This window comes from Heterodontus francisci, chromosome 36, assembly GCF_036365525.1.
Source record: "Heterodontus francisci isolate sHetFra1 chromosome 36, sHetFra1.hap1, whole genome shotgun sequence".
NCBI lineage: Eukaryota > Metazoa > Chordata > Chondrichthyes > Heterodontiformes > Heterodontidae > Heterodontus > Heterodontus francisci.
The window spans coordinates 52484027-52555817 of NC_090406.1; the positions used below are offsets into that span (position 1 = coordinate 52484027).

Consider the following 71791-nt stretch of genomic DNA (forward strand, 5'->3'; position numbering starts at 1 on the left):
AAATCCATATACACCACATCCATGGCTTTGCCCTCATCCACCTGTTTGGTCACCTTCTCGAAAAACTCAATAAGGTTTGTGAGGCACGACCTACCTTTCACAAAACCGTGCTGACTATCGCAAATGAACTTATTCTTTTCAAGATGATTATAAATCCTGTCTCTTATAACCTTTTCCAACATTTTACCCACAACCGAAGTAAGGCTCACAGGTCTATAATTACCAGGGCTGTCTCTACTCCCCTTCTTGAACAAGGGGACAACATTTGCTATCCTCCAGTCCTCCGGCACTACTCCTGTCGACAATGACGACTTAAAGATCAACAACAACGGCTCTGCAATCTCCTCCCTGGCTTCCCAGAGAATCCTAGGATAAATCCCATCTGGCCCAGGGGACTTATCTATTTTCACTCTTTCCAAAATTGCTAACACCTCCTCCTTGTGAACCTCAATCCCATCTAGCCTAGTAGTCTGTATCTCAGTATTCTCCTCGACAACATTTTCTTTCTCTACTGTAAATACTGACGAAAAATATTCATTTAACGCTTCCCCTATCTCCTCTGATTCCACACACAACTTCCCACTACTATCCTTGATTGGCCCTGTTCTAACTCTTATCATTCGTTTATTCCTGATATACCTATAGAAAGCCTTAGGGTTTTCTTTGATCCTATCCGCCAATGACTTCTCGTGTCCTCTCCTTGCTCTTCTTAGCCCTCCCTTTAGATCCTTCCTGGCTAGCTTGTAACTCTCAAGCGCCCTAACTGAGCCTTCACGTCTCATCCTAACATAAGCCGCCCTCTTCCTCTTGACAAGCGCTTCAACTTCTTGAGTAAACCACGGCTCCCTCGCTCGACAACTTCCGCCCTGCCTGACAGGTACATACTTATCAAGGACACGCATTAGCTGCTCCTTGAATAAGCTCCACATTTCGTTTGTGCCCATCCCCTGCAGTTTCCTTCCCCATCCTACACATCCTAAATCTTGCCTAATCGCGTTTGGTGAATCTGTGCTGCATCCCCTCCAAAGCCAATATATCCTTCCTAAAGTGAAATGCCCAGATCTAAAAACAGTACTCTAAATGGAGTTTAATCAGAGCTTTATGTAACAACATAACTTTCATCCCTTTCTTTCCAGCCCTTGTGAGATAAAGGTCAGCATTCCATTAGCTGTTGTTACTATTTTTTGTACCTGTCAAATGGTATAAATTAAGCCACATTTACAGTGGGCATTGGTGACATGTCTGGTAGAGGAGAGTGCACAGCACATTCCACAAACTGGTTCATCTAGCGTTAATGCACTTATGGTTACTTAACCAGGAAAACATTATTTGTCTAGATGGCTGCAGTATTTGACTTGAGTAGAATTTTAAGCCTGCGTGAACCTACTTTGGTTTAAAACATACCACTTAAATGTAACTCACTCCCAAATAGGTGGGAGTGATGTTCCACAAGGATCAGTGCTGGGACCACTGTTCTCCACCATTTACATAAATAATTTGGAATCAAAAGTACAATATCAAAATTTGTGGATGGCATTAAATTGAGGGTATAGTTAATACTATGAGGACAGCAACAAAATATAAGTCATAGTCATAGAGTCATACAGCATAGAAACAGACCCTTCGGCCCACCGCATCCATGCCAACCATAATGCCTATCTATACTAATCCCACCTGCCTGCATTAATTCCATATCCCAGTCATTGATAAACTTGCAGAATGGGTATGTAAATGACAAATGAATTCAAACATAGATAAAAGTAAGGTGGTGCATTTTGGTAGGAGGTTCAAGCAGACCTCATACTGCTTGAACAATGTGTGTCCAAATAGGGTAGAGGCACAAAGGAATCTTTGGGTACAGATCCACAAATCATTAAAAGTAGCAATGCAGGAAAACAGAAAAAAAAACAAGCTCTGAGCTTCATTTTCAGAGGAATAGAATTCAAAAACAGAAAGGTTATGTTAAACTTGTGTTAAACCTTGGTTAGATCACACTCCATATTTTTTTTTTTTAAAAAAGGTTTTTAGAGGCACTGGAGAAGATGCAAAGAAAAAGATTTACAAGGATGATACCAGAACTGAGAGATTCTACCTATCAGGAAAGACTGAACTCTCAGAACTCTTTTCTCTGGAAAAGAGAAAACGTGGGGGGTGGCCAGATAGATATCTTTAAAATTGTGAAGGCATTTGATGAGATATACATAGAGATTTGTGGAGGAGTCTAAAACTAGGGGTCATAAATATAAGATTTATTTATTTTTTATTTAGAGATACAGCACTGAAACAGGCCCTTCGGCCCACCGAGTCTGTGCCGACCATCAACTACCCATTTATACTAACCCTACACTAACCCCATATTCTCTACCACATCCCCACTATTCTCCTACCACCTACCTACACTAGGGGTAATTTATAATGGCCAATTTACCTATCAACCTGCAAGTCTTTTTGGCTTGTGGGAGGAAACCGGAGCACCCGGAGAAAACCCACGCAGACACAGGGAGAACTTGCAAACTCCACACAGGCAGTACTCAGTATCGAACCCGGGTCGCTGGAGCTGTGAGGCTGCGGTGCTAACCACTGCGCCGATTATCACTAATAAATCCAGTCGGTAATTCTCTTAGCCAGTTTTTAGAATGTGGAACCCAGTACCACATGAAATAGTGAGGTGAATAGTTCAGATGCATTTAAGAGGAAGCTAGATAAACAAATGAGGGAAAGAGGAATAAATATGATGATGAGATAAAGGAGGGGAGGAGGAAGCTTGTGTGGAACATCAACACCAAGCATGAACTAGTTGGGCCGAATAGTCTGTTTCTGTGCTGTTCTGTTCTGTAAATCTTCTATAAATCCTTCCTGTGGGAAAATGATCAACAGATTGGTGAAAGAAGTAATTCTTGGCGTGGAGATCCTGAAGCTGGTTCAGCCTATTGTGTACATTTATTTGTATTTCTAGGGTTTGGTATCGAGTTCCCTTAATCCGGACTTTGTATGATTGAATCTGGAATCCGTATGGAATCCTCAGCTTGCACTGACTGGATTGGAAGAGATTGAACAATGCTTGGACCCAGGTCTTCTCTGACCAGTGTTAACCCTGACATACAATGCACTACTGAAATACCAGCATCTCATCCACAATAGAAAGGGTCATTGCCTTAAAACAGATCCAAACTCGCTGCTTCGACCAGACATTGTTTCCAGATCAGCATCGCAGGGGAACGGAAGAAATTCCAAACCAAGATCAGACCAAAGGATTCCGAGACACTTCCTATTCCCATTGCGCTTTAGCATTTATTTTTCTGTTCATCAGTGGTTACCTAGCTGTATAAATCTGCACTGACTGGAATTTTAAATGTGCTCCTGAAAATAAGCATCTGGCTGTGATGCAAAGAGTTAAATGAATTCAGCCTCTCACAGCGTAGAAGTTTGATTGTGGGATTGAGGCTGGCTGTTGGAGTGGTGCATGTCAGCCATCAGGAGTAAACTAAGGACACACACTGCCCTTCACTCTGCGTGGCAGGAATAGGGGAAGAGAATTCATCATGAATTTACAAATGAGTGGGAAAAACTGGGCAGTATACAGTCGCACTTGGACCTGTACAACATGTGTTTGTGATTTGATGTGGCTGCTACACCCGACTGGATCCTGCCCTCCAATCCCTGCTCACTGGGGGTGCAGGAATACCAGAGGATCAAGGAGATGTTCACAGACAAAATACTGTAGGTGTGAACTACCCCCCAACCCCGGAGCAGGGCACTGACTGGAAACGCTGGAGATTCCTCTGCATGCAATGATTTGTCAGATTAATACTTTGCCGTCCTGTTACAAATCTCTTCATTTACTTGTTTCCTCCCTTGGCATCAGCAGAGTTTCTGAGATTAGGGAAGTTGCACTGTTGTCATAGAGATGGACAGAAGCAGTGCATATCATTTTAAAGTCTGACTTACAGCCTGTCAGTTAAATACAGCAATTAAAGGAGTAGAACCTGGGTCAATGATTTCCAACATGGACACCAGGGTCACTGATACCACCCTCACAACCACCACCACCCTTTCTCCACCCTCCCCCCCCCTCTTCCCCCAAACACTCCAACATTGATCCTGGAGTCACTGATCGCCTGGCATTGACCCCAGGGTCACTGATCTTCCCCTCCTCCCCCACCAACATTGAGCTCAGGGTCACTGACCCCCGACATTGACCCTTGGGTCACTGATCCCCATCATGGGCACCAGGATCACTGACCCCCCACCACCATGCCATTGACTAGAGTCACTGACCCCTGACATGGACCTGGGGTCACTGCTCTCCCATCTGGCATTGACCTTCGGGGCCACTGATTCCTCTGACATTGACCCTTGGGTCAGTGATTCCCCCATTGAATGTATAACATCTTTACAGATTCTCCAGGAAATAGGAGTCTCTGCCAGCTCTTAAACTGATCTGAACTGTGACCTGTGTGCCTGGCATCCCATGATGTTTCTGAAATTGCCTATTATAGCCGATCTCTGGGAGATGTCCTACTTCACCCAGGATCCAAGTACTAAAACAATGTGAATAATTCAGTAAGCATTTCTATCAGAACCAGGAAACTGAACGCAGGAGTTCATGGTCCAGATGAGGGTGTCGGTCCCAATTCAAAACTAATCACCTGTACCAACAGTCACGCTAATCACTATGGTTAATCACTCGTAGATCCAGAAATGTGGAACGTCTGAAGTCTTCCAGAGGGTACGTTCGATTTTCTGAGACGACAGTGAAGCAGTCTTGTTCCACGTACTCTGTAGTCCCCATTGTATGTTGTAATCAGCATTATGTTTTTGCATAATATTTCAGAAAATGAATGTGTCTTGTGTAATTCTTACTGAAACCTTTCTATGGAATCATAGAATCTTACAGCAGAGAAGGAGGATATTTGGATTATTGTTAAGTATCCAAATGCCTTTTGGACGTTATTATTGAATCTGCTTCCTTTACCCTTCCAGGCAGTGCATTCATTGTCATAACAAATCATTGCGTGAAAAGAACTTCTCCATGTCCCTTCTGATTCTTTTGCCAGTTATCTTCAATCTGTCTCCTCTGGTTACTAACCCTCCTGCCAATAGAAATAGTTTCTCTCCCTTTTACCAGTTTGAACACCCCTATTAAATCTTGCCTTCCTATTCTTTGCTCGAAGGAGAACAATCCCTATTATTTCTTTCTTTCTTATGTAAAAGATCCCATGTCACTATTTTGAAGAACAGCAAAGAGCTCCCCCAGTATCCTGGAAATATTGATCCCTCAATCAACATCACTAAAACAGATTATCTGGTTATTTATTCCATTGCTGTTTTTGGGATCTTGCTGTGCACAAATTGTTTGTTGTTTTTTCCACAACAGCGACTGCATTTCAAAAAGTACTTCATTGGCTGTAACATGCTCTGTGACGTCGTAAGGTCATGGAAGATGCTGTAGAAATGAAAGACTTTCTTCAATGTTAGTGCATATGCTATAAATTTATATAGCTATTTATTTAATGTGCTGACTGGATATGTAATGATTGTTCAGTAGCACTCATCAGGACAGGGCTCTCCTTTCTGGGTAATATTAACACAAAATGTGGGATTTATTCACTGCTGCAATTATTGTTTTGTTTTAAATGCAGAAAATGTGGTCATAATTTACATGTTGTAACTACTTTACAAAATCTATCATAAGTAACACTATCACCAAAACTAGAAGCACCAAAACTAGCAACACTATAACCAAAACTAGTGTCCTGTTCAGACACTACAGTAGTAGCATTGTAAGTTTGAGAACTGTTTCACAGCAGTCACTGCTTTGGAAGGGCTGTTCATTGTTCCTGAGTTAAAAATCTATACAAGAACTGATTGTAATATGTGGGTGAGATACTGGCTCTGCATACACTTCCACGAGCTGAGTTTATAACCAGCTCAGAGAGCTAGAATGGCATTCTGCCTCTTACAGTACAAAAGGAGGCCATTCAGCCAATCCTGCCTCTTTTGGTTCTTTAAAAGAGCTGTCCGATTAGTACCTCTGTCATGCTCTTTCCCCTTGATTCAGCAATTTCTTTCCTTTCTCAGTATATATCCAATTCTGTTTTGAAAGTTATTGTTGAATCTGCTTCCACAACCTTTCAGACAGTGCATTCCTAATCACAATTCACTGGATAAACAAACAATTCAGTCAACCAAGTTTGACAACACAATATTGCCCAAAAATGAAAAAACTCATTCGGATCCAATTTCATTACAATAGTGGCTATATTTCAAGAGTATGTCATTGGCTGTAAAGTGCTTTGGAAAGCCCTGAGGTCACGAAAGACGCGATAGCAATGCAAGGACTTTGCTCCTTTGAACAGCGGGTGACTGCATGAGTGTAGAGGGAACTTTGCTCATATCTAACCTGGGTTCTGTCTGTCCTTGGAATTTTTGATGGCAAAGTGTAGAAGGAGCTTTACTTTAATGCTTTCATAGGATATGGGCATTGCTGGCAAGGCCAGCATTTGTTGCCCATCCCTAATTGCCCTTGAAAAGGTGGTGGTGAGTTGTCTTCTTGAACCGCTGCAGTCCATTTGGTGTGGGTACACTCTCGGTGCAGTTAGGAAGGGAGTTCCAGAATTTTGATCGAGCGACAATGAAGGAACAGCAATATATTTCCAAGTCAGGGTGGTGTGTGTTTGGAGGGGAACTTGCGGTGGTGTTCCCATGCATCTGCTGCCCTTGTCCTTCTAGGTGGAAGTTGCAGGTTTGGAAGGTGCTGTCGAGGGAGGCGTGGTGCATCGCTGTAGTGCAGCTGGTATACATTGCTGCCACTGTGCCTCGCTGGGGATGGGGTGCTGATCAAGCAGGCTGTTTTATCCTGGATGGTGTCGAGCTTCCTGAGTGTTGGAGCTGCACCTATCCAGGTAAGTGGAGAGTATTCCATCACACTCCTGACTTGTGCCTTGTAGATGGTAGACTGGCTTTGGAAGTCAGGAGGTGAGTTACTCGCTGCAGAATTCCCAGCTTCTGACCTCCTCTTGTATCCACAGCATTTATGTGGCTGCTCCAGTTCAGTTTCTGGTCAATGGTAACCCCCAGGATGTTGATAGTGGGCGATTCAGCGATGCTAATGCATTGCTTGTCAAGGGGAGAAAGTTAGATTCTCTCTCTCACTGGAGATGGTCATTGCCCGGCACTTGTGTGACCAGCCCATTTATCTAACCCCCGTTTTTTTTTCTTTCCAAGGTGGCTTTTAAACCCCAGGCCCCTTTTATATTTTTCACATCGAGGGGGCCTTTATTCCTCAGGCCCCCTTTATGTACATATTTACAGTTTTAAAATAACTTTATTAAAACCAGATAAATAAAAAAAAACTCAAATTAAAATGCCATTCTCGGCGTCAACGATGCACTCCAGTCCCTGCCGTGCCCACCGGTCGCGGAAGGCCTCAAGCGTACCGGTGGACACCGCATGCTCCTTCTCTAAGGACACCCGGGTGCGAACGTAACCGCGGAAGAGTGGCAGGCAATCGGGGAGGACGGAATCCCCGACGGCCCGCAACCTGGACCTGTGAATTGCCACCTTGGCCAGGAGCAGACCGACGAGGAGATCCTCCTCCCGGCCCAAGCCCCTCCGCACCGGGTGCCCAAAGATCAGGAGCGTGGGACCGAAGTGCAGCCAGAATTTGAGGAGCAGCCCCTTCAGATACTCAGAGGGGCTGCAACCTCGCACACTCCATATAAACGTGGAACACTGACTCGTCCAGGCCGCAGAAAGTACAGGCGGCCTGGGAGTCCATGAACCTACTTAAAAGTCTATTGCACGGGACTGCTCTGTGCAGCACCCTCCACCCCAGGTCCCCGATGTAAAGGGGGAAGACTCCCGCGTAGAGAGACCTCCATCGGGGTTTCCCCTCGCCGCCAGATGGCAACGCAGACCGCCAGGGCGTGTCTGGCCAGCTGACGAGGGCGAGCAAGTGGAGAGTGTGCAGGAGCAGCCCGTACAGGAAACCCCTCCGCGCCGATTGGAATGGCACGGAGGGCATTTCCGAGAGGCGGCTCGGGTTGTGCGGGACTGGCTCCCGAGGAGGGTTTCGGGGCCTGGGTCTGATGAGCAGTTCCGGCCGAGTGGGGGTCAGCTCGGCCGGGATCGCTCCGCACTCCCGAGCCCCCTCGCCACCCGCAGTGAGGGGCGTCCCGGGGGTTTCGGCTACTCCTCCGCCCGCCAGACCGTCCCCGGAGTCGGCCACCCGGCCAGCCGAGGTGCGCTCCTCCGCTGGCAGGGCAGCGCCCTGACTGGAGGCGACCATGTTCCAGACTCGGAATAGATCCCGGTAAAAGACAGGCAACTCCCTCAGAGAGGCGCGGCTAACGGACTCCACCGGGAGCTGCGTGTCGTCTTGAAGGCAGTAGCGGAAAAAATACGTTGCCAGCGCACAACATCTGGGAGGACGCTCGACGTACAGGTATCTCTGCAGGGTCCGAAGGCGGAGAGTCGCTGCATGGGTGCGGACGCACACCAGCGACTGACTGCCCTCCTCAATCGGGAGACTCAGGACCGCGGCAGAGACCCAGTGTTTCTTCTGGATCTTGGTGGCAAATACAGGGGGCGGGGCCAAAGTGACCAACCGGGACCACAACTTGGAGGCCACCAGTTGGTTTATGACCAACGCTCGGCCCCTGTAGGAAAGCACTCGGAGCAGTCCTGTCCAGCGCCCCAGCCGAGCGGTCACTTTCGCCTCCAACTCCTGCCAGTTTGCCAGCCAGCCTTCCTCAGCGGGGCTAAGATGGACTCCCAGATAGAGGAGGTGCGTGGTGCTCCACGCAAAAGGTGTCATCCCCTCCGGCAGGGAGTCCACCCGCCACTGACCAACCAGGAGTCCGGAACATTTCTCCCAATTGATCCTCACGGAGGACGCGGCAGAAAAGGTCTGGCAGTCGCGCATCCTCCGCAAGTCAACGGGATCTGTGACTGCGAGGACGACCCGCATGGCTGGCTTGCGCAGAGCCAATCCCGTCAACCTCCTGCGAAGCAGGCAAAGGAAGGGCTCCACGCAGATGGAATACAATTGGCCGGACATGGGGCATCCATGATGCACTCCTCTCCCAAAGCGAAGGGGCGCCGTCCAGGACCCGTTAACTTTGACTAGACACTCTGCGGCGGCGTCTAAAAGTCGGACCCGAGTCCGAAAGCGCGCAGAGTCCCGAAAAGGTATTCGTGATCCACCCCGTTGAACGCCTTCTCCTGATCGAGGGAGAGAAAGGCGACCGAGTGACCAGTCCTCTGGGAAAGCTGGATCAGGTCCCGGACCAGGTGGATGTTGTCTTGGATGGACCGGCCCGGGACCGTGTAGGACTGGTCGGGGTGGATCTTGTGGGCCAGCACGGAGCCCAGGCAGGTAGACATAGCCCGGGCAAAGATCTTATAATCCGTGCTGAGGAGGGAGACCGGATGCCAGTTTTTAAGCAGGCGGAGATCGCCCTTCTTCGGCAGCAGGACGATGACCGCCCTGCGCCACGGGAGGGGCATCTCCCCGGTCGCCAGGCTTTCCCCCAGGACCCGCGCATAATCGTCTCCCAGGACGTCCCAGAACGCCCTGAGGAACTCCACGGTCAACCCATCCAGCCCTGGGGATTTGCCCCTTGAGAGCTGGTGGAGGGCGCCAGTCAGCTCCGCCAACGTGAGCGGAGCCTCCAATCCTTCGGCGCCCTCCGAGCTAACCTGCGGCAGGTCCTCCCACAAAACTCTGCGCGCATCCTCGCTGGACGGATCCGGAGAGAACAACGCACTGTAATAAGTACGGACCAGGAGGCCCATTCCCTCCGGATCCGTGATGGAGGATCCGTCGTCGGCCAGCAGCTCAACGAGGTACTTACGGACCCGCCGCCATTTTTCCAGTGAGTAGAAGAAGGGTGAGGCGCGGTCCAAATCTTCCAGGATCTGGATCCGCGACCTCACGTACGCGCCTCGGGCCCCTATGAGCTGCAGGTCCCTCAGCGCGCCCTTCTCTGTACGCCTGCCACAGGGCCGGGTCCACGACGGCACGACCGAGGCGAGTCTCCAAGTTGAGCACCTCCCTCTGAAAGTGCCCGATCTCGGCCTCCCGACTCTTGGTCGACCCCTTCGCGTACTCCTGACAGAAGACGCGGATGTGAGTCTTGCCCACATCCCACCATCGACTCAAGGAGGGGAAGCCCCCCTGCTTCCTTCTCCAGTCGGCCCAGAATCGACAGAACGAGTCCTGAAATCGCTCGTCCTCCAGCAGCCGGTTGTTAAAGTGCCAGTACGCGGACCCCGCCCGCGTGCGGAGCGGAATGAACTCCGCCCACACCAGGCGGTGGTCCGAGCACGGCACCAGCCGCATAGAAGCTGCCGAGACGCGGGAGACGTACGCCTGCGAAAAGTAGAGGCGGTCGATTCGCGACCCTCCTCCTCCAGACCTCCACGTGAAGGCACTGGAGTCAGGATGGAGATTCCGCCAGAAATCCACCAAGTTAAGGGAGCTGATCAGTCCCCTCAACTTCTCCACCGACGCTTGGCCGCGCTGGGGACCGGAGCGATCCCCCACCTCGAGGGTGCAGTTAAAATCCCCCCCCGAGGATGATGCACTCGCCGCTATCGATGGAGCTCAAGAGAGCGGACACTTCTTCAAAGAAGCGCACTTGCAATGTGCCGGGCTTGGGCGCGTACGCGTTCACAAAGTGGAGCGGCACGCTACCCAGGCGAACGGCGAGGTGGAGCAAGCGGCCCGGCACTAGCTCCTTGACCCCCAAGATCTCCGGCTGAAAAGTCGGGGCCAACAAGATAGCCACCCCACTAGAAATAGGGGTGAGGTGACTCATGTAGACCCCACCCTGCCACTCCAGGAGCCAGGTGGCTTCGTCTCCCGGAACGGTGTGGGTTACCTGCAGAAAGCTCACCGCGTATCTCCCTTCCCTGAGGACTGAGAGATTGTGAAATCTGCGGTGAGACCCCCTGCTGCCGTTGATGTTGAGGCTGGCTATGGTTATCTTGTCAAAGGTACTTAAAACCCTTCACCAACACCTCACTGTGAGGAGGGAGTGGAAGTACACCTGGCCCTCCACTCCCCCAGCAACCCATTGAGGAACACATTAAAACGGCGCCTCTCAACCAGTTTCACGCCCGCGCGCTTGCCCGCTTTCTTCAGGGCGGCACGGACGGACTGTATGATCAGCGCCAGATTCGACCAACGGCCGAGGGCCAGCTGAACTTTATCGCGGCAGCCCCTGCAAGCCGCGAGGAAATCCCGGAGTTCCGCCGCGGGGATGAGAGGAGATTCGGTGGGAGGCACGAGGGACTCCACCACCTCACTGGCGATGGAATCAAGATCATCCTCCATGACCTACATCGAATCCCCATCCTCCTCCGGGTCGTCACCGCCAGCGGCCGACACATCCACCACACACTGTGGGGCGGACGTCCCAGCCGCGCCAGCTGGTCCTGCCTCCGTCACGATCCCACCCCCAGGATCGATGGCGGAGGAGTCCTCTCTGGGTTTTACTGTGAAACTGGAGCCTGTGGGCGCCAGCAGTTCAGGACCCCCCTCCACCTCCGTCCCCAGGCCAACGAGTGGTCCAGGGGAGACAGAAGTCCCCGACTCCGGAAATCCAGCCGGAGCCGAGACCGGAGGCGGAGAGGAGGCCTTCTCCCGCTCCGCCAGCACCCACAGGCCCAGCAGATGGGGCAGCATTCTCAGTTTTCACCAGGTCGGGTGTCTCCTGGTTGGTGGTGGACTCCGGCTGGGAGGGCTGACCCTCTGGGGCATCGCCCTCCCCTTCATTTCGGGCACCCGACCCAGTAGCAGTGGCGGAATGGGCGGCATCCCCAGGCTTCCCCACCACAAGCAGGGCCCCACTTACTCCTTCAGGAGGGGCCTCATGTACCGGGGCCTTCCCCTCCCCTCCATCCTGAGGAATAGGGAGCTCCTGCCCGGACTTTGTAGCCTTGGTGGTGGCGGTAGGGGGTACCTGAGGACCCAAAACAGGGGACAGCTCCCTCCAACAGATGGGCCCTGCACCTCAGGGCCCTGTGTTATTTCTGTGGAGGGGTGCCTTCTCCTCTTTTCTGCACTAGGGCGCGGAGACTCAAAGACCTGCATGTCATCAGAGGCCTCCGCCTCCGCACCCTTTTTTTCCTTTTGAGTCACCCTGGGCCTGAGCTCAGCCCTGGGACAGGTGGATTCCATGGGAATGGGCCTTGGGCTGAGCTCAGGCTCGGATTGTGTCAAAGTGTCCAGGGGACGTGCCTCATGATGTTTCTTTTTACCCTGCGTCTTCCTTCCACTCGGACAGACGCTCCCCTCCCCGCCGGAGGCTGTGAAAACCACAGCCTCCGGAACCGACTGAGCGGTGTCTGTTGGATGTGTGGGGGGGAGTGGGAGGACCCTGGGCTGCCGAGGTGGAGCTGGCGGCCGGGAGGTTGGGGCAGTTCTTACGAACATGCCCCACCCCCTTGCAGACATGGCATCGCGCCCCGTCCAAAGTCCAGAAGACGCGGTAGGCCGTCCCCTGGAACTGCGCATCAAACTGGCCTCCCGAGTCCTCCTCCCGCGCCAGCTGCATAAATAACTGGCGGCGGAAGGAGTAGACATGTTGGAGGCTGTGCTCCCGAAGACCAAGCCGGACTGGGGTGATCCCCGACCTCACCTCCCCCATGTGGTGCAGGTGGGGAAGGAGGAGCGCACTGGGAATAAAGGGCGGGACATTTTGGAAGATCCAATTCAAGAGTGAACTATCCAGTAAATGGAAAAGTCCTGGGGAAAATTGATGTATAGAGAGATTTGGGTGTTCAGGTCCATTGTTCCCTGAAGGTGGCAACGCAGGTCAATAGAGTGGTCAAGAAGGCATACGGCATGCTTTCCTTCATCGGACGGGGTATTGAGTACAAGGGTTGGCAGGTCATGTTACAGTTGTATAAGACTTTGGTTCGGCCACATGTGGAATACTGTGTGCAGTTCTGATCGCCACATTACCAAAAGGATGTAGATGCTTTGGAGAGGGTGCAGAGGAGGTTCACCAGGATGTTGCCTGGTATGGAGGGCGCTAGCTATGAAGAGAGGTTGAGTAGATTAGGATTATTTTCATTAGAAAGACGGCGGTTGAGGGGGGACCTGATTGAGGTGTACAAAATCATGAGAGGTATAGACAGGGTGGATAGCAAGAAGCTTTTTCCCCCAGAGTGGGGGATTCAATTACTAGGGGTCACGAGTTCAAAGTGAGAGGGGCAAAGTTTAGGGGTGATATGCGTGGAAAGTTCTTTACGCAGAGGGTGGTGGGTGCCTGGAATGCGTTGCCAGCGGAGGTGGTAGACGCGGGCACGATAGCGTCTTTTAAGATGTATCTAGACAGATACATGAATGGGCAGGTAGCAAAGAGATACAGACCCTTAGAAAATAGGCGACATGTTTAGATAGAGGATCTGGATTGGCGCAGGCTTGGAGGGCCGAAGGGCCTGTTCCTGTGCTGTAATTTTCTTTGTTTCTTTGTTCTCTATTAACCACTGCACAGTGGCCCCTAGAGGGTCCACCGGCAGGAAAGTCCCACCCACAGTGAGCCCTTTATTCAGGGCCAGGGACACGGCCCGCTCGGTCTTCAGGAAGAACACAGCCTTCCCGTACATTTTTGAGGCTGCCACAATGGCCGAGGGGCCGACAACCTCGGCCATTGCCTTTACGCAGGCCTCTATAGACATATTGGGGTGGGGATAGCTCTTTACCCCATGGCTTGAAGTAATTAATTTAAAAGGTGACGGGGTCACATGGGTGGCCACAGAGGCTACAGCCGCGTAGGTATGAGAAGGCCCCGCCACCGGTGATGATGGGCTTGCCATGGCTCAAGAGCCAAACCCACCCCCAAATTGCAGGCAAGCAAGCAAACAAAGAAACCAACTAGGAGGTTTGGGGAGAGGCTGAGGGTATACAGGAAAGGGGAAAGACAGGCTGCAAGCGATGACTTTGCTTTTTTTTTCTCCTTAAAGGGTGGTACTCTGAGCACTGTAAACACTCCTGGTCTTCCGGTTGGGGGAGGCGTCTTCACCTGGGTCAGCCGAAGCTGCCCAGGCACTATTTATCCCCTTCTGTATATTAGCCAGGCAGCTTCAGCTGACTCAGGCTGGGCAATTGGGGTGGGGAGGGAGCTTCCCTGCAACTTTAGTGCAACTGCACAGCTCCCTGCAGAATTGTATAGCCCCCACCCCTTGTTCTTCTAGCCTCTTCCACCTCCCACAACAGTCCAAATAAAGTAAGAGTCTGGTGCTCAACACCCACCTCGTAATACAGGCTTAATCCAAAAGTCTTTCCTCCTCTGCAGCAAAAGTTGTTGAAATGTTTTTGCAGTGTCTCCTCAGCACTCCTTCTCCAGCAACTGACTGCAGCACTGTCAGCTGCACCTCGTGAGGCACTCAGCACTCCCAATCACAGAGGAGCCAATCCCAGTTTTTTGTTTTTTTTTTATTAGAGGGAGCTTTACTCTGTATCTAACCCCGTTTTTTTTTATGGGGGACAGTGTAGAGGGAGCTTTACTCTGTATCTAACCCCGTTTTTTTTTTTTTCTTTCTAACCCTGTACTGTACCTGCCCTGGGGAGTGTTTGATGGGGACAGTGTAGAGGGAGCTTTACTCTGTATCTAACCCCGTTTTTTTTTTGTTTTTTTTCTTTTTTTTTTCTTTCTTTCACAAGGTGACCTTTATACCCCAGGCCCCTTTTATATTTTTCACATCGAGGGGGCCTTTATCCCTCAGGCCCCCTTTATGTACATATTTACAGTTTGAAAATAACTTTATTAAAACAGATAAATAAAAAAACTCAAATTAAAATGCCATTCTCGACGTCGACGATGCACTCCAGTCCCTGCGGTGCCCACCGGTCGCGGAAGGCCTCAAGCGTACCGGCGGACACCGCATGCTCCTTTTCCAGGGACACCCGGGCGCGAACGTAACCGCGGAAGAGGGGCAGGCAATCGGGGAGGACGGACCCCCCGACGGCCCGCAACCTGGACCTGTGAATTGCCACCTTGGCCAGGCCCAGGAGCAGACCGACGAGGAGATCCTCCTCCCGGCCCAAGCCCCTCCGCACCGGGTGCCCAAAGATCAGGAGCGTGGGACTGAAGTGCAGCCAGAATTTGAGGAGCAGCCCCTTCAGATACTCAAATAGGGGCTGCAACCTCGCACACTCCATATAAATGTGGAACACGGACTCGTCCAGGCCGCAGAAAGTACAGGTGGCCTGGGAGTCCGTGAACCTACTTAAAAGCCTATTGCACGGGACTGCTCTGTGCAGCACCCTCCACCCCAGGTCCCCGATGTAAAGGGGGAAGACTCCCGCGTAGAGAGACCTCCATCGGGGTTTCCCCTCGCCGCCAGATGGCAACGCGGACCGCCAGGGCGTGTCCGGCCGGCTGACGAGGGCGAGGAAGTGGAGAGTGTGCAGGAGCAGCCCGTACAGGAAACCCCTCCGCGCCGATTGGAATGGCACGGAGGGCATTTCCGAGAGGCGGCTCGGGTTGTGCGGGACCGGCTCCCGAGGAGGGTTTCGGGGCCTGGGTCCGATGAGCAGTTCCGGCCCAGCGGGGGTCAGCTCGGCCGGGATCGCTCCGCACTCCCGAGCCCCCTCGCCACCCGCAGTGAGGGGCGTCCCGGGGGTTTCGGCTACTCCTCCGCCCGCCGGACCGTCCCCGATGTCGGCCGCCCGGACAGCCGAGGCGCTCTCCTCCGCCGGCGGGGGAGCGCCCTGACTGGAGGCGACCATGTTCCAGACTCGGAAAAGATCCCGGTAAAAGACAGGCAACTCCCTCAGAGAGGCGCGGCTAACGGACTCCACCGGGAGCTGCGTGTCGTCTTGAAGGCAGTGACACTGGCGGAAAAAATACGTCGCCAGCGCACACCATCTGGGAGGACGCTCGACGTACAGGTATCTCTGCAGGGTCCGAAGGCGGAGAGTCGCAGCCTGGGTGCGGACGCACATCAGCGACTGACCGCCCTCCTCGATCGGGAGACTCAGGACCGCGGCAGAGACCCAGTGTTTCCTCTTGCCCCAGAAGAAATCGACGAGTTTCTTCTGGATCTTGGTGGCAAATACAGGGGGCGGGGCCAAAGTGACCAACCGGTACCACAGCATGGAGGCCACCAGTTGGTTTATGACCAACGCTCGGCCCCTGTAGGAAAGCACTCGGAGCAGTCCTGTCCAGCGCCCCAGCCGAGCGGTGACTTTCGCCTCCAACTCCTGCCAGTTTGCCGGCCAGGCTTCCTCAGCAGGGCTAAGGTGGACTCCCAGATAGAGGAGGTGCGTGGTGCTCCACGCAAAAGGTGTCATCTCCTCCGGCAGGGAGTCCACCCGCCACTGACCAACCAGGAGTCCGGAACATTTCTCCCAATTGATCCTCGCGGAGGACGCGGCAGAAAAGGTCTGCTGGCAGTCGCGCATCCTCCGCAAGTCAACAGGATCTGTGATTGCGAGGAGCACGTCGTCGGCGTAAGCCGAGAGGACGACCCGCATGGCCGGCTCGCGCAGAGCCAATCCCGTCAACCTCCTGCGAAGCAGGCACAGGAAGGGCTCCACGCAGATGGTATACAATTGGCCGGACATGGGGCACCCCTGACGCACTCCTCTCCCAAATCGAAGGGGCGCCATCAAGGACCCGTTAACTTTGACTAGACACTCTGCGGCGGCGTATAAAAGTCGGACCCGGGCCACGAAATGCGGCCCGAGTTCGAAAGCGCGCAGAGTCCCGAAAAGGTAATCGTGATCCACCCTGTTGAACGCCTTCTCCTGATCGAGGGAGAGAAAGGCGACCGACTGACCAGTCCTCTGGGAAAGATGGATCAGGTCCCGGACCAGGTGGATGTTGTCCTGGATGGACCGGCCCGGGACCGTGTAGGACTGGTCGGGGTGGATCATGTGGGCCAGCACGGAGCCCAGGCGGGTAGACATAGCCCGGGCAAAGATCTTATAATCCGTGCTGAGGAGGGAGACCGGACGCCAGTTTTTAAGCAGGCGGAGATCGCCCCTCTTCGGCAGCAGGACGATGACCGCCCTGCGCCACGAGAGGGGCATCTCCCCGGACGCCAGGCTTTCCCCCAGGACCCGCGCGTAATCGTCCCCCAGGACGTCCCAGAACGCCCTGAGGAACTCCACGGTCAACCCATCCAGCCCTGGGGATTTGCCCCTCGAGAGCTGGTGGAGGACGCCAGTCAGCTCCGCCAACGTGAGCGGAGCCTCCAATCCTTCGGCGCCCTCTGGGCTGACCTGCGGCAGGTCCTCCCACAAAACTCTGCGCGCATCCTCGCTGGACGGATCCGGAGAGAACAACGCACTGTAATACGTCCGGACCAGGAGGCCCATTCCCTCCGGATCCGTGATGGAGGATCCGTCGTCGGCCAGCAGCTCGACGAGCTGCTTACGGACCCCCCGCCATTTTTCCAGCGAGTAGAAGAAGGGTGAGGCGCGGTCCAAATCTTCCAGGATCTGGATCCGCGACCTCACGTACGCGCCTCGGGACCCTATGAGCTGCAGGTTCCTCAGCGCGCCCTTCTTCTCTTTGTACGCCTGCCACAGGGCCGGGTCCACGACGGCATGACCGAGGCGGGATTCCAAGTCGAGCACCTCCCTCTCAAGGCGCCCGATCTCGGCTTCCCGCCTCTTGGTCGACCCCTTCGCGTACTCCTGACAGAAGACGCGGATGTGAGTCTTGCCCACATCCCACCATAGCCTCAAGGAGGGGAAGCCCCCCTGCTTCCTTCTCCAGTCGGCCCAGAATCGACAGAACGAGTCCCGAAATCGCACGTCCTCCAGCAGCCGGTTGTTAAAGTGCCAGTACGCGGACCCCGCCCGCGTGCGGAGCGGAGTAAACTCCGCCCACACCAGGCGGTGGTCCGAGCACGGCACCAGCCGCATGGAGGCCGCTGAAACGCGGGAGACGTACGCCTGCGAAATGTAGAGGCGGTCGATTCGCGACCCCCCTCCTCCAGACCTCCACGTGAAGGCGCTGGAGTCGGGATGGAGATTCCGCCAGACGTCCACCAAGTTAAGGGAGCTGATCAGTCCCCTCAACTTCTCCACCGACGCTTGGCCGCGCTGGGGACCGGAGCGATCCCCCACCTCGAGGGTGCAGTTAAAATCCCCCCCGAGGATGATGCACTCGCCGCTATCGATGGAGCTCAAGAGAGCGGACACTTCTTCAAAGAAGCGCGCTTGCAACGTGCCGGGCCTGGGCGCGTACACGTTCACAAAGTGGAGTGGCACGCTACCCAGGCGAACGGCGAGGTGGAGCAAGCGGCCCAGCACTAGCTCCTTGACCCCCAAGATCTCCGGCTGAAAAGTCGGGGCCAACAAGATAGCCACCCCACTAGAAATAGGGGTGAGGTGACTCATGTAGACCCCACCCTGCCACTCCAGGAGCCAGGTGGCTTCGTCTCCCGGAACGGTGTGGGTTTCCTGCAGAAAGCTCACCGCGTATCTCCCTTCCCTAAGGACTGAGAGATTGTGAAATCTGCGGTGAGCCCCTCTGCTGCCGTTGATGTTGAGGCTGGCTATGGTTATCTTCATGTCAAAGGTACTTAAAACCCGTCACCAACACCTCACTGTGAGGAAGGAGTGGAAGTGCACCTGGCCCTCCACTCCCCCAGCAACCCATTGAGGAACACATTAAAACGGCGCCTCTCAACCAGTTTCACGTTCGCGCGCTTGCCCGCTATCTTAAGGGCGGCACGGACGGACTGGATGATCAGCGCCAGATTCGACCAACGGTCGAGGGCCAGCTGAACTTTATTGCGGCAACCCCTGCAAGCCGCGAGGAAATCCCGGAGTTCCGCCGTGGGGATGAGAGGAGATTCGGTGGGAGGCACGAGGGACTCCATCACCTCACTGGCGATGGAATCAAGATCATCCTCCGTGCCCCGCACCGAATCCCCATCCTCCTCCGGGTCGTCACCGCCAGCGGCCGACACATCCACCACACACTGTGGGGCGGACGTCCCGGCCGCGCCAGCTGGTCCCGCCTCCGTCACGATCCCACCCCCAGGATCGATGGCGGAGGAGTCCTCTCTGGGTTCTATTGTGAAACTGGAGCCTGTCGGCACCAGCGGTTCAGGACCCCCCTCCACCTCCATCCCCAGGCCAATGAGTGGTCCAGGGGAGACAGAAGTTCCGGACTCCGGGAAACCAGCCGGAGCCGAGACTGGAGGCGGCGAGAGGAGGCCATCTCCCGCTCCGCCAGCACCCACAGGCCCAGCAGATGGGGCAGCATTCTCAGTTATAACTGGGTCGGGTGTCTCCTGGTTGGTGGTGGACTCCGGCTGGGAGGCCCGACCCTCTGGGGCCTCGCCCTCCCCTTCATTCAGGGCACCCGACCCAGTAGCAGTGGCGGAATGGACGGTTTCCCCAGGCTCCCCCACCACAAGCAGGGCCCCACTTACTCCTTCAGGAGGGGCCTCACGTACCGGGGCCATCCCCTCCCCTCCATCCTGAGGAATAGGGAGCACCTGCCCGGACTTTGCAGCCTTGGTGGTGGCGGTAGGGGGCACCTGAGGACCAGAAACAGGAGGCAGCTCCCCTCCAACAGATGGGCCCTGCACCTCAGGGCCCTGTGTTATTTCTGTGGAGGGGTGCCTTCTCCTCTTTTTCGCACTTGGGCGCGGAGACTCAGAGACCTCCATGTCATCAGAGGCCTCCGCCTCCGCACCCTTTTTTCCTTTTTTAGTCACCCTGGGCCTGAGCCCAGCCCTGGGACAGGTGGATTCCATGGGAATGGGCTTTGGGCTGAGCTCAGGCTCGGGTTGAGTCAAAGTGTCCAGGGGACGCGCCTCACGATGTTTCTTTTTTCCCCGCGTCTTCCTTCCGCTCGGACGGACGCTCCCCTCCCCGCCAGAGGCTGTGAAAACCACAGCCTCCGGAACCGACTGAGCGGTGTCTGTTGGATGTGCGGGGGGAGTGGGAGGAGGTGCTGTGGAACCACTCTGGGCCGCCGAGGTGGAGCTGGCGGCCGGGAGGTTGGGGCAGTTCTTCCGAACATGCCCCACCCCCTTGCAGACGTGGCACCGCGCCCCGTCCGAGGTCCAAAAGACACGGTAGGCCGTCTCCTGGAACTCCACATTAAATTGGCCCTCCGTGTCCTCCTCCCGCGCCAGCTGCATAAATAACTGGCGGCGGAAGGAGTAGACATGTTGGAGGCTGTGCTCCCGAAGACCAAGCCGGACTGGGGTGATCCCCGACCTCACCTCCCCCAGATGGTGCAGGTGGGGGAGGAGGAGCTCACTGGGAATTAAGGGTGGGACGTTGGACAACATTATCCGATGCGCAGTGGCCCCCAGAGGGTCCACTGGCAGGAAGGTCCCCCCCACAGTGAGCCCTTTACTCAGGGCCAGGGACACCGCCCGCTCGGTCTTCAAAAAGAACACAGCCTTCCCATACATCTTTGAGGCCGCAACAATGGCCGAGGGGCCGACAACCACGGCCATTGCCTTAACGCAGGCCTCAATAGACATGTTGGGGTGGGGATAGCTCTTCACCCCATGGCTGCATGTCAATAATTTAAAGGGTGACGGGGCTACGTGGGCAGCCACAGAAGCTGCAGCTGCGTAGGTAGTAGAGGGCCCCGCCACCGGTGATGAAGGGCTTGCCATGGGTCCAAGAGCTAAACCCACCCCAAATTGTGGACTTGCACACTAAATAACAGATTCACAGAAAAATTTGAAAAGACAAACAAACAAACAACAGGTTAGTGGAGAGGCTGAGGTAAGAGAGGAGAGGCAAAGGCAGGCTGGAAGGGATGACTTGCTTTCTGGAGGTGGTGCTCACAGTACACTTAAAACAAACAGTCTTTGAAGTTGGTCTTCCGGTCTTCTGGTTGGGGGAGTCGTCTTCACCTGGGTCAGCTGAAGCTGCCCAGGCACTATCTATCCCCTTCCGTCTGTTTAGCTGGGCAGCTTCAGCTGACCCAGGCTTGGCAATTGGGGTGGGGAGGGAGCTTCCCTGTGTGCTTTTGCAGCAGCACAGACTCCTGTTGAATTGGCAGCCCCGCCCCTTGTTGTTCCAGCCACTTGTTCCTCCCCCAACAGTCCAAAGTAAATTACTGGTGTTCAGCACCCACCTCCAGACAAAGCCTTGTTTCCACAAAATGTCCCTTTCTTCTCTTTAATGGAGACTGTTGTTGGAGTTTTCCTCTGCTTGTTGGTAGCTGCTCTCCCTTGCTCAGTGCAGCTCCTCTCTCCACCTCTGCAACCTCCAACTGCCACCAGCACTCTCAGCTGCACCTCATTGAGGCTCTCAACACTCAGGCTCCCAAATCAGAGAGCAGCCAATCCCAGTGCTGTATCTGTCCTGGGAGTGTTTGATGGGACAGTTGAGGGGAAACATTACTCTGTATCTAACCCATTATGTACCTGTCCTGGGAGTGTTTGATGGGATGGTGTAGAGGAAGCTTTACTCTGTATCTAGCCTGTGCTGTACCGAGCTTGGGGGCATTTGATGAAAGTGTAGAGCAGGGATGTCCAACCTTTTTGCATGGGGGGCACAGTACAATTTTTGTCCTACATAAGGGGCCAGTGAGCAAGTTTCTGAAAGATAAAGGCTTAAAAAATTTATTATTAATCAAAACAACAAATGTGCACACCGTGTCTCTCTCTCCCTGCGCTCGCGTTCCGCGTCTCTCTCTCCCTGCGCTCGCGCTCCACGTCTCTCTCTCCCTGCGCTCGCGTTCCGCGTCTCTCTCTCCCTGCGCTCGCGCACCGCGTCCCCCTCTCCCTGCGCTCGCGCACCGCGTCCCCCTCTCCCTGCGCTCGCGCACCGCGTCCTCCTCTCCCTGCGCTCGCGCTCCGCGTCCCCCTCTCCCTGCGCTCGCGCTCGCGTCCCCCTCTCCCTGCGCTCGCGCTCGCGTCCCCCTCTCCCTGCGCATGCGCTCCGCGTCCCCCTCCCCCTGCGCTCGCGCTCCGCGTCCCCCTCCCCCTGCGCTCCGCGTCTCCCTCTCCCTGCGCTCGCGCTCCGCGTCTCTCTCTCTTCCCCCCTCAATATCTCTTCCTCCTCCCTCTCTTTCCCCTCTCCCCCTCCTCCTCTCCTCTCTGCCCACCCCCCCTCTCCCTATTCCCCCCCTCTCTCCCTGTTCCCCCTTACCAGGCCCAACCATCTTCAGCTGCTTCATCAATGACCTTCCTTCAATCATAAGGTCAGAAGTGGAGATATTCACTGATGGTTGCACAATATTCAGCACCATTCGCAACCCCTCAGTCCGTGTAGAAATGCAGCAAGACTTGGACAATAGCCAGGCTTGGGCTGATAAGTGGCAAGTAATCATTGGCGCCACACAAGTGCCAGGCAATGACCATCTCCAACAACAGAGAATCTAATTATCTCCCTTGACATTCAATGCTTTTCTGCATGGAGGGATGTGACTAGTGGTGTTCCGCAGGGATCAGTGCTGGGACTTTTGCTGTTTGTAGTATATATAAATGATTTGGAGGAAAATATAGCTGGTCTGATTAGTAAGTTTGCAGACGACACAAAGGTTGGTGGAGTTGCGGACAGTGATGAGGATTGTCAGAGGATACAGCAGGATATTGATCGGTTGGAGACTTGAGCGGAGAAATGGCAGATGGAGTTTAATCCGGACAAATGTGAGGTAATGCATTTTGGAAGGTCTAAAGCAGGTGGGAAGTATACAGTAAATGGCAGAACTCTTAGAAGTATTGACAGCAGAGAGATCTGGGCGTACAGGTCCATGGATCACTGAAAGTGGCAACGCAGGTGGATAAGGTAGTCAAGAAGGCATACGGCATGCTTGTCTTCATTGGTCGGGGCATAGAGTATAAAAATAGGCAAGTCATGTTGCAGCTGTACAGAACTTTAGTTAGGCCACACTTAGAATATTGCGTGCAATTCTGGTCACCACACTACCAGAAGGACGTGGAGGCTTTGGAGAGGGTACAGAAGAGGTTTACCAGGATGTTGCCTGGTCTGGAGGGTATTAGCTATGAGGAGAGTTTGGATAAACTCAGATTGTTTTCACTGGAACGACGGAGGTGGAGGAGCAAAATGATAGAAGTTTACAAAGTTATAAGCGGCATGGACAGAGTGGACAGTCAGAAGCTTTTTCCCAGGGTGGAAGAGTCAGTTACTAGGGGACATAGGTTTAAGGTGCAAGGGGCAAAGTTCAGAGGGGATGTGCAAGGCAAGTTCTTTACACAGAGGGTGGTGAGTGCCTGGAACTTGTTGCCGGGGGAGGTGGTGGAAGCAGGTACCATAGAGAGGTTTAAGAGGCATCTTGACAAATACATGAATAGGATGGAATAGAGGGATACGGATCCCGGAAGTGCAGAAGGTTTTAGTTTAGGCAGGCATCAAGATCGGCGCAGGCTTGGAGGGCCGAATGGCCTGTTCCTGTGCTGTACTGTTCTTTTTTCTTATTACCATCACTGAATCCCCCACTATCAACATCCTTAGAGCTACCGTTGACCAGAAACTGAACTGGAACAGTTATATAAATACCGTGGCTTCAAGAGCAGGTCAGAGGCTAGGAATCCTGAGGCGAGTAACTCATCTCCTGACTCCCCAAAGCATGTTCATCATCTACAAGGCACAAATCAGGAGTGTGATGGAATACTCTCCACTTGCTTGGATGGTGCAGCTCCAACAACGCTCAAGAAGCTCGACACCATCCAGGACAAAGCAGCCCACTTGATTGGAACCACATCCACAATCATTCACTCCCTCCACCACCGACGCACAGTGGTAGCAGTGTGTACCATCTACAAGATGCACTGCAGCAACGCACCAAGGCTCCTTCGACAGCATCTTCCAAACCTGTGAGAAGGACAAGGGCAGCAGACGCATGGGGATGCCACCACCTGCAAGTTCCCTTCCACGTCACACACCACCCTGACTTGGAACTATATCGCCGTTCCTTCACTGTTGCTGGGTCAAAATCCTGGAACTCCCTTCCTAACAGCACTGTGGGTGTACCTACCCCACATGGACTGCAGTGGTTCAAGAAGACAGCTCATCACCACCTTCTCAAGGGCAATTAGGGATGGGCAATAAATGCTGGCCTAGCCAGCGATGCCCACATCCCAAGAATTAATAAAAAATACTCCCCATTCCCCTTCTCTCCCTCCCCTTCCACCTCTCCTTCCCCCCCCCTCCTCCACCTCTCTCTTCCCCAACTCCACCTCTCTCTTCTCCCCCCTCCACCTCTCTCTTCTCCCCCCTCCACCTCTCTCTTCCCCTTCCCCCTCCACCTCTCTCTTCCCCTTCCCCCTCCACCTCTCTCTTCCCCTTCCCCCTCCACCTCTCTCTTCCCCTTCCCCCTCCACCTCTCTCTTCCCCTTCCCCCTCCACCTCTCTCTTCCCCTTCCCCCTCCACCTCTCTCTTCCCCTTCCCCCTCCACCTCTCTCTTCCCCTTCCCCCTCCACCTCTCTCTTCCCCTTCCCCCTCCACCTCTCTCTTCCCCTTCCCTCCCCCCATCTCCCTACCTCCCACCTCTCCCCCCTCTCACCTTCCACCCCCTCTCACCCTCTCCCTCTATAAATAAAGAGCTGGGCTCGAGGCCCTTACGTGGGAGCGGAGCAGCGACTGGCGGACCTGCGAGGGAGCTGATCCGGAGCGGCACAGGCGCCGAGACTCGAAAGAGGAAAAAAAAGACTTAGTTACATCACGGGAAATCTGCAAGGTGATTGGTTGGGTGAGTAACAGCTGTTAGTCAATTTAAACAGCTTAAAAAAATAAAGGGAAAGTTGTTTTTTTGTTTGAAAAAAGACCTCAAGTGATAAAGCGAGTACTACTAGTGTGTGTTTTTTTTAATTAATGTAATTTAGATTGTAGTAGGTAGTGTTCGGAGTAGAACAAGCCCCCTAGTGTAATTAGTACTTTTTAAAGGGAGTAACAACGGCAAACCCAACCCTGTCGACCTGCAAAGTCCTCCTTACTAACATCTGGGGGCTTGTGCCAAAGTTGGGAGAGCTGTCCCACAAACTAGTCAAGCAACAGCCTGACATAGTCATAGACACAGAATCATACCTGACAGACAATGTTCCACACACTGCCATCACCATCCCCCAGTATATCCTGTCCACCAGCAGGACAGACTGAGCAGAGGTGGCAGCACAGTGGTATATAGTAGGGAGGGTGTTGCCCTGGGAGTCCTTAACATCGACTCCGGACCCCATGAAGTCTCATGGCTTCAGGTCAAACATGGTCAAGGAAACATGGTCAATTCCTGCTGATTACCACCGACCGCCTTCCCTCAGCTGATGTCTCAGCACTCCTCCATGTTGAACACCATTTGGAGGAAGCACTGAGGGTGGCAAGGGCACAGAATATACCCTGGGTGGGGGACTTCTATGTCCATCACTCAGAGTGGCTCGGTAGCACCACTGCTGACCAAGCTGGCCGAGTCCTAAAGGACATAGCTGCTAGACTGGGTCTGCAACAGGTAGTGAGGGAACCAACAGGAGGGAAAAACATACTTGACCTCTTCCCCTCACCAATCTGTCTGTCGCAGATGCATCTGTCCATGACAGTATTGGTAGGAGTGACCACCGCACAGTCGCTGTGGAGACGAAGTCCCGCCTTCACTTTGAGGATACCTTCCTTCGTGTTGTGTGGCACTACCACCGTGCTAAATGGGATAGATTTCGAACAGATCTGCAATGCAAAACTGGGAATCCATGAGGCGCTGTGGGCCATCAGCAGCAGCGGAATTGTACTCAACTACAATCTATAACCTCATGGCCCGGCATATCCCCACTCTACCATTACCATCAAGCCAGGACACCAACCCTGGTTCAATGAAGAGTGCAGGAGGGCATGCCAGGAGCAGCACCAGGCATACCTCAAAATGAGGTGTCAACTTGGTGAAGCTACAACACAGGACTATCTGCATGCCAAACTGCGTAAGCAGCATGCGATAGAGCTAAGCGACCCCATAACCAACAGATCAGATCAACGTTCTGCAGTCCTGCCACATCCAGCCATGAATGGTGAACAATTAAACAACTAACTGGAGGAGGTGGCTCCACAAATATCCCCATCCTCAATGATGGGGAAGCCCAGCACATCAGTGTGAAAGATAAGGCTGAAGCACTTGCAACAATCTTCAGTCAGAAGTGCGGAGTTGATGATCCATCTCAGCCTCCTCCTGAAGTCCCCAGCATCACAGATGCCAGACTTCAGCCGATTCGATTCACCCTGCGTGATATCAAGAAACAACTGAAGGCACTGGATACTGCAAAGGCTCTGGGCCCTGACAAATTCCAGCAATAGTACCTGTGCTCCAGAACTTGCCGCGCCCCTAACCAAGCTGTTCCAGTACAGCTACAACACTGGCATCTACCCGGCAATGTGAAAAATTGCCCAGGTATGTACTGTACACAAAAAACAGAACAAGTAATGTTAAAAAGACAAGCCTTAAGGCTTTGTGCCTTAACGCGCAGAGCATTCGCAATAAAGTGGATGAATTAATCACGCAAATAGATGTAAACGGGGTATGATATAGTCGGGATTACAGAGACATGGCTGCAAGGTGACCAGGGATGGGAAATGAACATGCAGGGGTATTCAGTATTTAGGAAGGGCAGACAAAAAGCAAAAGGCGGTGGAGTTGCATTGCTGGTTAAAGAGGAAATTAACGCAATAGTGAGGAAAGATATTAGCTCTGACAATGTGGAATCTGTATGGGTAGAGCTGAGAAACACTAAGGGGCAAAAAATGTTACTGGGGGTTGTATATAGACCCCCAGACTGTAGTGGTGATGTTGGGAATGGGATTAAACAGGAAATTAGAGATGCAAGCTATAAAGGAACTATAATTATGGGTGAGTTTAATCTGCATATAGATTGGGCAAATCAAATTAGTCACAATACCGCAGAGGAGGAATTCTTGGCGTGTATACGTGATGGTTTTCTGGACCAATACGTTGATGAACCAACTAGAGAACAGGCCATCCTAGACTGGGTATTGTGTAATGAGAGAGGAATAATTGACAATCTAGTGGTGCAAGACCCTTTGGGGACGAGTGACCATAATATGATAGAATTCTTCATCAAGATGGAGAGTGACGTAGTTGATACTGAGACTAGGGTCTTGCATCTTCGTAAAGGAAATTACGAAGGTATGAAGCATGAGTTGGCTATGACGGATTGGGAAACATTACTTAAAGGGATGACGGTGGATATGCAATGGCAAATATTTAAAGAGCACATGGATAAACTGCAACAATTGTTTATCCCTGTCTGGCGCAAAAGTAAAACAGGAAAGGTAGCCAAACCATGGCTTACGAGGAAAATTAGAGATAGCATTAGATCCAAAGAAGAGGCATATAAATTTGCCAGAAAAAACTACAGACCTGAGGATTGGCAGCAGTTTAGAATTCAGCAAAGGGGGACCAAGAGATTGATTAAAAAGGGGAAAATAGAGTACGAGAGCAAGTTTGCGGGGAACATAAAAACTGACTGCAAAAGTTTCTATAGGTATGTGAAGAGAAAAAGATTGGTGGAGATAAATTTAGGTCCCTTACAGTCAGAAACAGGGGAATTTATTATGGGGAACAAAGAAATGGCTGACCAACTAAATGCATGCTTTGGTTCTATCTTCACAAAGGAGGACACAAATATCATACCAGAAATGTTGGGGAACACAGTGTTTAGTGAGAGAGAGGAACTGAAGGAAATCAGTATTAGTAGAGAAATGGTGTTGGGAAAATTGATGGGATTGAAGGCCGATAAATCCCAAGGGCCTGATGGTATGCATCCCAGAGTATTAAGGAATAATGGATGCATTGGTGGTCATCTTCCAAGATTCTATAGACTCTGGAACAGTTCCTACAGATTGGAGGGGAGCTAATGTAACCCCACTATTTAAAAAGGGAGGTAGAGAGAAAGCAGGGAATTATGGACCAGTCAGCCTGACGTCGGTAGTGGGGAAAATTCTAGAGTCCATTATCAAAGATTTTATAGCAGAGCACTTAGAGAACAGTGGTAGAATCGGGTAGAGTTTTACGAAAGGGAAATCATGCTTTTGACAAATCTACTAGAATTCTTCGAGGCTGTAACTTTTTCACACAAAGAATAGTGGGTATCTGGAATGAGCTGCCAGAGGAGGTGGTGGAGGCAGGAACAGTAGCAACATTGAAGAGGCATCTGGACAGGTACTTGAATGAGCAAGGCATAGAGGGATATGGAATTAATGCAGGCAGGTGGGATTAGTATAGATAGGCATTATGGTCGGCATGGACCATACCGAGTAGAGTTGATGAGGGGAAGCCAGTGGATGTGGTTTATTTGGACTTTCAGAAGGCTTTCGACAAAGTCCCACAGAAGAGATTAGCGTGTAAAATTAAAGCGCATGGGATTGGGGGTAGTGTATTGTGATGGATAGAAAATTGGTTGGCAGACAGGAAACAAAGAGTAGGGATAAATGGGTCTTTTTCCGAATGGCAGGCAGTGACTAGTGGGGTACCACAGGGATCAGTGCCAGGACCGCAGCTATTCACAATATATATTACTGATTCAGATGTAAGTATCTCAAAATTTGCAGATGACACAAAACTGGGCGGGAGGGTGAGTTGTGAGGAGGATGCAGAGAGGCTTCAGAGTGATTTGGACAAGTTGAGTGAGTGGGCTAATGCATGGCAGATGCAGTATAATGTGGATAATTGTGAGGTTATCCACTCTGGTAGCAAAAACAGGAAGGCAGATTATTATCTGAACGGCTGTAAACTGAGTGGGGAATATGCAGCGAGACCTGGGTGTTCTCGTACATCTGTCGCTGAAGGTAAGCGTGCAGGTGCAACAGGCGGTAAAAAAGGCAAGTGGTATGTTGGACTTCATAGCGAGAGGATTCGAGTACAGGAACAGGGATGTCTTGCTGCAGTTATACAGGGCCTTAGTGAAGCCACACCTGGAATATTGTCACAGAGTCGTATAGCATAGAAACAGGCCCTTCAGCCCACCGCGTCCATGCCGACCATAATGCCTATCTATACTAATCCCACCTGCCTGCATTAATTCCATATCCCTCTATGCCTTGCTCAATCAAGTACCTGTCCAGATGCCTCTTAAATGTTGCTACTGTTCCTGCCTCCACCATCTCCTCAGGCAACTCATTCCAGATACCCACTATTCTTTGTGTGAAAAATTTACCCCTTTGATCCCCTTTAAACCTCCTCCCTCTCACCTTAAATCTATGCCGTCTAGTTTTAGTCACCCTTACCATGGGAAGCAGACTCTGGCTATCTACTCTATCTATGCCTCTCATAATTTTATATCCCTCTATCATGTCCCCTCTCAGCCTCCTTCGCTCTGGGGAAAACAGACCCAGCCTATCCAATCTCTCTTTATAACTCAAGCCCTCCAAACCAGGCAACATCCTTGTGAATCTTTTCTGCACCCTCTCTAGCTTAATCACATCTTTCCTGTAGTGCGGCGACCAGAACTGCACACAGTACTCCAAATGCAGCCTAACCAACGTTATGTACAGCTGTAACATGACGTCCCAACTCTTGTACTCAATGCCTCGGCCGAGGAAGGCAAGCATGCCATACACCTTCACCACCCTGTCTACATGTGTTGCCACTTTCAGGGAACTGTGTACTTGCACCCCAAGGTCTCTCTGCTCAAGAACACTCCCCAGGGCTCTGCCATTCACTATATATATCCTGCCCTGGTTTAACTTCCCAAAATGCATCACTTCGCACTTGTCTGCATTAAATTCCATTTGCCAATCCCTTGCCCACTTTCCCAGTTGATCTATATCCTGTTGTAACCTTAGACAACCTTCTTCACTGTCCACTATACCACCAATTTTAGTGTCATCTGCAAACTTACTAATCATGCCCCTTATATTCACATCCAAGTCATTAATATATATGACAAACAGAGGGCCCAGCACCGATCCCTGTGGCACACCATTGGTCACTGGCCTCCAATCTGAAAAACAACCCTCCACTACCTCCTATCATCAAGCCAATTTTGTATCCAATTGGCTAGCTCACCCTGGATCCCATGTGTTCGAACCTTCCGGACCAGCCTTGGATCTAATACTATCCCTAATTTCTTTTGTAAGCCACGGTTGAGCCACCCTTCCTGTTTTATTTTTACACCAGACATGAATGAATAATTGTTGTAATTCATCCATGTGCTCTTTAAATGCTAGCCATTGCCTATCCACTGTAAACCCTTTAAGTAACGATCCCCAATCTATCATACCAACTCACGCCTCATAACCGGCTGAGTATTTTCAGCATTTACTAAGGCACAGACAGTAATAAAACCAGAACAGATATTCATCTGCATACTTACACCAGGTAATATTATCAGCAGTGACTTTGACTTGCCAGCAAACTGGTGTTCAATTAAAAGGGGGTCTTTGTTCCAGAAACAGCTCACAGCTGGATGTGAAGCAGTGGATGAAATGGGCTAGGAGAAGACATGCAGCAGACGTCATGAGAGGGGAGGCTCCCACCTCCATGGGGTTATGACATACCAATGGAGGGTTTATTTCCCCATGCTATCTTAACAGTGTTACTCAACCCTACGGAAACTGCTGTGCCTCTCTGTTTTACAGTCTCCTCAGTAATTCACCAAGCTAACTCAAATGGGAGAGACTAGAAATCCTAACACTGACTGCCTGTCATACCACCAAACCAAAAACAGAAAAGGCACTTTCATTTGGAACAGGAGGAGGCCATTTAGTCCCTCCAGTTTCAGGTCAATGGTAACCCCCAAGATGTTAATAGTGGGGGTTTCAACAATGGTAATGCCATTGAATGTCAAGGAGAGATGGTTAGATTCTCTCTTGTTGGAGATGGTCATTGCCTGGTACTTGTGTGGCGTGAATGTGACTTGCCATTGATCAGTCCTTGCCCGGATATTATGGCACAGAAGGAGCTCATTCAGCCCATCAAGGTCCATGCTATCTCACTGTAGAGCAATCCAGTCAGTCCCATTCCCCCACTCTGTCCCTGGAAGTTCATATCCCTCAAGTGCCCATCCAATTTCTTTTTGAAATCATTGAACGTGTCCACTTTCACCACCCTTGTGGCCATTACCATTGGCTGTGTAAAAAAGTTCATCCTCACATCACATAGAAAAATAGGAGTAGGCCATTCGGCCCTTCAAGCCTGCACTACCATTCAATACGATCATGGCTGCTGATCATCCAAACTCAGTAACCTGTTCCCATTTTCTCCCCATATCCCTTGATCTCATTCGCCCTAAGAACTATATTAACTCTTTCTTGAATATAATTAATGATTTGGCCGCAACTGCTTTCTGTGGTAGAGAATTCCACAGGTTCACCACTCTCTGGCTGAAGAAATCTTCCTCATCTCAGTTCTAAATGGCTTACCCCTTATCCTTAGACTGACCCATAGTCCTGGACTCCCACACCAAAACCTTAAATTTGTATCCCCTGGTCCTTGTACCAGCTCGAGACAATTGTTATTTACAGGAGTTACCAGATCCCAGATAGTATCATGGAAGCAACAACTAGTTGCCAACGTTTAGTTATTGATGGTGGGGACTGAACACAATATCAATAGACATTAGGATTAACATTAATGATCAGCATGAATAATACACTGCAAATCCCACTTTTATTGAATTTTATTTGCTGCTCACAGTTAGATATACACATTTCAAATTAAGATATATGTTACATCAAACCAAGTGATGATTCCTCCACAGGACTGCTCAGCTTCTGTGAGAGTAGCGTGTCAGTGTGTAGATTGTTAAAGTATTATACAAAAACAGAACCCTGGAGATCATTGAACAGTCAAAGAGATGACGCCAGTGTTTCTGGTGTAGTTTCGTACAGGTGTGCGGGGGCACTTTCCAGTGGCGGGGTGGGACGGATGCGGTGTGTTTGCTCAGCAGAGAGGGGGTGGCCACTGTATTGGGAAGGGCGGGGAAGTATGGGTGGGGTGTCACAGGATGGTATGGTCACTGGACAAGGGGGTGTTACTGGATGGGGGAGGATCACAGGACAGGAGATGAAGGGGTTACTGGATTGTGCGGTCACTACCTATGGGGGTCACTGTTTTGGGGGCAGACAGGTCTTGCAGCAGTAATTTGTAGATGGTGTCTCCTGCAGGATCCTGGTTCGTGTTGAAGATAGGAGCTTGCTTTGTGCCTGGATTAGTGGTAGGGAGTCAGACAGCTTCCTTTATTAGGAGAAGTTGACATTGTTCAACAGCTCGTATGGAGCAGGATCAGAATTCATCAGGAGACAGATGATCAAAGCTCCCAGGCTCTGAAAATAGAAAAGAACTTTCAATAAAAAGTAAAAATGAACAAACTTTGAACATTCAAATTCTCTGGTTCACTGTGATCAAGTGCATCGCAGGGGCTACACTGAGATTAGTCTGGGATCTCCCGGGTCCAGGCAGTGAGTGGATTAGTCTAGGTGGTGATGTCACTCCACTTTAGCACTAGTTCCTCCTAGAGAGTCATAAGGTCATTACGGCACAGGAGGCCATTCAGCCCATCAAGTCCGTGCCTGCTCTCTGTAGAGCAATCCAATCATTCCCATTCCCCCGCTCTATCTGCAATTACCTGCAAACAGCAAGCAGCAATGACCCAGCCCAGTGTGAACAGGAAGATCCACCACAGCTGATCTCGTAGGGTCAGGAGGCAGCCCTGGAAAGCAAAAACAGACTGATATTACTTCGAAGCAGATACCCGTGCTGTTGAAATCAAAGCTATCTTCAGAGTAAGCAGCAGTGTGGGCACCACAAGCACATGATGAGTAACTCTTTACCAGACAGTGGTACCTTGATACTGACTGTTGTAGAACCTGTCTCCATTAACCCTCTGAATAACAGGCAATTTGACCCCATCCTGATTTACCATCTCTAACTATATGTGTGATCCTGTCCCCATTAACCATCTCTGTAATAGTATTTAGTATCACCCTGTCCCCATTAAAGGTTTTTGTAACTGTGCAGTTTCACCCCATCCCCATACAGTGTACAGTTTGATTCTGTCCCTGTTAACCGTTTCTGTTAAAGCCTGGCTTGGGTATTAAATTAAAACCCGTCCCGAGCCCTTTAATTTTATTTCGTGCCCGACCCGAACCTCCTTCATCCATTCCAGCAGCAGGCTATTCCTGCAGCTGGAGTTGTGGGGAATCATGGGTAAGCCTGATCCCGTGACTTCCCGGAAGCAGTGTCCAGCCCAACCCGACCCAAGTCCGAATGCTGAACTCGGAATTTCGACCTGACCCTGACACGTGCAGTCGGGTCTAGTCGGGTTCGGGTAGCCAGGCCTTAATTTCTGTAACAGTATGCGGGTTAGACCCCCTCCCCATTAACCATCTCTGTAACAGTGCACAGTTTGAACCTGTCCCTGTTAACCATCTATGCACAGCGTGCATTTTGATCCTGTCCCCATTAACCATCTCTGTAACTGCACAGTTTGATCCTGTTCCTATTAACCATCTCCATAACAGTGTGCAGTTTGATCCTGTCCTCATTATGCATTTCTGTAACAATGTACAGTTTGATCCTGTCCCCATTAACCATCTTTGTAACTGTGCACAGTTTGATCCTGTCCCTATTAACCATCTCTGTAAGAATGTGCATTATGACTCTGTCCCCATTAACCATCTTTGTAACAATATGCAGTATGACCCCATTCGCATTAGCCATCGCAGTAATAGCATGCAGTATCACCATGTCCTCATTAACCATCTCTAACAAAGTGCATAACACTCTCCTCAATAACCATTTCTTCAACAGCATGCAGTATCATAATGTCTCCATTATCTATCACAGTATCAGTGTGTCCCATTATCCAACTCTAACGACTTGTTCCAGCTCAACACCACTTCTCCCAACCCCTCCACTCGCTCTGGTTTGTCAGACTGCTTGTCCCATATCCAGTACTAGATAAGCAGAAATTTCCTCCAACTAAATAGTAGGTAGATGGAAGCCATTGTTGTTGGTCCCCACCACAAACTCCATTCCCTAGCCTCCAACTCCATCCCTCTCCCTAGTAACTGTCTAAGGCTGAACCAGACCATTTGCAACGTTGCTGCCTTATTTGAACTGGAGCTGAATTTTGAACCACATATCACGAAGACTGTCTACTTCCACCTCCATAACATTGCCCAACTCTGCCTCTGCTCAGTTGCTGCTGAAACTGTCATCCATGCCTTTGTTACCTCTAGACTTGATTAGTCCAATGCTGTCCTGCCCGGCCTCCCATCTTCCACCCTCCGTAAACTTGAGATCATTCAAAACTCTGCTACCCATATCCTAACTCGTACGAGCTCCTGTTTACCAATCACCCCTGTGCTCGTTTATACATTTGCTCTCGGTCCAGGAATGCCTCAATTTTAAAATTCCCATCCTGGTTTACAAATTCCTCTATGGTCTCACCCCTCCCTATCTCTGTAATCTCTTGCAACCCTACAAGAAGCAGGACCTGGAATGTCATAACCTCTGGATTAGTGCCCGAGCATTATGAAAATTGGCAAAGGAGCAGCCAGATGAGCAGAGTTAACATGTGGCTCAAGGGCTGGTGTGGGAAAGGAGGGGTTCCTTTTCATGGGACATTGGCACCAGTTCTGGGACAGGAAGGAGCTGTAGTGATGGGGTGGGCTGCACCTGAACCGGGATGGGACCCGTGGCCTAGCGGAAAGGGTAAGTAGGGAGGTAGCAAAGGCTAAGATGGGGGAGGGATCTACAAGAAATGTAAGCAGCCTAAATGTAACAAAACAGGGAAGTACATTGGAAAGAATAAAGTAAGGGAGGACATTGCTAGCAAGAGAATAAACTGAGTTAATGGAACAGCAGTCTAAAAAGATGGTTAAATATAAAGAGAGAGGAAATCTTATTTAAAAAAAAAAAGAGTTAAATGTCTGTACAGCAATGCACACAGTGTAATAAAACAGGGGAACCCAAGGCAATCATGTGTTAGAAGGAACCAGACAGTATAGATTACTGAGCCAAGCGTACAGAAAAATCAGGACTGGGAATTAAACATTGCAGGGTATAACAAATATGTTAAGAAAAAAGACAGAGGGGAAAAAAGGGAAGGTGGAGTAACTACTTATTTGGTAGAACACAATGGCAGGAGAAAAAGGGGTGCAGCTATCAGCAAGACAGAAATAGAATCTATAAGAGATAATAGAGGATCAATCACACTAACAGGTATAATCTACAGATCAATAGTGAAAGGGAGGAGGAAGAAATATGCAAACAAATTAGGGAATTGAATAAAAAAAATATAGAATAATCATCATGGGGGATTCCAATTACCCTGATATTAAATGGACAGAAGAGGTAGGTAAAGGAGATAAGGGAATGGCGTTCCGACAGTGTGTACAGGACACCTTTTAACCCAATATGTAAAAATCTCAACAAGGGAAAATTCACTATTGGATCTAGTAATGGGGAATGAACCAGAGCAGATAAGAGAAGGAAAAGTAGGGGAACATCCAACCAATAGTGACCATAATATAATATGCTTTAAGATAATAATAGAGACGGACATTAGTATGAAAAAAGGTTAATAGATTGGAAAAATGCTGATTGTGCGGGGCTGAGAATAGAACTGGGGAAAATTAAATGGGCAACAATACCGGTAAAGAGTGACGTAGAACAACAACGGGAAACAGAGTGCAGGAAAAATATATTCCGCTAAAAGGAAAGAACAAACCAAACACTAGTGAGACTCCATGGATAAATAAAGACATAAGGGAACAACTGAGGGTTAGAACAGAGGCATATATTAAGTACATAGATAGCAGAGGAGTGCATGTTGAGAGAATACGAAGCGATTAGAAGAAAAAAAAATTTTAAATTAGGAAGGCAAAGAGGAATTTTGAAAGTAAATTATCAAGGAACATAAAATAAACTAGTAAAATATTTTACAGGCACATCAATAAAAAAAGATTGGGATGGGACTAGGATCAGAAGTGGGGATGTTCGCTGATGATTGCACAATGTTCAGCACCATTCATGATGCTTCAGATACTGAAGCAGTCCGTGTAGAAATGCAGCAAGACCTGGGCAGTATCCAGGCTTGGGCTGATAAGTGGCAAGTAACATTCGTGCCACACATGTGCCAGGCAATGACCATCACCAATAAGAGAGAATCTAACTGTCTCCCCTTGACATTAAATGGCATTACCATTGCTGAATTCTCCACTATCAACATCTTGGGGGTTACCATTGACCAGAAACTGAACTGGAATAGCCATATAAATACCGTGACTACAAGAGCAGGTCAAAGGCTAGGAATCCTGCAGCGGGTAACTCACCTCCTAACTCCCCAAAGCCTGTCCACCATCTACAAGGATCAAGTCAGGAGTGTGATGGAATACTCTCCAATTGCCTGGATGGGTACAGCTCCAACAACACTCAAGAAGCTCGACACCATCCAGAACAAAGCAGCTGGCTTGATTGGCACTCCCTCCACCACCGACGCACAGTGGCTGCAGTGTGTACTATCTACAAGATGCACTGCAGCAACTCACCAAGGCTCCTTCGACAGCACCTTCCAAACCCACAACTTCTACCACCTAGAAGGACAAGGGCAGCAGATGCATGGGAACACCACCGCCTGCAAGTTCCCCTCCAAAGCACACACCACCCTGACGTGGAACTATATCGCCATTCCTTCACTGTCGTTGGGTCAAAATCCTGGAACTCCCTTCCTAAGAGCACTGTAGGTGTATCTACCCCACATGGACTGCAGCAGTTCAAGAAGGCAGCTCACCACCACCTTCTCAAGGGCAATTAATGATAGGCAATAAATGCTGGCCTAGCCAGTGACACCCACATCCCATGAACAAATAAAAAAAAAAATTTGACGGTGCAAGTCTAGGTGGGTAGAGAAACAAAGGGATCACTAATCAAGTTAATGAGACCATAAAAAAGCAAACCAAGCACAGGGATTTATTTCTACTGGGATAGAATTGAAAAGTAGGGAGGTTATGCTAAACCTATATCAAACCTTGGTTAGACCACACTTGTGCGCAGTTCTGGTCGCCATATTATAAAAAAAGGATATAGAGGCACTGGAGAGGGTCAGAAAAGATTTACAAGGACGACACCAGAAATGCATGGGGACACATATTAGGAAAGGATGGACAGGCTGGATCGGTTTTCTCTTGAGAAAGGCTGAAGGGTGGCCTAATAGAGGTCTTTAAGATTATGAAAGGTTTTGATACAGTGGATGCAAAGCGAATGTTTCCACTAGAGGACATCAATATAAGACAGTCACCAAGAAATCCAATAGGGAATTCAGAAGAAACTTCTTTACCCAGAGAGTGGTGAGAATGTGGAACTCACTACCACAGGGAGTATTTGAAGTGAATAATGTAGATACATTTGAAGGATGAGTATATGATAGATTTAGATGAGGAAAGATGGGAGGAGGCACGCGTGGAGCCAGCATGGGCTGGTTGGGCCGAATAGCCTGTTTCTGTGCTATGTATCATAGAATCAGAGGATGGTTACACCACAGGAGGAGGCCATTTGGCCCATCATGTCCGTGCTGGTTCTCTGCAAGAGCAAATCACCTAGTCCCACTCCCCACCTTTCCCCATAGCCCTGCAAATTTTTTCTCTTCAGATACTTATCCAATTCTCTTTTAAAAGGACTCAATTGAATCTGCCTCCAACACACTCTCAAGTAGTTCATTCCAGATCCTAGCCACTTGCTATCTTAAAGTTTTTCTTCATGTCGCCGTTGCTTCTCCCCGCCTCCCCCCCATTACCTTAAATCACTGTTCTCTGGTTCTCGATGCTTCCACCAATAGGGACAGTTTCTCTCTATCTACTCTGTCCAGACCCCTCATGATTTTGAATATCTCTATCAAATCTCCTCTCAACCTTCTCTTCTCCAAGGAAAACAGCCCCAGCTTTGTCAATCTATCCACGTAACTGAAATTAGTCATCCCTGGAACCATTATTGTAAATTTTTTTCTGCACCCTCTCTAATGCCTTCACATGCTTCCTAATGCGTAATGTTCAGAGCTGGACACAATACTCCAGTTGAGGCCGAACCAGCGTTTTATACAGGTTTATCATAACTTCCTTCTTTTTATAAAACCCAAAATCCTGCATGCTTTATTTACCACTTTCTCAACCTGCCCTGCCACCTTCAATGATTTGTGCACAATTACCCCAACCCCCCAGGTCCGTCTGTTATGGCACCCCCTTTTAGAATCGGACCCTTTATTTTAGTTTTAGTTTAGTTTAGAGATACAGCACTGAAACAGGCCCTTCGGCCCACTGAGTCTGTGCCGACCATCAACCACCCATTTATACTAATCCTACACTAATCCCATATTCCTACCACATCCCCTCCTGTCCCTATACTTCCCTGCCACCTACCTATACTAGGGGCAATTTATAATGGCAAATTAACCTATCAACCTGCAAGTCTTTGGCATGTGGGAGGAAACCGGAGCACCCGGAGGAAACCCACGCAGACACAGGGAGAACTTGCAAACTCCACACAGGCAGTACCCAGAATTGAACCTGGGTCGCTGTAGCTGTGAGGCTGCGGTGCTAACCACTGCGCCACAATTTTATATTGCCTCCTCTCATTCTAACCAAAAAAAAAAAGGACTCGGTGGTGTGTAGATAAGGTAAGGCTTTTTCTATTTCTATTTTTTTTTTATCGTGTGATTGGTAAAAACTTTTTGTTCCTTTTTCATTTAACTAAGTTAAGTTTAAGATTAAAAATGGCAGGAGATCTCAGACCCATGTCATGCTCCTGTTGCTCAATGTGGGAGCTCAGGGACACGGCTGATGTCCCTGACTCCTTCACGTGCAGGAAGTGTGTCCAGCTGCAGCTCTTGTTAGACCGCATGACGGCTCTGAAGCTGCGGATGGACTCACTTTGGAGCATCCGCGATGCTGAGGAGGTCGTGGATAGCACGTTTAGCGAATTGGTCACACCGCAGATGAGGATTGCTGAGGGAGAAAGGAAATGGGTGACCAAAAGGCAGAGAAAGAGCAGGAAGGCAGCGCAGGAGTCCCCTGCGGTCATCTCCCTCCAAAACAAGTATACCATTTTGGATACTGTTGAGGGAGATGGCTCACCAGGGGAAGGCAGCAGTGGCCAGGTACATGGCACCGTGGCTGGCTCTGCTGTTCGGAAGAGCGGGAAAAAGAGTGGAAGGGCTATAGTCATCGGGGATTCGATTGCAAGGGGAGTAGATAGGCGGTTCTGTGGTCGAAAACGAGACTCCCGAATGGTATGTTGCCTCCCAGGTGCACAGGTCAGGGATGTCTCAGATCGGCTGCAGAACATTCTGAAGGGGGAGGGTGAACAACCAGTTGTCATTGTGCACATAGGCAGCAATGACATAGGTAAAAAAACGGGATGAGGTCCTACAAGCAGAATTTAGGGAGTTAGGAGCCAAATTTAAAAGTAGGACCTCAGAGGTAGTAATCTCAGGATTGCTACCAGTGCCACGTGATAGTCAGAGTAGAAATGAAAGAATAGTCAGGATGAATGCGTGGCTTGAGAGATGGTGCAGGAAGGAGGGGTTCAGATTTCTGGGACATTGGGACCGGTTCTGGGGGAGGTGGGACTATTACAAATTGGACGGTCTACACCTGGGCCGGACTGGAACCAATGTCCTTGGGAGTTCTTTTGCTAACACTGTTGGGGAGGGTTTAAACTAATGTGGCAGGGGGATGGGAACCAAATGAGGAGGTCAGTGGACAATAAGGAGGTAGTAACGAAAGCCTGTAAGGAACTAGATAATGAAGTCAGTGTGACTAAGGGGAAGAGCAGGCAGGGAGCAGATGATGAACGCAAAGGGACTGGTGGTCTGAGGTGTATTTGTTTTAATGCAAGAAGTGTAGTAGGTAAGGCAGATGAACTTAGGGCTTGGATTAGTACCTGGGAGTATGATGTTATTGCTATTACTGAGACTTGGTTGAGGGAGGGGCATGATTGGCAACTAAATATCCCAGGATATCGATGCTTCAGGCGGGATAGAGAGGGAGGTAAAAGGGGTGGAGGAGTTGCATTACTGGTCAAAGAGGATATCACAGCTGTGCTGAAGGAGGGCACTATGGAGGACTCGAGCAGTGAGGCAATATGGGCAGAACTCAGAAATAGGAAGGGTGCGGTAACAATGTTGGGGCTGTACTCCAGGCCTCCCAACAGCGAGCGTGAGATAGAGGTACAAATATGTAAACAGATTATGGAAAGATGTAGGAGCAACAGGGTGGTGGTGATAGGAGATTTTAATTTTCCCAACATTGACTGGGATTCACTTAGTGTTAGAGGTCTAGATGGAGCAGAATTTGTCAGGAGCATCAAGGAGGGTTTTCTAGAGCAGTATGTAAATAGTCCAACTCAATAAGGGGCCAAACTGGACCTGGTGTTGGGGAATGAGCCCGGCCAGGTGGTTGAAGTTTCAGTAGGGGACTACTTTGGGAATAGTGATCACAATTCCGTAAGCTTTAAAATACTCATGGACAAAGACGAGAGTGGTCCTAAAGGAAGAGTGCTAAATTGGGGGAAGGCCAACTATACCAAAATTCGGCAGGAGCTGGGGAATGTAGATTGGGAGCAGCTGTTTGAAGGTAAATCCACATGTGATATGTGGGAGGCTTTTAAAGAGAGGTTGATTAGCGTGCAGGAGAGACATGTTCCTGTGAAAATGAGGGGTAGAAATGGCAAGATTAGGGAACCATGGATGACAGGTGAAATTGTGAGACTAGCTAAGAGGAAAAAGGAAGCATACATAAGGTCTAGGTGGCTGAAGAAAGACGAAGCTCTGAAAGAATATCGGGAATGTAGGACCAATCTGAAACGAGAAATTAAGAGGGCTAAAAGGGGTCATGAAATATCTTTAGCAAACAGGGTTAAGGAAAATCCCAAAGCCTTTTATTCATATACAAGGAGCAAGAGGGTAACTAGAGAAAGGATTGGCCCACTCAAGGACAAAGGAGGAAAGTTATGCGTGGAGTCAGAGAAAACGGGTGAGTTTCTAAACGAGTACTTTGCGTCGGTATTCACCGAGGAGAGGGACATGAAGGATGTTGAGGTTAGGGACAGATGTTTGATTACTCTAGGTCAAGTCGGCATAAGGAAGGAGGAAGTGTTGGGTATTCTAAAAGGTATTAAGGTGGGCAAGTCCCCAGGTCCGGATGGGATCTATCCCAGGTTACTGTGGGAAACGAGAGAGGAAATAGCTGGGGCCTTAACAGATATCTTTGCAGTATCCTTAAACACGGATGAGGTCCCGGAGGACTGGAGAATTGCTAATGTTGTCCCCTTGTGTAAGAAGGGTAGCAGAGATAATCCAGGTAATTATAGACCGGTGAACCTGACGTCAGTGGTAGGGAAGCCGCTGGAGAAGTTACTGAGGGATAGGATCTATTCCCATTTGGAAGAAAATGGACTTATCAGTGATAGGCAACATGGTTTTGTGCAGGGAAGGTCATGTCTTACCAACTTAATAGAATTCTTTGAGGAAGTGACAAAGTTGATTGATGAGGGAAGGGCTGTAGATGTCATATATATGGACTTCAGTAAGGCGTTTGATAAGGTTCCCCATGGTAGGCTGATGGAGAAAGTGAAGGCGCATGGGGTCCAAGGTGTACTAGCTAGATGGATAAAGAACTGGCTGGGCAACAGGAGACAGAGAGTAGCAGTGGAAGGGAGTTTCTCAAAATGGAGACATGTGACCAGTGGTGTTCCACAGGGATCCGTGCTGGGACCACTGTTGTTTGTGATATACACAAATGATTTGGAGGAAAGTATAGGTGGTCTGATTAGCAAGTTTGCAGACGACACTAAGATTGGTGGAGTAGCAGATAGTGAAGGGGACTGTCAGAGAATACAGCAGAATATAGATAAACTGGAGAGTTGGGCAGAGAAATGGCAGATGGAGTTCAATCAGGGCAAATGCGAGGTGATGCATTTTGGAAGATCCAATTCAAGAGTGAACTATACAGTAAATGGAAAAGTCCTGGGGAAAATTGACGTACAGAGAGATTTGGGTGTTCAGGTCCATTGTTCCCTGAAGGTGGCAACGCAGGTCAATAGAATGGTCAAGAAGGCATACGGCATGCTTTCCTTCATCGGACGGGGTATTGTGTACAAGAGTTGGCAGGTCATGTTACAGTTGTATAGGACTTTGGTTCGGCCACATTTGGAATACTGCGTGCAGTTCTGGTCGCCACATTACCAAAAGGATGTGGATGCTTTGGAGAGGGTGCAGAGGAGGTTCATCAGGATGTTGCCTGGTATGGAGGGTGCTAGCTATGAAGAGAGGTTGAGCAGATTAGGATTATTTCCATTAGAAAGACGGAGGTTGAGGGGGGACCTGATTGAGGTGTACAAAATCATGAGAGGTATAGACAGGGTGGATAGCAAGAAGCTTTTTCCCCCCAGAGTGGGGGATTCAATTACTAGGGGTCACGAGTTCAAAGTGAAAGGGGAAAAGTTTAGGGGGGATATGCGTGGAAAGTTCTTTACACAGAGGGTGGTGGGTGCCTGGAACGCATTGCCAGCGGAGGTGGTAGACGCGGGCACGATAGCGTCTTTTAAGATGTATCTAGACAGATACATGAATGGGCAGGAAGTAAAGAGATACAGACCCTTAGAAAATAGGCGTCATGTTTAGATAGAGGATCTGGATCGGCGCAGGCTTGGCGGGCCGAAGGGCCTGTTCCTGTGCTGTAATTTTCTTTGTTCTTTGTTCTTCCTACCAAAAATGAATCACCTCACACTGCTCTGCATCAGATTTTATCTGTCACTTCTCTGCCGACTCCACCAGCCTGTCTACGTCCTCTTGAGGTTTATCACTAAGCTCCTCATTATTCACAATACTTCCAAGTTTTGTTTCATCTGCAAACTTTGAAATTGTGCCCTGCACACCCAAGTCTAGGTAATTAATATATAACATACACATCGATGAAGAAAATCAGGGGTCCCAACAGTGACCCCTCGGGAAAAACAACCATTCGCAAGTACTCTATTTCCTATCACTCAGCCAATTTCGTATCATGCTGCCACTGTCTCTTATTCCATGGGCTCTAACTTTGCTGACAAGCCTGTTATGTGGCACTTTCTCAAAGTGGAAGTCCATGTTCACCACATCAAATGCATTACCCTCATCAACCCTCTGTTACCTCATCAAAAAATGCAAGCAAGTTAGTTAAACACGATTTGCTCTTAACAAATCCATGCTGGCTTTCCTTAACTAATCCAAATTTGTTCAAGTGACTGTTAATTTTGTCCTGCATTATCATTTCTAAAAGCTTTCCCACCACCGAGGTTAAACTGACTGACTTGTAGTTCCTGGGCTTGTCCACACATCCTTTTTTGAACAAGAGAGAGTGTAACATTTGCAATTTTCTGGTCCTCTGACATCTAAGGAGGACTAGAAGATTATGGCCAGTGCCTCTGTAATTTCCACCCTTACTTCCTTCAGTATCTTTGGATGCATCGCACCAGTCCTGGTGACTTGTCAAATTTCAGTACAGCCAGCCTATCTGATACCTACACTTTCTCAATTTTTAGCCCATCTAGTGTCTCAACTACTTTCTCCTTCACCATGTCTTGGACAGCACCTTCTTCCTTGGTAAAGACAGATGAAAGTACTCATTTAGTACCTCAGCCAATGTCCCTTGCCTCCATGTGTAAATCCCCTTTTAACTCCCTAACTGACCTTTTATTTTTACCACTTATATGCCTATAGAAGACCTTTGGATTCCCTTTTATGTTAGCTGCCAGTCTCTTCTCATACTCACTTTGCTTCTCTGGTTTGTTTTTTCACTTCCCCTTGAACCTTCAACATTCAGCCTGTTTCTCAATTGTATTATCCACCCGACATCTGTCATATGCACCCTTTTTCTGCTTTGTCTTACTCTCTATTTCTTTCGTCATCCAGGAGACTCTGGATTTGTTTGCCCTACCTTTCCCCCTTGTGGGAATGTACTTTGACTATACTCGAACTATCTCCTCTTTAAAGTCAGTCCATTGTTCAAAGAGCAAAGCACAGATGCCTGTCTAAACTAAAACCTTCTGCAGTTCCGGGGACCGTATTTATTTATTTGTCAAGATGCCTCAGTTACAGTTTTCCTGCCAATCTTTAATTCCAATTTACCTGAACCTCCGTTGTACTTCCTCTATGCAAGTATATCCTTCCTTAGATGAGGAGACCAAAACTGCACACAATACTCCAGGTGTGGTCTCACCAAGGCTCTATACAATTGCAGAATTCTTTACACCTGTACTCAAATCCCCTTGCAATGAATGCCAACATTTGCCTTCCTAATTTCTTGCTGCACCTGCAAGCATGAACAAGGACACCCAGGTCCCTTTGGACATCAACACTTCCCAACCTCTCACCATTTAAGAAATACTCTGGATTTCTGTTTTTTCTACCAAAGTGGATAACTTCATACTTATTCACATTCCATTCCATCTGCAATGTTCTTGCCCATTCACTTAGTCTGTCCAAATCCCCTTGAAGCCTCCTTGCATCCTCTTCACAACTCACATTCCCACCTAGTTTTGTGTCATCAGCAAATTTGGAAATATTACATTTGGCCCCCCTGTCCAAATCATTTATATAGATTGTGAACAGCTCTGGCCCAAGCACGAATCCTTGCAGTACCCCACTAGTAACAGCCTGCCATCCTGAGAATGACCATTTATTTTTACTCTTTGTTTTCTGTTTGTTAACCAGTTCTCAATCCCTTGCAGTATATTACCCCCAATCCCACGTGCTCACATTTTGTTCACCTCTTGTGTGGGACCTTATCAAAAGCCTTCTGAAAATGCAAATACAGCACATCCACTAGTTCTCCTTTATCTATGCTGCAAGTATCATCAAAAAACTCCAACAGGTTTGTCAAATGTGATTTCCCTTTCATAAATCCATGTTGATTCTGCCCAATCATATCATTATTTTCTAAGTGTCTTGTTATCACATCCTTTATAATAGATTCTAACATTTTCCCTACTACTGATGTCAAACTAACAGGTCTGTAGCTCCCCGTTTTCTCTCTCCCTCCTTTCTTAAATAGTGGGGTTACACTTACTGCTTTCCAGTCTGCAGGAACCATTCCAGAATCTATAGAATTTTGAAAATAAACCACCAATGCATCCACTATCTCTATAGCCACCTCCTTCAATACTCTGGGATGTAGCTCATCTGGTCCAGGGAATTTATCAACTAATCCAGTTAATTGTCCCAATATCTGCTTACATGGCTCAGTGTCAAGTTTTGTTTGATAACACATCTCTGAAGCACCTTGGGTTATTTTACTCTGGCACTATATAATTGCAAGTTATTGTTGTTCCCATTAACCATCCCTGCAACAGTGTGCAGTCTTTCCTCTCCCCATTAACCAGTCAATTAAAAATGCTCAGAATGACATTGATCCCATTCACCATCTTAGTGCCAGTATGCACTGAAACAATGTCAAAACCACTTTGGTAACTTGTAAAATAACATTGTTAATGGAACTTGATTTGATTTTACTGTTTGATATCAGAGACAACAATCTGTACCAGATGTGATACCATTCAGCATAGCCCTGGCTCCATTAATCTATCTGTATGATAGAATGAAGTCTAACTTTTTCCCCATTAACCATGTGATACCATGCAGCATAATCATGTCTCCATTAACCTCCCTGTACAAAACTTGGTCCTCATTAACCATTGCTGTAACTGTGTGCAGTATAACTGAGTCCTCATTAACAAATACTGTAACTGTGTGCAATATAACTACGTCCTCATTAACCACTGCTACAGTTGTGTACAGCTTTAAGAAAGGTGGAGGGAAAGAAACTAGGGAATTATAGACCATTTCACCTAAGATCTGCTGCTGGGAAATAACTAGAGTCTATAACTAAGGATAGAATGACTGAACACCTTCAGCTGATCAGAGAGAGCCAACATGGATTTGTAAAGGATAAGCATGCCGGAAGAATCTGATTGAATTTTTTGAAGAGGTGATTATAGTAGTGGACAGGGGAATGTCTATGGATGTATTTATATGGACTTCCAGAAGGCACATGATAAAGTCTCTCATAAGAGACTGTTTGATAAAGGTAAAGCTCATGGAATTGAAGACAAATTATTGACCAGGTTAGGAACTTGGTCGAGCAGCAGGAGACAGTGTAGGGATAAAGGGCAGGTATTCTAATTGGCAGGATGTGACTAGTGGTGTCTTCCAAGGATCTGTGTTGGGGCTTCAGTTATTCACCGTATTTATTAATGACTCAGATGATGGGATCGAAAGCCATAAATCCAAGTTTGCCAAAGACATAAAGATAGGCACCATCATAAGCAGCATTGATGGAAACATAAAATTACAAAGAGATATTAATGTATGAAGTGAATGGGTAAAACAATGGCAAATGGATTTCATTTATACAAATATGACACCATCCACTTTGGACCCAAGAAGGATAGAACAGGATACTTTCTAAATGGTGTAAAGCTAGAAACAGTGGAGGTCCAAAGAGACTTGTGGGGGGTCCAGATACATAGATCATTAAAATGTCATGAATAGGTGCAGAAAATAATCAAAAAGGCTAATGGAATTCTGGTCTTTTATATGTAAAGAACTAGAATACAAAAGGGGTAGAAGTTATGCTTCAGTTATACAAAACCCTGGTTAGACCACACCTGGAGTTACTGTGAGCAGTTCTAGGCACCACACCTTAGGAAGGATATATTGGTCTTGGAGGGAATGCAGTGTAGATGTTCCAGAATTATACCTGCACACCAAAGGTTAAATTAGTAGGCGCGACTGCACAAACTAGAACTGTATTCCTGGAATTTAGATGGTTAAGGGGTGATTTGATTGAAGTTCTCAATATATTAAGGGGAGCAGAATGGCAGATTAAGAGAAATTATTTCTGCTGGTTGGGGAGTTTAGGACGAGGGGGCATAGTCTAAAAATTAGAGCCAGAACTTTCAGGAGTGAAATTGGGGAATAATTCCACATTCAAAAGGGCGGTGGAAGTTTGGAACTCACTTCCACAAACAGCAATTGATGCTATTTAAAATCTGAGATCTTTGTTAACTAAAGGTATTAAGGGATATGGGGCAAAGGCAAGTATATGGAGTTAGGTCAACCATTATCACATTGAAGGGTAAAACAGGCTCAAGGGGCTGAATGGCCTCCACCTGTTCTTCTGCTCCTTTAACTTTGTGCAGTATGGTCTGGTCCCCATTAACCATTGCTGTAACGGTGTATAATATAGTCAGGTTCCTTCTAACCACCGCTGTAACCATGTGCAGTATAGTTGGGTCCCCATTATCAATTAGTGTAAGCGTCTACAGTTACAGCTTGATCCCCATTAACCAATGCTGTAACTATGTGCAGTATAACCTGGTCCCCATTAACCAATGCTGTAACTATGTGCAGTATAACCTGGTCCCCATTAACCAATGCTGTAACTATGTGCAGTATAGTTGGGTCCTTAATTAACCATGTTGTGCATCCACCTCTGTGTACAGCAGTTCTGGCTCCTCCATATCTCCAGTGCAGGTTGAGAGATTCCTGGCACAACAGCTGTGAGGAACACTAGCATTCCCGCTTTGAATGAACCACGGAAACTGTGTCCAGTCAGTATAATTCGTCACTCCGCAACACTGCATCTGAAATGGAGCAAAACAGAGTTGTCACATCAACAGCATGATACAGACAGGGAGACAGTGGTGGAAGGGCACAGACTGGGAGAGAATGAGGGGAGGCCATAGATAGGTGGTGGAGAGTGGGGGGAGGGCACAGACTGGGAGAAAGCAGGGGAACGGGTACAGACCCAGAGAGAGTGAGGGGAGGGCACAAAAGAAAGCGCAATGGGGGCACAGCAAGGAAAGAACCAAGAGATAAGGATGCTCATGGCACATAGACTGAGAAAGACCAAAGGGCAATCTCTCTTTTCCAAAGAAAGGGACCAAATCCCAAGTTCTCCCAACCCATTGACAATTCCATTCTATTGACCTGTAAGTGTACCACTGTCGTGGGGAAAATAATTATTCATCGTCTCTACAGAGACGGCATTCTCCTTTGAGTCTCATCCATTAACTTTGAGAAAGTAACTCCCTAAGTGGGCTGTGGAAAGTCCTACTACATGTTGTACCAGAATGTATTTGAGAAATCACCACATGAAGTTCTCAAAAGAGTGGGAACCAAGGTAAATATTGAGAATGGAAAAGAAATTGGTTGAAGGGTAGGAAACCATGGGCAGAGTTGGTGCGGGGGAAGTAAGGAGTAGGTGGCCCACGACTTGATGTTGGAACTACATCAGTAACCTGGCTTCAGACACTCCTAAAAATTGGTCAAAGTTTCAGAATATACCAAAATAGGAGGAGCAGTGGAATGAGTAACAGCACAATGCCAGAATGAAATGGGAACAACATGTACGTGGACAGAGAAGTAGGAGATGAAGTTAAATGCAGACATGAATTGTACATTGGAAGGAATGGATGAAGCTGCAAGAGATTACCTGGGAGTGTCAGCAAACACAATGCTCAAAATGTCCAAATAACAAACAGCAGCAAATCAATACAACCAATAGGATATTAAATTACATCACAAAACTGAAGTTGTGATCAAATTGTGCAGGGATCTGCTCAGACCCACCTCGAGCAGTGTGTCCAGTCTGCTCAGACCCACCTCGAGCAGTGTGTCCAGTCTGCTCAGACCCACCTCGAGCAGTGTGTCCAGTCTGCTCAGACCCACCTCGAGCAGTGTGTCCAGTTCTGGTCATAGCCCACTCTATGACAGGACTCTGTCTCTGTTGGATCCTGGAATCTATCTATCTGTCTACAGATGTAGGGTTTCACCTGTCGCTGTAGCCGGTCCACTGTCCCACTCTCGATCGTGGAGTCATTCCCATTATAGTTCCTGAAGATCTCATTAAAAGCATCCAGGTCAGCAGACTCTACCTGGCAAAAAGGAAGAGCAAAAGAAAGCAAGCAGCTGGAGACTCACTGGGGCACAGAGAGAGAGAGATACCGTGATCTAACACAAGCTACAAGGAATGGGGAAAGAACTTGCATCTCTATCAGTCTTTCACAACTTCAGGATGTCCCAAAGTGCTTTACAGTCATATAAGTACTTTTGAAGACAAAAGCAAAATAGTCTGGCAGCATTTGTCATCAGTCACTGTTTATAGTGTTGCAAACGTGGCAGCCAATTTGCACATAACAAGCTCCAACAAACAGCAATTTGATATTAATCAGATAATTTGTTTTAGTTGATGGCTGAGGGATAAATATTGGCCAGGATACCTGGAGAAATCACCTAATTTTCTTCAAACAATGCAATGGGATCTTTTACATCACCTGTGGTTTAATGTATTATCCAAAAGACAGCGCCTCTGACAGTGCAGTGCTCCCTCAGTGCTGCACTGGAAATGTCAGCCTAGATTGTAGGCTCAATACTCTGGAGTGGGACTTGAACCTACAACCTTGTCACTCAGGGGCGAGAGTACTACTACAAGGCCAAAGGTGACAATATAGGTTCAACCCCTAACTTTGCTTTGCTGGACACTGAAACACAGCTTGGGTTACCATAACAGGCTTTGATTACAGAGGAGACAGGTTCAGTCTCTGTCCAACTCTCCCAACCACTACCTACAGTCATGGTGAATGCAAGGGTGATGACATTGTAAGAGAATTTAAAAGGACACCATACTCACTCGAACACTGTTGATGTATCCAAGAGTGCCTGTAGTCACCTCCAGACAAAACAGAATCAGGACCAAGTACTGGAACTGTGAAAGGATGAGGAGAGGGTAAGAGAGAGGAAGAGTGGGAGGTGATAAGGTTTACTATTCAGACGAAAGCAGCTACAGCCCTAAAACATATTCACAGTCCTGCGGTGAACACAGAGTCTCGACACCACTCCCCACTCACTCCTCTTCTCCACAGTTTTATTTTTGTAATAACTTATTCTTAAAGACTTTTATAACCTACTTTTTTTTATACTGTCCGGTACTTGCACATTCCTGCCTGTGCACCAACCACTGGTTTTAATATGGCACATCACACGAGAATATCACGGCAAACCATACCAGCATAGCAAATGAAACACGACCAGCATATCGCAGTAAAACAAATCAGTAATGTGTTAAGTAATGGAGTTCAGTAACACCAATCAGCGGCAGAGTTTCAGTAAGAGTTCAATAACACCGATTAATAATATTTCAGGAATACTAAATCAGTAACACAATCAGTATTGTTGAACTCTATTACCGATCAATAATAGAGTTCAGTAACAGTGAGGAGTTGCACCTCCCTCTCCTGTTCTAATTGAATCCCTGCTGTCCCTATCATTTCCACATCCCCAGCCTCTACTTACTGTTCCTTGTTGGCAATGGGAGCGGTTGACTGTGATGCAGAGTCCAATGATCCCGGTAAGTATAAGCAGTCCACCGACTGCAAAGCTGAGGCCGGCTGGAAGCAACAGGTAATCGTTTCCAATGAAATGCCGGTAGCACCTGTTGGTCAACAGGAAGAAGAATCCTCCAAGGATGGGCACCACTGCACTGCCCTGGAACCAAGAGACAAACTGGCATGTGAAAGACCAAGAGATACCCAGACACTGCAGCCGGGCTCAGGCAGCCCATGCCTTACTATCAGTGCACCTGCCAGGGTTAGAAATTCACACCCAGACCCCTCGCTACTGGCAATGCTGCAGCTCCCAACCCATTATATACCCTGAGTACCAAAAGGATAGACAGCGGATAACAACATCTGAGAACAGGGTGGGATTCGGATGCTGCTGGTGTGGTGGCTCAACAGCCGCTTCCCCTCCTCCCTTAAAGCTCAATCTGCAGTGAGTTGATGGCAATCACAGAGCCGGCTTTCACCATCCAGATAAACCAAACCGGGAAAGTGGCAGAGCCCGGCCCGGCCCGGGGGCAGACCGAGCCCGGCCCGGGGACAGACCGAGCCCGGCCCGGGGGCAGACCGAGCAAGGCCGGGGGGCAGACCGAGCCCGGCCCGGGGGCAGACCGAGCAAGGCCGGGGGGCAGACCGAGCCCGGCCCGGGGACAGACCGAGCAAGGCCGGGGGGCAGACCGAGCAAGGCCGGGGGGCAGACCGAGCCCGGCCCGGGGGCAGACCGAGCCCGGCCCGGGGACAGACCGAGCAAGGCCGGGGGGCAGACCGAGCCCGGCCCGGGGGCAGACCGAGCCCGGCCCGGGGACAGACCGAGCCCGGCCCGGGGGCAGACCGAGCCCGGCCCGGGGGCAGACCGAGCCCGGCCCCGAGAGGGAGGGTATAAGGGATTTTAACCTCTCGGATCATAACCCGGGGCCCAGGCAGAGCCGGTTGCAGCCTTACCGTCAGCAGAGGCCCGAGCAGCGCCAGCAGCAGCTTGGAGAGCCGGCCGGAGTCACACATACTGGAGGCCGGGGTTGGGCCGCGATCGCCGGGTCCCATCCGACCCTCGGGTGTCGGAAGCCCCATTCGGGCGACAAGTTCCGGGGAATGGGGCGGCACCAGCCGGGAATGTGAGCGGGGAGGGCGGCCGCTATGGGCGGGCCCCAGCAACCCGGGCCAGGCCCGGCCCCCTATCAGTGTCCGGCACCAGGCCCTGCCCGGCCCGGCCCGGCTCGGCTCGGCTCCCTGTCAGTGTGTGGCCCCCGGTCAGCTTCCGGCACCAGGCCTGGCCCGGCCACCTTTCAATGTGCGGCACCAGGCCCGGCCTGACCCCCTGTCAGTGTGCGGCGCCCGGCCCCCTGTCAGCGTCCGGCACCAGGCCTGGCCCGGCCACCTTTCAGTGTGCGGCACCAGGCCCGGCCCCCTATCAGTGTCCGGCACCAGGCCCGGCGCAGCCCCCTGTCAGTGTCGGGCGCCCGGCCCCCGGTCAGCTTCTGGCACCAGGCCTGGCCCGGCCCCCGGTCAGCTTCCGGCACCAGGCCTGGCACGGCCACCTTTCAATGTGCGGCGCCCGGCCCGGCCCCCTGTCAGTGTCCGGCACCAGGCCTGGCCCGGCCCCCTGTCAGCGTCCGGCACCAGGCCCGGCCCGGCCACCTTTCAGTGTGCGGCACCAGGCCCGGCCCGGCCCGGCCCCCGGTCAGCTTCCGGCACCAGGCCTGGCACGGCCACCTTTCAATGTGCGGCACCAGGCCCTGCCGGGCCCCCTGTCAGTGTCCGGCACCAGGCCCGGCCCGGCCCCCTGTCAGTGTCCGGCACCAGGCCCGGCCCGGCCCCCTGTCAGTGTCCGGCACCAGGCCCGGCCCGGCCCCCTGTCAGTGTCCGGCACCAGGCCTGGCCCGTCCCCAGGTCAGCGTCCGGCACCAGGCCCGGCCCGGCCACCTTTCAGTGTCCGGCACCAGGCCCGGCCCGGCCCAGCCCCCTGTCAGCGTCCGGCACCAGGCCCCATGTCAGTAGGGCGGCGCAGTGGTTAGCACTGCAGCCTCACAGCTCCAGGGACCCGGGTTCGATTCCGGGTACTGCCTGTGTGGAGTTTGCAAGTTCTCCCTGTGTCTGCGTGGGTTTTCTCCGTGTGCTCCGGTTTCCTCCCACAAGCCAAAAGACTTGCAGGTTGATAGGTTAATTGGCCATTATAAATTGTCACTAGTATAGGTAGGTGGTAGGGAAAAATGGGGACAGGTGGGGATGTTTGGTAGGAGTATGGGATTAGTGTAGGATTAGTATAAATGGGTGGTTGATGTTCGGCACAGACGGTGGGCCGAAGGGCCTGTTTCAGTGCTGTATCTCTAATCTAATCTAATCTAATCTAGTCAGTGTCCGGCACCCGGCCCGGCCTGGCCCCGTCAGTGTCCGGCACCAGGCCCGGCCTGTCCCCGTCAGTGTCCGGCACCAGGCCCGGCCTGTCCCCGTCAGTGTCCGGCACCAGGCCCGGCCTGTCCCCGTCAGTGTCCGGCACTAGGCCCGGCCCGGCCCCCTGTCAGCGTCCGGCTCCAGGCCCGGTCCGGCCCCCTGTCAGCGTCCGGCACCAGGCCCGGCCCGGCCCCCTGTCAGCGTCCGGCACCAGGCCCGGCCCGGCCGCCTGTCAGCGTCCGGCACCAGGCCCATCCCCGTCAGCGTCCGGCACCAGGCCCAGCCCGGCCCCTGTCAGTGTCCGGCGCCTGGCCCGGCCCAGCCCCGTCAGTGTCCGGCACTAAGCCTGGCCCGTCCCCCTGTCAGCATCCGGCACCAGGCCCGGCCCATCCCCCGGTCAACGTCCGGCACCAGGCCCAGCATGGCCACCTTTCAGTGTGCGGCACCAGGCCCGGCCCGGCCCCCTGTCAGCGTCCGGCACCAGGCCCGGCCCGCCCCCTGTCAGTGTCCGGCACCAGGCCCGGCCCATTCCCCGGTCAACGTCCGGCACCAGGCCCAGCATGGCCACCTTTCAGTGTGCGGCACCAGGCCTGGCCCGGCCCAGCCCCCTGTCAGCGTCCGGCACCAGGCCCGGCCCGGCCGCCTCTCAGTGTCCGGCATCAGGCCCGGCCCTGCCCTGCCCCCGGTCGCTGTCTTATCAACTGGTCAAGGCAGCAATACAATCGGCCAAAGTGCTGTATTTGGATTTTTTTAAAGCATTCAATCAGGTTCTGCACAAGGGGTAATGCAGTAAATTCACCTTGTGGGATCGGGGTGAATATATTCATATGGATTGAGAATTGGTTAACAGACAGAAAACACGGAATAGGAATAAACAGATAGTTTCGGATTAACAGCCTCTAAATAAAGGGGCAGTGTGAGGATCACTGCCTTGGCCTCAGCCATTTACAATCTATATCAATGATGAGGGGATGGACTGTACTGTCTCCAGGTTTACTGACGATACAAAGTAAGCTGTGAGGAGGACACAAAGAGGCTGAAGAAGGATTTAGACAGGTTAAATTATTGGGTGGGAAAACATAGATGGCATATACTATAATGAAATACAAAGTTATCCACTTTGGTAGAAAATATAGAAAAACAGAATATTTTTAAATGGTGAGAGACTAGGAAATGTTGGTAATAAAAGGGGCCTGGGTGTCCTTGCACAGGAATCACAAAGTTAATTTGCAGGTAGCACAAGCAATTAGAAAAGCAAATGGTATCTTAGCCTTTATTACAAAGGGATTGGAATATGAGAGTAAAGAAGTCTTACTGCAATCATGTTATGCCTTGGTGAGATCAGATCTGGGGTACTGTAAGCAGTTTTGGTCTCCTAACCTAAGGAAGGATATAATTGCCTTCGAGGGAGTGCAATGGAAGGTTCACTAGCCTCATTCCTGGAACAGGGTGATTGTCCTGTGAGGAAAGATTGAACAGCCTAGGCCTATATTCCCAAGAGTTTAGAAGAATGAAAGGTGAACCTATTGAAACATATAAAATTCTTTAGGGTATAGAATCATAGATATTTACAGCACAGAAGGAGGCAATTTGGCCCATCATGTCTGTGCTGGTTAAAGAGCTATCCAGTCTAGTGCCAATAGCCAGCTTTTGGTTCATGGGCCTGTAGGTTACAGCACTTCAAGTGCATAGCCAAGTATTTTTTAAATGCGATGAGTGTTTCTGCCTCTCCCACCCCTTCGGGCAGTGAGTTCCAGAACCCCACCACACTCTGGGTGAAAAACTTTCTCCTCAACTACTCTCTAACCCTTCTACTTCTAATCCTGACTCCCCAAAGCCTATCCATCATCTACAAGGCACAAGTCAGGAGTGTGATGGAATACTCTCCACTTGCCTGGATGGGTGCAGCTCCAACAACACTCAAGAAGCTCAACACCATCCAGGACAAAGCAGCCCGCTTGATTGGCACCCCATCTACAAACATACAGTCCCTCCACCACCGACACACAGTGGTAGCAGTGTGTACCATCTACAAGATGCACTGCAACAATGCACCAAAGGTCCTTAGACAGCACCTTCCAAACCCTTGACCTCTACCACCTAGAAGGACAAGGACAGCAGATACATGGGAACATCACCACCTACAAGTTCCCTTCCAAGCCCCACACCATCCTGACTTGGAACTACATCACCGTTCCTTCACTGTCACTGGGTCAAAATCCTGGAACGCCCTCCCTAACAACACTGCGGGTGTACCTACACCACAAGGACTGCAGTGGTTCAAGAAGGCAGCTCACCACCACCTTCCAAAGGGCAATTAAGGATGGGCAATAATTGCTGGCCTTGCCAGCGACACCCACATCCCCATAAAAATGAATAAATTTTTAAAACACTTTGCCTCACCATAACAGAAATATGGGGGCTCACATCTGCGATCAAACCAAAGACAAACGAGAAATTGGAAGCGAGATACCAAATTGATCCCTAGCAATAATTTAAAAACTTCAATACCATTTTTCTTGTGGTTTTCATTGCTAGAATACTAAAATATCCACATTCATGGCCAGTACCTTCCCAGAACAGAGTGAAATAACTTGGGACAATTTATCTGTTGAAGAATCAAGGAGTATAGCTAGGCACTAAGAGATAAATATCCATCCAAAAACTAGGAAACCCGAAATCCTAGAACTTGTGGCCAAGCATTTTAAAATTGACCCTGAAGAACCAGAGACAGGCATAGAATCTGAAACAGACAGAATAACATTAGCCGAGATACAGTTGGAACCGCAGAGACTAGAACTAAAATTCCAGAAGGAGAGAGAATTCCAGGAATGGAAGGAAGAGAGGGAATTTAAATTAAGGCAGCTCGAACTGAATGGGGCATGACCCAATGTACCTAGTGAAGGCACTGCTAGTGAGGGAATTACCCCTAGTTCAAGATCAAGTGCTGAGCTCTTAAAGTTCTCCCAGTTGATACCATAAGCTTGCAAAACATTTGAAGTGGCTATTAAAAGGTTGGACCCTGCTACTGCAAAGCAAATTAACAGGAAAAGCCCGTGAGGTTTATTCCCCATTGTCCGACGAGAGTTCATCAGACTACAAGATGTCCAAAAATGCTATCCTGAGCGCGTATGAGCTGGTACTGGAGGCGTACCGCCAAAACTTCTGAACTCCCCAAAAGCAGCCAGAGCAAATTTACATTGAGTTCAAAAGGGTTAAGCAACTTACTTTCGACCGATGGATACGGCCACTTAAGATGGAGTCCACCTAAGCCTGTATGTTTCCATTGTAACAAGGCAGGTCAGCTTCGAGCTGACTGCTGGAAGTTATGGGGAAAACCCATAGGATTGGTCAGGGTACACCAGGCCAGTGCAGGAAAAAGGGCCCTGATGGGAAGCACAGCAGACCAGGCTGTGGCTTTAACTGTGGCAGTAAAACCCAGTAAACCTATTGCTGAGAGTGCGGAAAAACTTAACAAAATCCCTGAGAGTTTCCAGGATTTTATGTCCAGAGTAAAAGTGACCCCATACCCCTCGAGTGAGGCGAGTAAGCCCATCGTCATACTTAGGGATACAATGGGCCACCCAATCCCTTCTGCTAGGAAAAAGCATGACCTTTCCCCCAGAGAGTGCATTGAATGCTACAGTGCTAGTAAACGGTGTCAAATAACAAAGAACAATACAGCACAGGAACAGACCATTCAGCCCTCCAAGCCTGTGCCAATCATGACGCCTGTCTAAACTTAAACCTTCTGCACTTCCGGGGACCGTATCCCTCTATTCCCATCCTATTCATGTATTTGTCAAGATGCCTCTTAAACGTCACTATCGTACCTGCTTCCACCACCTCCCCCGGCAGCAAGTTCCAGGCACTCACCACCCTCTGTGTAAAGAACTTGACTCACACATCCCCTCTGAACTTTGCCCCTTGCACCTTAAACCTATGTCCCCTAGTAACTGACTCTTCCACCCTGGGAAAAAGCTTCTGACTATCCACCCTGTCCATGCCACTCATAACTTTGTAAACCTCTATCATGTCGCCCCTCCGCCTCCGTCGATCCAGTGAAAACAATCCGAGTTTATCCAACCTCTCCTCATAGCTAATACCCTCCAGACCAGGCAACATCCTGATAAACCTCTTCTGTACCCTCTCCAAGGCCTCCACGTCCTTCTGGTAGTGTGGCGACCAGAATTGTACACAATATTCCAAGTGTGGCCTAACTAAGGTTCTGTACAGCTGCAACATGACTTGCCATTTTTTATAAGGTACGTGCGCATACCTATATATCAGGTGCACCTGGAGTGTGACCTTGTTTCGGGACTGGTAACCGTGGGGATTGTCCCTAGTTTACCTGTGGGCAGGGTCGACCTGCTCCTTGGTAATGATCTGGTGGGGGCAAAGGTGGTAGCTTCCCAGTGGTCTTAGAGAGCCTGAACGAGATCGGGGGAGAGACCAGTTACATGAAAAGGTCCCCAGCATTTTTCCTGACTGTGTGGTGACCCAGCCCATGGTCAGACAAGTTCAGTCAGAGGAGGCTGAACTGGCTCTGCAGACAGATGACCCTACTGTTTGGTTATCTGAAACCTTCTTTGGAAATTTAGAGGAATCAAAGAAAGTGTTGAGCAGGTCTTCCTTGATCAAGGCTCAACAAGCCGACCCAGGGTTAAAAAAGTTGGCACAGACTGTCCAAACTGAAGCTGAAGCAGATGGAGTTCCAGAGTGCCACTATTTAAAGGATGAGGTGCTGATGAGGAAGTGGAGACCTCCTCACAGACCAGCAGATGAAGAATGGACAGTGGTTCACCAGGTAGTGGTGCTGCCGAGGTACCGGAGGGAAATATTGAGAATAGCCCACGTAATTCCAATGGCTGGACTTGTCGGTAACAGAAAAACCCAAGCCCGCATAAGACAGCATTTTTACTGGCCACAACTCCACAAGGATGTGGAGAAGTTCTGTAAGACTTGCCACATATGCTAGGTTGTGGGGAAGCCCCAACCTCAATAAAACCTGCACCCCTAATTCCCACGTCGACTTTGGGGGAACCATTCAGCAGATTGCTGGTAGATTGTGTGGGGTCCCTGCTAAAACAAAAGGGAGTTACCAGTATCTTCTCACCATTATGGATGTGGCTACCCGATTCTCAGAGGCTATCCCTCTAAGAACTATCTCTGCCAAGGTAGTGGTGGAGGGGCTAACCCAATTCTTCCAATATGGATATGGGCTGCCTGCTGAGATCCAGTCGGATCAGGTCACGAATTTTATGTCCAGTATTTTTCAAAAGGTCATGTGTGATCAGGGCATAACCCAGCTAAAGTCCTCAGCCTACCACCCACAGTTACAAGGAGCTTTGGAGCGGTACCACCAGACCCTAAAGACAATGATAAGGGCATACTGCTATGAGTATCCCCATGACTGGGACAAAGGGCTGGGATTTCTGCTGTTGGTTACCAGAGACTCACCCAATGAGTCCACTGGCTTTAGTTCCTTTGAATTAGTTTATGAACACGAGTTAGAGGTCCTCTAAAATTATTCAAGGAGAGGTTTTTAGGACATTGGGACAAACCTTCCTGTTAGACTACATTTCCTCAGAGTCATAGAGTCGTGCTGCATAGAAACAGGCCCTTCGGCCCACCGCATCCATGCCGACCATAATGCCCATCTATACTAATCCCACCTGCCTGCATTAATTCCATATCCCTCAATGCCTTGCTCATTCAAGTACCTGTTCAGATGCCTCTTAAATGTCGCTACTGTTCCTGCCTCCACCACCTCCTCAGGCAGCTCATTCCAGATACCCACTATTCTTTGTGTGAAAAATTTACCCCTTTGATCCCTTTTAAACCTCCTCCCTCTCACCTTAAATCTATGCCCTCTAGTTTTAGTCACCCCCTACCATGGGAAACAGACTCTGGCTATCTACCCTATCTATGCCTCTCATAAAACAAAATCCTATCATCTAGGTCAGTATATGCTAGAACACTAGCTGATTGAGCCCAGTCATGCATTTGAAGTTCCCCAGTTGTATTGGGCCCAAACCCAATTGCTCAACAAGGCTCTGCATTGACTACAGAAAGATTAATGTGGTGACCAGAGATGATTCCTACCCAAGTAAGATAAGAGTAGGAAACGCCACCGAGATAACCAAAATAGACTTATAAGGACACTGGCAGGTTCCCTTAACCACCCGAGCTAAAGAGTTTGTCATCCCAAATGGCTTAATCCTTTGGATTAAGAAATGCCCTAGCCACCTTCCAAAGGCTGATGAACCAGGCAATGGCTGGCCTGTCAAACTGCGTAGTGTACCTGGATGAAATGTTAGTGTAAAGTGGCACATGGGGTGACCACCTAGACCAGTTAGAAGACCTTTTCTGAAGGTTACAGTCAACTGAACTTGTGATAAATCTTTCCGAGAGCTAGTTTGGTAAAGCTCATGTAAACTACCTAGGACATATTGTGGGTCAGGGGCGAGTGCTGCCCAGAGAAGCACAGGTACAGGCGCTGATAGATTTTCCCGGCCTCATGACCAAATGGGAAATTATGCGATTTTTGGGGATGTGTGCGTTTTACCGCAAGTTCATTTCAAACATCAGGGCTATAGCTGCCCCACTGACAGACCTATTACAGAAACAAGCAAAGGTAGTGTGGTTGGGGAGGTGCCAAACAGCTTTCGAGAGGCTGAAAGCCATCTTATACAATGGACCGGTGTTGGCAGCTCCAAACTTTAATAAACTATTTAAAGTGGCAGTTGATGCTAGTGACCTAGAGGTAGGTGCTGCCCTCCTCCAAGATGATGAGTCAGGCATTCAGAGATCAGTTGGGTATCTCTCCAAATAAAATAAACAAATTTCAAAGGAGATACTCTACTATGGAGAAGGAAGCCCTGGGACTGTTGCTGGCTTGCCAGCACTTTGAGGTATATGTCCAAAATGGATATAGAGAGACCGTAGCTTATACCAACCACAATCCTTTGACCTTTGTGAGGAAATTCAAAACCCAGAATGCAAGGCTTTTTCAATGAAGCCTGCTTTTACAATCTTACCACCTAAAGATTATCCACATTGCAGGGGAAAACAATGTGATAGTTTGAGGATGAATGTGTGTACAGTTTTTCTTTAATTCACAACCTTATAATGAAATGCTGCTGTCGTCACATTTCATTTTGCATGACATGGAGGTGGCATGTTAACGTGCTTTGTTGAAAGATAATTTTTTAATCCACCGGCTGGAGACCTGATTTTTTTTTAAAAGAAATTAAAAAGCAACAGATTAAAGGTGACTTTGCTAGTAGCTTAAGATGGCCATCTAATTTGCAACACTGTATCCTACATTGCAAGGCCTACAAGTTGGAGACCAAGTGTCTGCCCTGTTCCAGCAAGAACCAAGACCTGGAAAATTTAAGGGAACTGCCTGTTCCCATTATCAAGGCATCAAGACTATCACTTGAACAATGGGACCCTGGTTGTGAAAAAGAAATGCCCAGACATGGGTTGTTTTAGTTGCAAGAAGAAATACACTGCTAACTACCATGCTTGAATCACTGGGTGACTATTATGTGACAAGCCCCCCCCCCCCACCCCCCCCAATCTGTTATTTTTTTTAAGCTGGTGTCTCTCTGCAGCAGGCTGAAAAGCATCTAAACTCTGACAAGAGCAGACCCAAATGGGGGTCCCTCCTGTCTCCATTCCAGCTTGCAAGCTTCCAACCCTGCCTGCTGACTGACCACCTCTGCATACTCTGGCTGCAACCAGAGACCCCTTGGAGGAAATCATTGGCTTCACTGTCTCCAAGAGATACACCGAATCAGTCATCTATCTTTTCAAACCGGAAACCTCAGGATTACCTAACTCAGTTAGAAACCAGCCAATTCAACAATCTCTACAGACTGTATACCTTATTTTTACTATGGACTCTACCAATCTACCCTTCCCCACTCTGTGACCTATTTGTATGTGTGTGAACCTTTAGTGTGGGTGCGTGTGAAAGTTGGAACGTAGTTTATTATTTTACTTAGATTGCTTTAAGTACAATAAAGCTAACCTCTTTCTTTGTTAAACTCAAGAAAACCTGTCCAATGGTTCTTTTTATGATCATGGTACATTGTCAGGCAAATCCCCCACCTGCCTAGACTGAGGCACACATGAACATTAAAACTTAAAATTGCAAGCCCATGACTGGAAAGACATTTGCAGAGTAACAGACAGTGTTGGAACAAAAGGGACCCAGTCATTGCTTTCCCAATACACAGAAGTGGTCAGACCATTAGTAACAACGTAAATAATCAAAAGCTCACTGAATTGGCAAGTGCACCCATTTTAAAAAAGAATTAAACCTGTTGCAGTCAAAGAGGGCAAGGGAAAAGAAGGAAGCCTTTCGACCCCTCATCACCTGACCATAACATAGCTGCTAGACTGGGTTTGCAGCAGGTGGTGAGGGAACCAACAGGAGGAAAAAACATGCTTGACCTCGTCCTCACCAATCTGCCTGCTGCAGATGCATCTGTCCATGACAGTCCTTGTGGAGATGAGGTCCCGCCTTCACATTGAGGATACCCTCCATCGTGTTGTGTGGCACTATCATCATGCTAAATGGGATAGATTTCGAACAGATCTAACAATGCACAACTGGGTATCCATGCGGTGCTGTGGGCCATCAGCAGAATTGTACTCGACCACAATCTGTAACTTCATGGCCTGGCATATTCCCCACTCTACCATTACCATCAAGCCGGGAGACCAACACTGGTTCAATGAAGAGTGCAGGAGAGCATGCCAGGAGCAGCACCAGGCATACCTCAAAATGAGGTGTTAACCTCGTGAAGCTACAACCCAGGACGACTTGCGTGCCAAACTGCGTAAGCAGCATGCGACAGACAGAGCTAAGCGATCCCATAACCAACGGATCAGATTTAAGCTCTGCTGTCCTGCCACATCCAATCATGAATGGTGGTGGACAATTAAACAACTAACTGGAGGAGGTGGCTCCACAAATATCCCCATTCTCAATGATGGGGGAGCCCAGCACATCAGTGCAAATGATAAGGCTGAAGCGTTTGCAACAATCTTCAGCAGAAGTGCCGAGTTGATGATCCATCTTGGCCTCCTCATGAAGTCCCCAGCAACACAGATGCCAGTCTTCAGCCAATTCGATTCACTCTGTGTGATATCGAGAAACTGGATACTGCAAAAGGTATGGGACCTAACAAATATTCCAGCAATAGGACTGAAGTCCTGTGCTCCAGAACCTGCCATGCCCCTAGCCAAGCTGTTCCATACAGCTACAACACTGGCATCTACCCTGCAATGTGGTTAATTGCCCAGTCATGTCTTGTGCACAAAAAGCAGGACAAGTCCAACCTGGCCAATTACCGCCCCATCAGTCTGTTCTCAATCATCAGTAAAGTGATGGAAGGTGTCGTCAACAGTGCTATCAAGCCGCACTTGCTTAGCAATAACATGCTCAGTGATGCTAAATTTGGGTTCCGCCAGGGCCATTCAGCTCCTGACCTCATTAGAGCCTTGGTTCAAACATGGACAAAAGAGATTAAAAGGTTTACAAAGTTATGAGTGGCATGGATGGACTGGATAGTCAGAAGCTTTTTCCCAGGGTGGAAGAGTCAGTTACTAGGGGACATAGGTTTAAGGTGCGAGGGGCAAAGTTTAGAGGGGATGTGCGAGGCAAGGTTTTTGCACAGAGGGTGGTGAGTGCCTGGAACATGCTGCCAGGGGAGGTGGTGGAAGCAGGTACGATAGCGACGTTTAAGAGGCATCTTGACAAATACATGAATAGGATGGGAATAGAGGGATACGGACTCTGGAAGTGCAGAAGGTTTTAGTTTAGACAGGCATCATGATCGGCACAGGCTTGGAGGGCTGAATGGCCTGTTCCTATGGTGTACTGTTCTTTGTTCTTTGTTCAAGAGGTGAGGTGAGAGTGACTGCCCATGACATCAAGGCAGCTTTTGACCGGGTATGGCATAAAGGAGCCCTAGCAAAACTGGAGTGAATGGGAATCAGGGGAAAAACTCCACTGGTTGGAGTCATACCTTGCACAAAGGAAGATGGTTGTGGTTGTTGAAGGTCAATCATCTGAGCTCCAGGACATCACTGCAGGAGTTCCTCAGGGTAGTGTCCTCGGCCCAACCATCTTCAGCTGCTTCATCAATGACCTTCCTTCAATCATAAGGTCCGAATTGGGGATGTTCGCTGATGATTGCACAATGTTCAGCACCATTCGCGACTCCTCAGATACTGAAGCAATCTATGTAGAAATGCAGCAAGACCTGGACAATATCCAGGCTTGGGTTGGTAGGTGGCAAGTAACATTTGTGCCATGTAAGTGCCAGGCAATAACCATCTCCAAGAAGAGAGAGTCTAACCATCTCCCCTTGACATTCAGTGGCATTACAATCGCTGAATCTCCTACTATCAACATCCTAGGGCTTACCATTGACCAGAAAATGAACTGGAGTAGCTATATAAATACGATGGCTACAAGAGCAGGTCAGAGGCTAGGAATCCTGTGGCGAATAACTAACAAAGAACAAAGAACAGTACAGCACTGGAACAGGCCATTCGGCCCTCCAAGCCTGCGCCAATCTTGATGCCCATCTAAACTTAAACCTTCTGCACTTCCGGAGTCCGTATCCCTTTATTCCCATCCTATTCATATATTTGTCAAGATGCCTCTTAAATGTCGCTATCGTACCTGCTTCCACCGCCTCCTCCAGCAGCATGTTCCAGGCACTAACCACCCTCTGTGTAAAGAACTTGCCTCGCACATCCCCTCTAAACTTTGCCCCTCACACCTTAAACCTATGTCCCCTAGTAACTGACTCTTCCACCCTGGGAAAAAGTTTCAGACTATCCACTCTGTCCATGCCACTCATAACTTTGTAAACCTCTATCATGTCGCCCCTCCGCCTCCGTCGTTCCAGTGAAAACAATCCGAGTTTATCCAACCTCTCCTCATAGCTAATGCCTTCCAGACCAGGCAACAGTGGCGTAGTGGTTAGCACTACAGCCTCACAGCTCCAGGGACCCGGGTTCGATTCTGGGTACTGCCTGTGTGGAGTTTGCAAGTTCTCCCTGTGTCTGCGTGGGTTTTCTCCGGGTGCTCCGGTTTCCTCCCACAAGCCAAAAGACTTGCAGGTTGGTAGGTAAATTGGCCATTATAAATTGTCACTAGTATAGGTAGGTGGTAGGGAAATATAGGGACAGGTGGGGATGTTTGGTAGGAATATGGGATTAGTATAAATGGGTGGCTGATGGTCGGCACAGACTCGGTGGGCCGAAGGGCCTGTTTCAGTGCTGTATCTCTAATCTAATCCTGGTAAACCCCCTCTGTACCCTCTCCAAAGCCTCCACATCCTTCTGGTAGTGTGGTGACCAGAATTGCACCCAATATTCTAAGTGTGGCCTAACTAAGGTTCTGTACAGCTGCAGCATGACTTGCCAATTTTTATACTCTATGCCCCGACCGATGAAGGCAAGCATGCCGTATGCCTTCTTGACTACCTTATCCACATGTGTTGCTACTTTCAGTGACCCGAAGCCTGTCCACCATCTACAAGGTGCAAGTCAGGAGTGTGGTGGAATACTCTGCACTTGGCCGCATGGGTGCAGCTCCAACAACACTCAAGGAGCTCGACACCATTCAGGACACCATCCACAAACATTCACTCCCTCCACCACTGATGCACAGTGGCAGCAGTGTGTACCATCTACGAGATGCACTGCAGCAATGCACCGACGCTCATTCGACAGCACCTTCCAAACCCACGACCTCGACCACCTAGAAGGACAAGGGCAGCAAATGCATGGGAACACCACCACCTGCAAGTTCCCCTCCAAGTCACACACCATCCTGACTTGGAACTATATCACCATTCCTTCACTGTCGCTGGGTCAAAATCCTGGAACCCCCTTCCTAACAGCACTGTGGGTGTACCTACCCCACATGGACTGCAGCGGTTCAAGAAGGCGGCTCACCACCACCTTCTCAAGGGCAATTAGGGATGGGAAATAAATGCTGGCCCAGCCAGTGATGCCGAAATCCCATGAATGAATAAAAAAAAACCTCTTTCCAGATTTTTGTAAAAAGGTCTGAGAGTTTGAGCATGAGTTTATGACCACCAGCTTTATAGATCACTGCAGGAATGTTGTCTGGACCACACGCCTTGTCGTTCTTCATCTGTTGTATAGACGTTGGTATCTCAGCAAGTGTTGGCAGCATACCCAAACATGATGTGTCAGGCTGTTGAGGGATTGTTTTGATGGTTTTGTCTGATACTGTTGACCCCCGATTGAGAAGGTTCCAGCAGTGCTTCTTCCAACAGTCTCGGATAACTGCATCATCTTTGAGAAGAGCAATGCCATCTTCAGCTCGGACGGGGGCAGGACCATTTGTTTTCGGTCCATTGCTGGTCTTGGTGGCTTGGAAGAAGCTGCACATGTCTGCGTAACATTGGATTTAATTGGCCTTCTCTACCCACCCTTATTCTTGATGACACGTATCATTCCCTGAGCTTCAGATTTGAGTAGTAAATATTCTTCCCGTTTCTGCTGTGATGTTGGGTAATTTTGACGTGTAATGAACACTTGGCATTTCCTATCGAGAATTTTACATATTTCTTTATCATTCAGTCCTGGGGCTGCCGAGATTCAAAGCTGATTGGCTGGGTTCATGTCTCTTGGATCACAGATCTGATTTTGTCCCAAAATCTTTCCACATTGGCAGCATTTGTTTTTATTAATTCATGGGATGTGGGCATCGCTGACTATGCCAGCATTTATTGCCCCCTAATTGCCCTTGAGAAGAAGCTGCCTTCTTGAACCACTGCAGTCCATGTGGGGTAGGTACACCCACAGTGCTGTTAGGAAGGGAGTTCCAGGATTTTGACCCAGCAACAGTGAAGGAACGGCGATATAGTTCCAAGTCATGATGGTGTGTGGCTTGGAGGCGAATTTGCAGGTGGTGTTGCTTCCATGCATCTGACGTGCTTGTCCTTCTAGCTACTAGAGGTCCCAGGTAGAGGCCTGCTCAGGTCGGGAAAAAATAACCCAACTCAAACCCGACTGAACCACAGCGGACCCGAGCCCGACCCGGCCCGAGTCCCTCCGATTTTGCCCCGAGCCTGACCCAACCCGAACCCGCCCCGACTCGACCCAACCCGAGCCTGACCCGACCGTCCCTTTACCTACCTTCCGACTGAGAAGCTCCACGAAGCTGCAACGCATGCGCGATGATATCATAGTGATGTCACTCGCTCACTGCGCAGACTCAGTTTCGTCCCGGACTCCCAGCTCAGGTAATTTCAATACTTACCAGCAGAGCACTTAGCGTGTGTGTTCGGCCCGACCTGACTCAACCTGGACTCGGCCCGATCCAACCCGAGCCCAAAAGCCGGACCCTGAAGATGGGCCCGACCCGACCCGACCCGAACCCGACACATGTTGTCGGGTTCGGGGTTGGGTAGCAGGCCTCCAGTCCCAGGTTTGGAAGGTGCTGTCTGAGGAGCCTGGTGATTGCTGCAGTGCATCTTTTAGATGATACACACTGCTACCACTGTGCGTGGAGGGAGTGAATGTTGAAGGTGGTGGATGGGGTGCCAATCAAGTGGCTGCTTTGTCCTGGATGGTGTCGAGCTTCTTGAGTGTTGTTGGAGTTGCACCCATCCAGGCAAGTGGAGAGTATTCCATCACACTCCTGACTTGTGCCTTGTAGATGGTGGACAGGCTTTGGGGAGTCAGGCAATGCGTTACTCGCCACAGGACTCCCAGGCTCTGACCTGCTCATTTAGCCATGGTATTTATATGACGACTCCAGTTCATTTTCTGGTTAATAGGAGGGGGCGGTGGTGGGGGGGGGGGGGGGGGGTGAGTGTTGGGTGGGAAACGGAGGGGTGCAGTATGGATTTAATAGATTTAAAATTTTGACGGGTTTGACAAAGTAAAGTGGAACTGTTTACACTGGCAGGAGAGTTGGTAGCTGAAGACTGAGATTTAAGATAATTTGCTAAAGAGCCAGAAGGGAAATGAGAATTTTTAAAAATATAAATGGAGCGAGTTGTGAGGATTTGGAATTCAATGCCAAAGTGCTGGAAGCAGATTCAATAGTAACTTTCAAAGCGAATTGGTTATGTACTTGAAAAGGAAAAATTTGCAGGGCAATGGGGAAGATGCAGTCCGAGGAACATTGTATTTCTCGGAGATACCTGTAATCCTGGGTGGATTTAAAACATGAAGGATGAAACTTCAATTGGAATCCACGTGGAATAAGTCGGAGCCAGAGACAGTCGCCGAGGAAGGAGATGTGACTGTGAAAACGAGTTTTGGTAGACACTTTTATCAAACACCAGGAAGGAAATAGAAAGCAATGAAGGTGAACAAGGTAAAAGAGACTAATGGATAGGACCTGTTCCCCAGCTGAAATGGATTAACTTGGATCATCTCAGGGATGTCACTGTCACTCTGCATCAGGGTGTTTCTCATGTGCTTGCCTGCTGAAAAGGAGGCTGATGCTGCAGTTTAGTCATTTCATCTCGATAGGGATTTTGATAGTCGTCATGGTGCACTCTCCCTCTTCGACCAAATTTACCTACTTGAACAACAACAAATATTTATATAGCATCTTTAAGGTAATAAAATGTTCCAAGGCCCTTCACAGGTGCGTTATAAAAGATGACACCGAGCCACATAAAGAAATGTGAGGTCAGATGACCAAAAGCTTGCTCAAAGAGGTAGAGTCATAGAGTCAGTCAGTTCCAGCATAAAAGGAGGCCATTTCATCCATTGAGTGCATGCCGTCTCTCTGAGGAGCGATACACTCAGTCTCGCACCCCTGCTCAACCCGCTCAGCCCTGCAAGTTTATTTCTTTCAAGTGGCCATCCAATTTCCTTTTGAAGTCATTGATTGTCTCAACTTCTACCACCCTCGTGGGCAGTGAGCTCCAGAACATTATAACTCGCTGGGTGAAATATTCTTCCTCATATTCCCCCTGCATCTCTTGCCCAAAACCTTCAATCTGTGTCCCTAATCCTTGTACCATCAGTTAATAGGAACAGTTTTCCCTTGTCTAACTTATTTAAGTCTGTCATAATCTCTTACACCTCTATCAAATCGCCCCTCAATCTCCTTTGCTCCAAGGAGAACAACCCCAGCTTCTCCAACCTAACCTTGTAGCCAAAATCTCCCATCCCTGGCATCATTCTGGTGAATTTCCTCTGCACCCTCTCAAGGACCCTCACATCCTTCCTAAAGTGTGGTGACCAGAATTGGACACAATACACCAGTTGGTGCCAAACCAAAGCTTTATAAAGGTTCAGCATAACTTCCCTGCTTTTGTACACAGTGCTTTGGTGCTTTAGTCCTTAAATTAGATTGGTTAAAGTAATTTTCTATCAGTTTTTCTGTTCATTTAGGTCCCTGTTGTCCTCATTGTTGTTATCAATTTGCCTTTTATGCAACTTAGTGGGCAAAAATGTTTTGAGCTGAAGAATGCAGGGGCCAGCCTAACTAATAACAGATGCTGTTGAATTCCCAACAGCAAATTCTGACCCTCATGGTGACCCAGTAAAACTAATTTCCTCAGAATATTGAAATGAGATGAGCAGTTTGGTTTAGGCAAGAAAATTGATCAGTATACCTAAAGAACTCCTTGCCCTTTAAATGATACTTTGGGATTATTTTATATGCACCTCAATAGGCAAATCAGTCCTCAAAATAACCTCCCATCTGAAAGGGGACCTCTGGCAATACCTCAGTATTGCACTGAAGAATCAACTAGATTGTGCTTAAAGCTGGAAGTGGGATGTGCACCCATGATCTTCTGACTGGAGAGAAAATGCTGTATAACTGTTTAAAGGGGAAAATATATTTTTCCTTTGTGTGTCTCCAAACAGTCTCGATCAGTGGAATTTGAATGGAGAGAAAGCGTACATTCAGCTACACTGTGCTAACAGAGTTCTGACTCAGAAGGCAAAATACTGTTGATGCTGGAAATCTGAAAAATATCTTCCAGTTGAACAGTCATATCCAACTCGAAACATCAACTCTGTTTCTCTCTCCACAGATGCTGCCAGACCTGTTGAGTATCTCCAGCACTTTCTGTTTTTATTTCTGACTCAGAAGGTATATGGTCAAGCCCACTCCAAGATCCTAGTGTACATTCTAGGCTGACCCTGCAGTGCCGTACTAATGTGCTACATTATTGGTGGGGGTGGGTGGAGGCATTTTACGAATCAGTCATGAAACTAAAGCTGTCTGCTTGTTTCGATGAGCATTAGAGACCCCGTAGCTCCATTCGAAAAGAATAGGGAGCTTTGCCGTGTCCAGTATGTTCTGCCAAAAACCAATTAACTAACCTTTTTGCTAAGTGCAGACTGGCGGTATACAACACCACCCCTGCCTCTCCTCATCTGCTGCTGCAACCCTTACCCTCCTTGGCAATAGGTGTTCCTGTGGAAATCTCCCCTTATTTGTTTGGAGTATGAGTGGGAATGGATGGATGCTCGGAAGACCAGGTTACATCATATAAGGCAGGCTTGTACCTGTCATTATCCCATTGCCCTTCCAACTGAAATTATTACCTATGACAGACTCCTCTGGACTTATTCAAAAAGCAATGCTTGCAAAGGCTTAATCACCAGGGAGACAACTATGCCGAATGCCTTCAGCCAAACTCAAGGACAGGGTTGGCATTGCCAGTGGCTGTTGAAGTCTGAACAGGTTTACTTCTCGTTCTTTCCAGACTGGTTCCGGGAACATCAACATCAGTCAGTCTGCATGTACATTATGGAGGTCATTAATGTACTTGCCAAAAAAACAATTTTATTCATTTTCCTATAGATAACTAGTAACAGCATGAGAGCCCTAAAGCCCAGGGTGTCATTGCACACATGTCGCTGTATGTGCTGCTACATTCAACAGTAGATCGTGCATTAATCCAAATGAATTAGTACAAATCAGAAGTCATCATGGTCCAACTGCACAGTGCTGTAAAGTACTGAAGGACGTTGAGAAGAGCCATAAGACCAATCCCCAGTGTTAAGAATCTGAGTTAAAAGGAAAAATTGGAAAAGCTTGTACTTTTCAACATTAAAGGGAAGTGAGTGGTCATAGAATCATAGTGAACAGGTGGCTATTCATCTCATAGTGTCTCTATTAACTCTTTAAGAGATATCCAATTGGTCACACTGCAGGTGTACGGATCAGCTTTCTTCCTTAAATCAAACTGCTCAGTTCATTTACTGTTTTTTATGGATTTGTGGTTTACCAATCGATTGTTGCATTTGCCCACATGACAGTGAATGCATTTTAAAAATAATCCATTGGATCAGAAGGATTTCAGGATGCCCTGAGGGTACAGGGCACATCAACTTCTTTTCTAAGGGGGGTAAGGGCAATATTCTGAGGAAATAGTTTTTCTGGGTCACCATGAGGGTCAGAATTTGCTGTTGGGAATTCAACAGCATCTGTTATTAGTTAGGCTGGCCCTTGCATTCTTCAGCTCAAAACATTTTTGCCCACTAAGTTGCATAAAAGGCAAATTGATAACAACAGTGAGGACAACAGGGACCTAAATGAACAGAAAAACTGATAGAAAATTACTTTAACCAATCTAATTTAAGGACTAAAGCACCAAAGCACTGTGTACAAAAGCAGGGAAGTTATGCTGAACCTTTATAAAGCTTTGGTTTGGCACAAACTGGTGTATTGTGTCCAATTCTGGTCACCACACTTTAGGAAGGATGTGAGGGTCCTTGAGAGGGTGCAGAGGAAATTCACCAGAATGATGCCAGGGATGGGAGATTTTGGCTACAAGGTTAGGTTGGAGAAGCTGGGGTTGTTCTCCTTAGAGCAAAGGAGATTGAGGGGCGATTTGATAGAGGTGTAAGAGATTATGACAGACTTAAATAAGTTAGACAAGGAAAAACTGTTCCTATTAACTGATGGTACAAGGATTAGGGACACAGATTGAAGGTTTTGGGCAAGAGATGCAGGGGGAATATGAGGAAGAATTTTTCACCCAGCGAGTTATAATGTTCTGGAGCTCGCTGCCCACGAGAGTGGTAGAAGCTGAGACAATCAATGACTTCAAAAGGAAATTGGATGGCCACTTGAAAGAAATAAACTTGCAGGGCTGAGCGGGTTGAGCAGGGGTGCGAGACTGAGTGTATCGCTCCTCAGAGAGACGGCATGCACTCAATGGATGAAATGGCCTCCTTTTATGCTGGAACTGACTGACTCTATGACTCTACCTCTTTGAGCAAGCTTTTGGTCATCTGACCTCACATTTCTTTATGTGGCTCGGTGTCATCTTTTATAACGCACCTGTGAAGGGCCTTGGAACATTTTATTACTTTAAAGACGCTATATAAATATTTGTTGTTGTTCAAGTAGGTAAATCTGGTCGAAGAGGGAGAGTGCACCATGGCTACTATCAAAATCCCTATCGAGATGAAATGACTAAACTGCAGCATCAGCCTCCTTTTCAGCAGGCAAGCACATGAGAAACACCCTGATGCAGAGTGACAGTGACATCCCTGAGATGATCCAAGTTAATCCATTTCAGCTGGGGAACAGGTCCTATCCATTAGTCTCTTTTACCTTGTTCACCTTCATTGCTTTCTATTTCCTTCCTGGTGTTTGATAAAGTGTCTACCAAAACTCGTTTTCACAGTCACATCTCCTTCCTCGGCGACTGTCTCTGGCTCCGACTTATTCCACGTGGATTCCAATTGAAGTTTCATCCTTCATGTTTTGAATCCACCCAGGATTACAGGTATCTCCGAGAAATACAATGTTCCTCGGACTGCTGTTCTTGCCGCATCCTGAGATCCACACTCAGTGCTATGCACTGCTACATGTACACACTGGACTTCTCTCTCCAGAAGCACTGCCTCACCTTATCTCAAAGCTGTTCTGCTCTGCCATTTCATTTCATCCTTTGTCTTATCCAACGCATTAACAAAAAGCGTTTTTTCTTCCTTTCAGGTGTTAAGGAATGCAAGCTCCAGCAGCTGATGGGGACTAATGGCCCTCCACATGCTTCTTCCCCTTCAC

At 49.1% G+C, this 71791-nt stretch overlaps 2 protein-coding genes across 6 annotated transcripts in view; one reads left to right on the forward strand and one right to left on the reverse strand.

Annotated features, from left to right (window-relative positions):
* Positions 1 to 5680, forward strand: part of LOC137351822 (E3 ubiquitin-protein ligase arkadia-C-like) — a 109485-nt gene extending 103805 nt beyond the window's left edge. For 3 of the 4 annotated variants that reach the window (XM_068016695.1, XM_068016696.1, XM_068016697.1), the window contains exon 15: positions 2957 to 5679. The gene's annotated coding sequence lies outside the window, so the exon portion shown is untranslated. Of the gene's footprint in view, positions 1 to 2956 lie in introns of all 4 variants that reach the window. The other variant, XM_068016698.1, reaches the window with a different exon arrangement.
* A 25889-nt stretch (positions 5681 to 31569) lies between these two features.
* LOC137351825 (tetraspanin-3-like) lies at positions 31570 to 51879 on the reverse strand. 2 transcript variants are annotated; one of them, XM_068016701.1, is made up of 7 exons: positions 51283 to 51865; positions 50297 to 50488; positions 49635 to 49709; positions 48778 to 48879; positions 47434 to 47586; positions 32534 to 32617; positions 31570 to 32231 (listed from the first exon to the last, which is right to left on the reverse strand). In XM_068016701.1, the coding sequence occupies exons 1-7, from the start codon at positions 51406 to 51408 to the stop codon at positions 32148 to 32150; spliced, it is 816 nt and encodes a 271-aa protein (XP_067872802.1). In that variant the 5' UTR covers positions 51409 to 51865; the 3' UTR covers positions 31570 to 32147. The 2 variants fall into 2 exon arrangements, with proteins under 2 accessions (XP_067872802.1, XP_067872803.1); XM_068016702.1 differs by lacking the exon at positions 48778 to 48879 and having other exon boundaries at positions 51283 to 51879.
* Between the last annotated feature and the right edge of the window lie 19912 nt (positions 51880 to 71791).

Excerpts from the sequence above, each read along its gene's own strand:
- LOC137351825 (XM_068016701.1), bottom strand. The coding sequence starts at position 51,408 with ATGGGGCTTCCGACACCCGAGGGTCGGATGGGACCCGGCGATCGCGGC. Across the intron at positions 50,489-51,282 it reads TGCTCGGGCCTCTGCTGACG|GGCAGTGCAGTGGTGCCCAT; the intron begins GTAAGGCTGCAA and ends TCTTGGTTCCAG. Across the intron at positions 32,232-32,533 it reads TTGCTGCTTGCTGTTTGCAG|AGCCTGGGAGCTTTGATCAT; the intron begins GTAATTGCAGAT and ends TTCTATTTTCAG.